This window comes from Cryptomeria japonica, unplaced genomic scaffold (genome assembly GCF_030272615.1).
Source record: "Cryptomeria japonica unplaced genomic scaffold, Sugi_1.0 HiC_scaffold_564, whole genome shotgun sequence".
NCBI classification, from domain to species: Eukaryota; Viridiplantae; Streptophyta; class Pinopsida; order Cupressales; family Cupressaceae; genus Cryptomeria; species Cryptomeria japonica.
In genome coordinates, this window is record NW_026729372.1 from 19,062 (window position 1) to 84,859 (window position 65,798).

At 35.2% G+C, this 65,798-nt stretch overlaps 1 protein-coding gene across 1 annotated transcript; it reads right to left on the bottom strand.

The window, feature by feature from the left end:
- Positions 1 to 42,652: 42,652 nt before the first annotated feature.
- On the bottom strand, positions 42,653 to 43,501 carry LOC131872348 (probable glucan endo-1,3-beta-glucosidase A6). Its single transcript, XM_059216054.1, has 2 exons — positions 43,413 to 43,501; positions 42,653 to 43,320 (listed from the first exon to the last, which is right to left on the bottom strand). Exons 1-2 carry the CDS (start codon positions 43,483 to 43,485, stop codon positions 42,653 to 42,655), a joined length of 741 nt encoding a protein of 246 aa, XP_059072037.1. The 5' UTR covers positions 43,486 to 43,501.
- Positions 43,502 to 65,798: the final 22,297 nt, after the last annotated feature.

Sequence of the window (65,798 nt, forward strand, 5' to 3'; positions counted from 1 at the left end):
CTAGGTTAACTTGGTGCTTGCTGTTGCATCAGGAGCTCTCAAACTAGGTTCTAAAGCATTAGTTTTTTGTACCCATTGAGCAAAGATAGGTTGTAATTGTATAGCAATATCTGAAAAACATATCTTTAGGATGTCCTAAAGCACTCATAGTATCATTATGAATATATAGACCAAAAATATGAAAACCTACAAAAATACATGCCCAGTTGAGGTGTGATACGATTTCATCACGAGACAATCATAACGTTGGAAAATGCGCTCGTAGAAATGGGGGCCCATTTTTGATTTAGGCCCCCAAAGCAAAATGTAATGGGGGCCTGAGGCGAAACTAAACGGGCCCCTGTTTTGTTCTCAAACGGGGGCCCACTTGGATATGAAATGGGGTCCTGTTTTTAGAAAAATGGGCCCCTATTTTTAAATCCGATTTTACCTATTTTTTCGGGCGCATTTTGTAATTTTTGGACAATAAAAGTAATTTTAGAAACAAGCCCCCGTTTTCAAAATGGGGGCTTGTGATTTATATACCGGGCACCCGTTTCATAAATGGGGGCCCATTTTATGGAATTTGATTCCACAACCCGCCACTTGCCTCGGGGTTAGGTCAGGGATAGGCCCGGGATGGCCACACTTGAGACATGGACCTTCAAATTCAAATCTCCATGGTCGAAACGAGCAATATGAACTTCCAAAATAGTTTACGTTCCTCTAATTAGAGAATTTTTATACAAAATTAAAACTCATTTCAGATTATACTGTCTAGTTTCTAAATATGTAATTTAAAAAAAAAAATGATTACTTTAACTATTTTATTTAATTGATACTAAATCGGGTCTATAAACTTGAAATATTAACTAATTTTGTTAATTTAATAACTTTTTTATTATAATGAATTTTGAAATTTTTTTTATATTTCATCAATCTATAGAAAATTATTTTCTATTTAAAAAAAATGAAAAATGTTAAGTTTATGTCAAATTATGTGGGCCGTACACGTCAAATTTTTAAAAAGATAATTATGGTCATTAAAAAATTAATTAAAAAAAAAGTTAAAAAAAGAAATACAAAAAAATATGCTCATCGATCTTAAGTGTGTTACAAATCATTTCCCAAAACAGTTTTAGAAAATAATTTTAATTGTGTCAAAAAGTGTGGATCATACACATGCATGGTATGGTCCCGAAACAACCATTTTTAAAACATAGTTTTTAGAACTGTAGCGTCCTAAAATTGTGACACTTGCAATTTCGACCGCATTTGGGTCTTCACGACGGCGATGCAACATTGAACCTGAATGGAGACCCCGAAACTTGTCCATGACATCAAAAACTGCATTTTCTTGCACCCTGGCCTGATCCTCCTTGCACCCTACTGTCCCGGGAGGTGGGACCAGAGCGTCCAGCACCCTGGTCCCCCAAGACCATGGCGCCTAGCGCCCTGGTCCCTGGCCCTATTTTTGGGCCCGGTCTCCTATGGGGCTTCGGGTCTTTATGTTTGCAATTTGGAAAATAATCTTTCCTGGTCGGCCTAAGGTCGGAAAAATTAGTCTATCAACCCTAATTGGCAAGTATATAAACTACTTTTCCTCTCCCATTTTGGTAGATGAAAAGAGGAAGGACATATGTGTACAAGACACGGAAGCGATACTCAAACATTCAAGCATTCAAGCATTCAAGCATTCCTTCAATTAATTGATCATTCCAAGTCTCCATTCAAGGCTAAGTGTTGCATTCAAGACAAGGATTCAACCATTGAAGAGGAGATCACATACTACAACATACAACATACAACAAACAACAACATCTACACCTTCGCATGTAAGAATACAAACATTCTTACAACAAGGTACTAGTACTTGTTTTACATTACAATCATTTACATTTACAGCATTTCTCATTTCTTGGTTAATTCCAAAACTGGGGTTTGACCTAAGGGCAAACCCCTAATCCCTAACCCCCCAATCATCTTTGCTTTTCTATGTGTAGGTTGCAGGTACGCGGCTGAAATTGAAGATCTGGAATCCTTGGGCAGAGACGAACAGATCCCCCTTCGTTTCGCGGATTTTTCGGAGGACCGTGTGCACGCCGGGCGCCATCGTCCCGTCAACTTTTGCTCAAATTTGTAGGACAGCATCATCTTGACATTTTACTGCTAATTCCAGGTCCGCAGCTTCATCCTATATCCCTATCTTTGTTTATAAGCGAATCTTTCTCACTTTCTATGCATTCCTAGCTTGATCCTTCTATCTATATTCTTTACAAAAGAGGGTAGCCTTGCTGTCTTAACCCTTGAAACTCATTTAGAATCCAACCTTGCATTGTGTGGGATTGGATCTTGTGGGTTTCAACCTCTCTTTTGAATGTAAAGTCTCCCCTAAGTGAAAACCGACAATCCTAAGTGACCTCCTTCCCCTCTCCTCGGAGTGGTGGGGGGAACACTTGGGGTTCGCTCGCGATTTTCCGCTTTACATTTTGGTGAACCCAACGTGAACATCCTTTCTGATTATTCATGGTTAGATCTGAAAAATTGGATGCCTTGATTACATTTCCATGTTTGATCTTGTGCAAATTTTAGAGGTTAATTGCATAAAAACCCTAAAATTTTCTTTTTAGTAATTAAGTTTGTGAAATGTTTAATTGTTAATGCTTGTTTTAGATCTACCCTTCTACTACAAATTATCAAATCATATCTGTGCTTTAATTCTGAAAATTAAGTGGTTAAGTGTTAAAACCCTAATTTTTAAAACCCTCTTGATTCAACCTTTGACCGACAATTTCACTGATCAAAACATCTCCAAATCAGCTGTAACTTTGGATTCCGCAACAAAATCATAATATCTTTCATCCCTGAAAATTTGGAAAAAAGTTGCGAGGACCGTGTGCACCCCGAGCGCCATCGTCCCCGACATTTTTTTCAAAATTTCGGGAGGTAGATCTTACTGTATTTTTCTGCTAAAATCCAGAATTTTGGCTGATTTTATCAATTCTAACACTTTCAAAATTAAAGTCAAAGTTGGTCTTGTGATTGCTTGGTTTAAGGCTTCTAATCATTCAAAAATTGTTGAAATTGAAATTCATGTCGAAATTGTGTTTCTTACTATCCTAAATCTGAAAAGTGTGTTTGCATTCATTCAAAATTTTAGTGCTTTATTCAAATTCTTGCAATTTGTGACTTTTGAAATTAAGTGTTTAATTACACCAACTTTGATTTCCGTTTTCAAAATTGAATTTTGCGTGAAATTGAGTCAACTTTTAAATTTCAAAACTTGCATTGCTTTTGGTATTCCCTCTAAAATCATAAAATTCAAAATTTCAGTTTCCCTCCCTTTTTCAAAATTCGAATTTTGCATTTTTCAACAATCTTGGTAGGGTTCAATTTTGAGATTGCAACTTTAATTTGGCCTATCTGCAGATCGTAAAATCACTCAATTTTTTCAGATTAGCTTTAAAATCATCATAACTTTCATCCCTGCAAATTTCGAAAAAAGTTGCAAGGACCATGTGCACTCCGAGCGCCACGGTCCCTGACATTTTTTCTGAAATTTTGAGAGATTGTCGTGATTGCATTTAACAGCTTAAATCTAGGAGATTGGCTGATTTTATTGAAATTTGCTACCTCTAAATTCAAAATCTTCTCTCCCTCTCTAGTGCATGAGTTTTACAACAATAAGCCCTACTTACACTATTCCCGTTAGACGAAGCCTTAGAATTAAGTCTTTCCAAGGTTTAATTACTAAGGAGATGGAATCTAATTTGAATAGCCTTTTTAACGAGGACACGGGTAATTCCTCTAATCCTCCTAATGATGAAGAAGCTCTCCATGAGGTTTCTGTAGAACAACTTTCAAAATTGGATAACCAATTTGATGATTTTTGACAATGGATGTCTCAAGAATACCCCGATAGTCAAGCTCTTCCTTTAATTGAGGGTCTAAAATGTATGGTTCAAAGTGATAAGAATGGAATTGATATTTTGCGTGGTATCGCACACATTGTGGATTCGAATGTGATGCCTATGAAGAGTTGTGCTGAAACTTTAGGTTATACACAACCTCCCACTCAAGTCAATCATTCTGTTCCTTTAACAAATTCTATTGCTAGCATACCTACCTTTACATCAAACATAATGACTACTATACAAGACATTCCGCCTATGATCACCAGTCATGGGCGCAATCCTTCCTCTTCAATCAACCCTCTGCCTTCATTTAATCTGACTTCTTCATTCATTCCTTCAATGAGTGTTCCTATTACATCTCCACAAATGAACATGACGCAGGGGGGCAATTCATTCAACCATTCCATTCCTCCTTGTAGTGTTCCTCCTTTCCAATCCTCTCCTATGACTAATTATCATAGTGTCCCGCCACCTTACTCTCTACCTTCTTTCAATAACATAACACCTCCATCTCAATCTAACACATCTAATATGAATTCTTCGACTGAAGCGACTATTAACAATCTTGCACAAACTGTCTCTTCTTTACAGCAACAAATTGCCTCTATGAATCAATCTAAGTTTAGTGTGCCCACATTTGATGTTGCGAGCCCACTTTCTCTTGACATTGTTCAAGCTATTCCCCCTAAACATGTTGAAATCCTGCATTTGGAGCTTTATAATGGTAAAGGAGATCCTCTAACACATGTTAAGACTTTTCAAACAATATGTACCGATTTTGCTTATGACCAAAGGTTGCTTGCAAAACTGTTTACTAGAACATTAAGAGATAAAGCCCTACAATTGTATTGCTTGTTGCCTTCTTATTCTATTACTTCTTTCGAACAACTTGCAAATGCTTTCATTCAACAATTTCAAAACAATATAAGTCCTAAAGTTACTTTGATTGATTTAATGCATTGTAAACAAGGTGTTAAAGAAAAAGTGACTGATTTCATTGGTAGATATAAGCATTTGTATGCTCAAATTTCTTTTCCAGTGCCTGACAATGATATTCAAAGAATCTTTATTTCTAATTTACAAAAAGATATTCGAGATAAACTTCTGTTTTCTGAGTTTACTTCTTTCCAACAGTTGTGTGCAACTCTTCACAATTATCAACTGACTGTGAGTCAAATGGAACAATCGCATCCTATGGCTCCGAGTGATAAGGGTGATAGTAGTCAACAACCATTTGGGAAGTTTAAACCGAACAGAGAGTCCATTAAATTCAATGAAAACATCATCAACAACAATGTGAATGCAGCATCAGGTGTGCCTCCTATTTCTAAGTTTTTCAAGAAAGAAAGAAAGTTTACTCCTTTGAATGAATCATTGCATAGTATTATGAATAAGTTATTGGAAACAAAATGTGCTTACTCTTCCTCCTATAAGGCAAATCGATCCTGCAAAGATTAATTCACCCTATTTTGATAACAAATCTTTTTGTCAATTTCATCATCAACCTAGGCATGATACTAAAAAATGTTTTGCTTTAAAGGGTAAAATTCAAGATTTGATTGATAATAATACTATCTCTGTTTCTGGAGTGAACGATAAAGGCAATACATCTATAGCTCCTCCTAACCAAAATCTTCAAATTTTTACTGATCCATTACCTTCTCATACCTCTAATGTGATTGAGACTAATGATTCCTCTTTCTCATCTGATGGTCTTGTGTCTTTGACTCCGAATGTGATTAACTTTGTAGAGCAGCAAGAAAACCCTAAAGAACCTTCCATCACATTTGATTCTAGTGAAACTATCAGGGCACCTGATGGTCCTTTATATATAGTTGCAAAAGTCAAGAATACACCTTGCCGTGGAGTGCTTATTGATCCTTCGTGCATGGTTAATGTTATTACTGAAGAATTTCTTTTTACTTTGCAATTGAATCAAGTGATCTATGACAAAACATATGTGATTGTGAAATTATTTGATGCATTTTCTTCTCCTGCAATTGGTTCTATTACATTACCTATTGAGGTCCATAACAAATCCCTTGATGTAAATTGTGCTATTATTCCTTCATCCGAACAATTTCGTGTGAAGCTTGGCTATCCTTGGCTATCTTCCATGAAAGCTATTGCTTCTCCTATTCATAAGTGTTTGAAATTTCCCCATAATGGTGAAGTTGTTACTGTCAATCATAGTCTCTTTAAACCAGCTGAAAGAACTTCTAGTGTTCTTATTGATTATTTTTGGCCTAAACAATTCCAATCCCTTCCTCCGCGAAGTGATCATCTTTTCAAATCTTATCAAAAGTGGAAAACAGATATGATCCTATCTCTAAGTGAACCTAGAACACCCAAACTTGATATTCCTATCGTTCTTGAAAAGGAAGTTCTTCCCTTGAAAGATAAAACTAATGTCTTTCCTCAAGAAGATTCCTAACCCATTCCTATGGATGTGACTATGTCTATGCCTAATAAACTTTCTAAAAGTAGACCTATACCTCCTCGTCATGATGGACTTGGTCTCCTTCCTAAACCAAAAATTCCTCCTTTATATGGAGCAGTTCCTCCTCCGTCCTTTTATAGAGAGAAGAGACCTTCCTCTTCTCCTATTATCCAGCCTAAGAGACCACAACCTAAACATCCAAGTGATAAGGATGAGAACATTCCTCCTCCTCAATCTTCTCAACTTCCTACTAAGACTAGACGAAACCATTTTGCACGTGAACACCGACGAAAGTGTCGTCTTAGAGCTCAAGCAGCTGCTTCTCAAACTTTGCAATCTCCAAAAACACCTTCAACAAGCATTATTCCATTTTCTCCTTAGCCGGAAACTGAGCCAAAATCTCCTAAACATAAGATGCATGATGGTCTTGATCCTGTGCGAGTTAAAGATCCTATTTTTATAAATCTTGATGATGATATAGATGAAAATGTTACTCCTTTCGCTTCTGACAGTGAATATGAACTTGTTGATATTGATAACCATTTATCTAACGAATTTTCTAAAGCACTTATCCTAGCTCCTAGACAAGAACAACGTGGCTTAGAACATGAACATAGCCCTTGTTTGGATCTTGTGATAGCTCCATCGGCTATGTTGGATGTTCCTCCTCTAGCGTGTTCCCTACCTTCCCGAAACATTGATCAGCAAGATCGGGGGGTAGATGATGTGCTAGACTAGTTTCATTAGCATAGCAGATTCTCTCCTCCTCTCTTTTGTTACTTCTTCTATGTGTTATCCTCATTCTTCTATTTGTTGTCCTTAGTGTTGTCTACTTGAGGATGATGCAAAGCATTGAGATCTCTTTTGGTCTTTCTCATGTTGACTCAAAAGACACATGTGTTCCCTTCTTCTAGGTGACCTCGAGGAAAGCGAAGTCACCTCGTGCTTTGTGTTTTGTATCTATTATCCTTGGGTTTATCTCACACTTGGGGGCTAAATCCTTGTGATAGCCTACTCCTTTCCCTTCTTATTTCTTATGTGTATCACTACCTTAAAGCAATCACCCTCATTGAGGCGTAAGGCGTGTGCGATCGCTTTAACGTAGGGGGGCATACACCCCGTCTATCCCTTCAGGATACTTGAAAATTTCTTGGTGAACTTAGCTTTGCCTTGAAAATTTTCGGTATTTCTCTTGCATGACTCATAGTGAGGGAACCTTACTACTGACAGTCATGGTTCTCCCTCGTGATCTTCCCTTTTACTTTGTCAATCGAAGTCGTAAGATCCTTAGTCCACTGGGGGCTTGGTGTGTCTTGCCTCCTTGACGTGGTGAAAGTCTTTCAATGTTGTTTCCTTGTACTTTACCGGAAGTATGAGCATACGCTTATACTCCTGCTAAAGTGGGGGCTAAATGTAGTGTCCTAAAATTGTGACACTTGCAATTTCGACTGCATTTGGGTCTTCACGACGGCGACGCAACACTGAACCTGAATAGAGACCCCGAAACTTGTCCATGACATCAAAAACTGCATTTTCTTGCACCCTGGCCTGATCCTCCTTGCACCCTGCTATCCCGGGAGGTGGGACCAGAGCGCCCAGCGCCCTGGTCCCCCAGGACCATGGCGCCCAGTGCCCTGGTCCCTGGCCCTATTTTTGGGCCCGGTCTCGTATGGGGCTTCGGGTCTTTATGTTTGCAATTTGGAAAATAATCTTTCCTGGTCGGCCTAAGGTTGGAAAAATTAGTCTATCAACCCTAATTGGCAAGTATATAAACTACTTTTCCTCTCCCATTTTGGTAGATGAAAAGAGGAAGGACATATGTGTACAAGACACGGAAGCGATACTCAAACATTCAAGCATTCAAGCATTCCTTCAAGCAATTGATCATTCCAAGTCTCCATTCAAGGCTAAGTGTTGCATTCAAGATAAGGATTCAACCATTGAAGAGGAGATCACATACTACAACATACAACATACAACAAACAACAACATCTACACCTTCGCATGTAAGAATACAAACATTCTTACAACAAGGTACTAGTACTTGTTTTACATTACAATCATTTACATTTACAACATTTCTCATTTCTTGGTTAATTCCAAAACCGGGGTTTGACCTAAGGGCAAACCCCTAATCCCTAACCCCTCAATTGTCTTCGCTTTTCTGTGTGTAGGTTGCAGGTACGCAGCTGAAATTGAAGATCTGGAATCCTTGGGCAGAGACGAATAGATCCCCCTTCGTTTCGCGGATTTTTCGGAGGACCGTGTGCACGCCGGGCGCCATCATCCCGTCAACTTTCACTCAAATTTGCAGGACAGCATCGTCTCGACATTTTACTACTAATTCTAGGTCTGTAGCTTCATCCTATATCCCTATCTCTGTTTATAAGAGAATCTTTCTCACTTTCTATGCATTCCTAGCTTGATCCTTCTATCTATATTCTTTACAAAAGAGGGTAGCCTTGCTGTCTTAACCCTTGAAACTCATTTAGAATCCAACCTTGCATTGTGTGGGATTGGATCTTGTGGGTTTCAACCCCTCTTTTGAATGTAAAGTCTCCCCTAAGTGAAAACCGACAATCCTAAGTGACCTCCTTCCCCTCTCCTCGGAGTGGTGGGGGGAACACTTGGGGTTCGCTTGCGATTTTTTGCTTTACAAGAACTCCATTCAAAAAGTTATTTTTTATTATGTGGGTATTAAAATAAATTACATATTTGGAAAGTAGGCTCAGAGGGATATCTTTTATACTTGAGACTTTTTGCAAGATTCAATCTCCAATTATTTCAAAATTTAAGCTCAAATGAGACAAAACCTAAAAGTCAGGGAAAACACTTCCACTTTTTGGCCAAAAAGTGAACTCATCTTCTTGCACTAACCCATATAAAAATGAATTTATCCAACCGAGTAATTTTCAATCCCAAAAATAATTTAATCTCACCAATCATAGACATCTCAAACTCATTTTACATTTCATCAACAAACTTCTTGCACAAACCATCATCCATCAAAGATAATATTATCAACAAAAACTTCAATAATTAAGATGTTATCATTATCAATCTTGAAGTACAAATTACTATCAATAGTACCTTTATTTAATTCTATCTTCATTAAATACTTATCCAATATGGCATACCAAGCTCTTGGGGCTTGCTTGAGTCATACAATTCTTTCTTCAATCTACACACCATATCTCCCTGATTTGTCAACTGAAATCCATCAGGTTGCTCAATATAAAATTCCTCTTCTGACTCTCCATTAAGAAAGGTTGACTTGACATCCATTTGATAAACTTTCAAATCTTTGTAAGGAACATAAGAAAGAAATAATTTAATGGCTTCTATTCTTGCCACTAGAGAAAAAGTCTCCTCAAAGTCAATTCCTCCCATCTGAGAATAACCCTTACAAACAAGTCTTTCTTTATTCCTAACAACTTCACCTTGTTTATCTAATTTGTTTCAGAAGACCCATTTAGTTCCAATTACATTCTTATCTTAAGGTCTGGGAACAAGAATCCATGTATTATTAGTATTTTCAATCTGGTTCAATTATTCTTCCATTGCTTTAACCCAAATTTTCATCTTTGCATGCTTCACTAACATCTTTACGTTCAATCTTAGAAATCAAGCAATATTCTTTAGCAATTCTTCTCCTAGTCATCATACCTTTATTCTTATCTTCTATGATCTGATTTTCTGAATGATTCAACCTCACATACCTGGGAGTCTTAGGATTTTCTTGATTTTCATACTCTTGTGTTCTTTCTTCTATACTACCACTAGTACTTTCTCCTTCATTCTCAGGATTTTCTGGAATAATTTGAATTGGGTTTTGGGTCTACACTTGCTTTCCTTTGTCTGAATTGACATCCTAATCATCTGAATCATATCCACAAGATCTGATCTATCTCACATTGCTTTCATCAACTTTCACATTAGCACTTTCAATTAGCTTTCTCAATCTCTTATTATAATATCAGTAGGCATTTCTCTTAGTAGAATAACCAAGAAAGATTCCTCCATCACAGCTAGCATCAAACTTGCCTAAATATTCATCTCTTTTGATATAGCATTTACTTCCAAAAATTCTGAAATATCTAACAGTAGGAACATGACCAAAGCATAACTCATAAGGAGTCTTAACGGTATCACCTTTGATATACACCCGGTTAAGAGTATATACAACATTACTCATAACTTCTCTCCAATAGATATGTAGAACATTTCCTTCAATCATCATGGTTCTAGTAGTTTCTTGAATTATTCTATTCTTCCTCTCCACAATACCATTCTGCTGAGGGGTTCTATGTGCGGATAACTGTCTCTTCACTCCATGCTCTTCACAAAATGCATTAAAATCAACAATCTTAGTCTCAACCATGGCTTTGAAAATATTGAACTTCTCCAAGGCTTCAAACTTCTCTCTTAAGAAAGTAACCCACATCATCCTTGAATAGTCATTAATTGGCAACATGAAATACCTGTCAAGCTTCTCACTCTAGAAGGACCACACGAATCAATATGCACAAGATCCAACAATCCATTAGAACTATAATGTTTTCTTTTGAAAGTAACTCTTGTCTGCTTTCCCAATTGACATTCCTTACATGTCAGATTAGTAGGCTTCACCAACTTAGGAAGATCTCTTATTGCTTGAGTATAACTTATCTTAACCATACAATCAAAATTCACATGGTACATCCTTTTATGCCATAACCAACTCTCATCAATCTAAGAAATCAAATAACATTTGCCACCAGCATTCAGGTGAACGATATTACCTTTAGTCTTTGTCCTTGATGTAATCTCAATTCCAGAACCACTTAAGATTTAACACTTGTCATTATTGAATTGTAAATCATATCCCTTGTCAACCATCTGTCGAACACTCAAAATATTTAGCTTTAGACCTTCTACATACATGAAATCATTAGTATTGTTCTTACCATCAAGAGAAATGAAACCTACCACAGATTATACCAGCTTTGTCATCACCAAATATTACTACACCATGTTCATAATTTTCCATACTCACAAACTTACTCTTATCACTTGTCATATGATGAGAGAAACCACTGTCAAAAACCCATTCATCTTTATCTTCAACTTTAGTAGCCAAAGCTTTCTCCTCATTAATGTAGCTAGTAGAATTAGTAGGCACCAAATCATCTTTCTTGATAGCAATAAACACCCATTCATCTCTTGAATTTTCCTTATCAGATTCATCATTTGTCACACCTTCATCAACAACATAATAACACTTCTTCTGATATTTAGGCTTGTATGGTTTGGACTTAGGAACTCTTTCCAGACACCTTGAAGCAAAATGTCCTCTCTTATTACATTAAACACATTTAAGAGGTAATTTTTCTTCATACTTACCGGCTCCTTTCAAAAATATTCTAGCAATCAGACCTTCAAGCTCCTCAAGCTCTCTTTCTTCTTCTGCTTCTTCTTCAAGTTATCTCATTTCCTTCTCATATTTAGACACCCTTGTAGAAATTTCCCCCAAATCATATTTTTTGCTTCCCAAAAATAGTAGCTTTGAATACAGATTCTGACTTAGGAAGTCATTCATCAAATTTTCTCAACTCAAAGGCAACAAGCTTTCCAATCAGCATGTCTCGAGTCACATTTGTCACGGTCTGAATCTCCTCAATAGTAGCAATCTTATGTTTCTAGGCAAGAGACAAACATCTCAACACTTTAGCAACAATCTTTGATTCTTCCAAACCTCCACCGAGACATCTGATATTCAACACAAGCTCATTCACTTTCTACATAAAAGAGGTAATATTCTCATCTTCACCCATTCTCAGCATCTCATACTTTCCCTTTAGGCTTTGCAACTTAGCAACTTTCACATGACTATCACCTTCATACAAAGTTTCAAAATTCTTCTAGATCTCATGTGCAGTCTGCAAATCCATAACGTTAGTCATCTCAAAATCAGTCAGGGCATTCAACAATGCTTCGTTAGATCTAATATTAAATTCAACTTCCTTTATCTCATTTGAAGTTGTAGGACCATTCAGAGGAACATTATACACATTCTTAGTAATAATCCAATAATCTTCATCGATGCATCTCAAGTGACACTCCATCCAATTTTTTCAAAGAGTGTAATTCATTTCATCAAATCTTGGACTCTCCTTCTTGTAAGCATAGGTTGCCATCTAGATCGCAATCAAGCTTCTTTCAGAGGATCTAGCTCTAATACCAATTGTTGGCAACAAGGCAAAAAATTGAAAAGGGGGGGGGGGGGGGTGAATCAGTTTTCTCAAAAAATCTACTTAAATCAAACTCAATTTCAGATCTGATAATTAACAATGAAACCACAAATCAACACAACATCAATAACACACAAAACACCAAGATTTTTGACGTAGAAAACCTTGTTAAGGGAAAAACCACAGTGGGAACCTACCCACAATATCATGATACCCTATTAGAGGTATATGAAATATTACAATGGGGAATGCACATGCATTTAGGCACACTGCCTAGAGCTCACTGCTCAAAACAAAAGAGGAGGGCTACAATGCTTGGGAAAGCTTACTGCCTTAGAAAAACATCTAGATTACATCCAGAAGATCATGAAATTATAAAATAGCATCTCCTCATGCCTGGTTACAGTTCCAATTAAGCACATAACACATATACTGCTCCTTCACACTTCTTCACACTTCTTCCCACACTTTACTGCTTCCAAATGATCAAAACATTATTTGCACACCATGCACCTATTACAATGATTATTACATTTATTTATAAATATTATCAACCTATCTTTCAAGGTCGGCTCAACACACATCATAAATTACAAAGATATAATAATACACGCTACAACATTACATGTGGATCAAAACAATATCGGCTAAGATATATTATGGACCTAAATCAATACCTCAAACAAGAACCACCTCCAATAATTATGCCTTAAACATCCGCAACACGCTACAATCATCATGTATTCCAAGAACATTAAGAACATGACTATATCAAGGAAAATCATCAATAATGCGCACAATGATCAATACAGACCATCAACATGGATAGGAAATGATCTAGAAATATCCACATGCATCATGAATTATGAGAACAACATCCACATCACTGCTTACTAGAATCTTCATCATCATTATACCAAACTTCAAGAACACTAACTGAACTGGCTGTTAAACTGAAAGATTCACTTGCGGACCTCCAAAGTGTGAACCATCTAAATTAAGGACATATCAGAACATCCCAAACACTTTTCCAAATCTGCAAACCAAGATATTGCAACACAGAGCAATGTAGACAAAAATCTAGGACATTGATCAACACTAAACAACTGGAAAACCAATCATAATACTGAATCTCATAACTCAATCAAATATCCATGTGAAACTCTAAAAATATAGATGAATCAACTAGATATACTTATCTCAAAACCCTTTAATTGGTAGAAACTCATCTACAACACATTGGCCAAACTAACTCATTTAATTTGACTGCAACACTAAAACATACAGAGGAATATGTTGACATCAATGACACCATATCACTCAATAAAATTCTCAAAAATATCCAACATTAGGTCCCCACCAAGATGATGTTACTATTGAGGGTCCCCAAACTAGATCCCAATTGGGAGGACCAGAGTGTTGGGCGCTTTGGTTCTTAAGGAATAGAGTGCTAGTGCCCTAGTCCTGACCAATTAGGGACATAAGAAATGGGGCAAGAAAGTGTGCATGATGAAAAAATGAGTTACTTGCATGTTATAAGCAGAATCAGGGCTTCAATCAAGCCTCAGGACATGAATGCCACAGTGAGGGCCCAAATGAGGATAAAATTGTAAGGGAATACAATTTAGGACACTACAACTAGAGTATGTTTGATGGATGTACTATCAATGAGAACATGAATCATGAGGGGATCATATTGATTTTGAATTACTAAAGAAGGTAACTCATGTTGGGACAACATAATATCAATCTTTTTTTCATTCATACGATCAATAATGACTACTATATAATTTGGTCTATTAGAAGGTGATACAACTACATTCTATAAGGATCCTTGGAGCATATCGACACAAACATGACAACTAAAGTTATGGATAAGGATGTCCTTCTAGGACCTAGAGTCTTGGGAGAACAAACAACACAATGAGATCCCTCTAGGAACCATAATTTAGCAATTATAGAGAAATAAGGCAAAATGAGGAACAAAATAAAAGAAAGAAAAGAGAAAACAAAGGGAAAACACCAAAAACAAGTGGGTAGACTAATGAAATAGGGAAGTAGATGAGGGACCCACAACATGAAAAGAAAAAATTTGGGGTGTGTTATGTAGGGTATGACAAATGGTGACTCAATTTAGAAAATGACCCTCACCTTTTAAAACATGCATCCCTTCAAGTATCCAAAATATTTGGTTCATATTTCTATAAGACAACTCAAGAAATACCAACAAAATCAAGGCCTAGAATGTCAAAGAGACCCAAGTTACAACTGAAATCCAAGTATGTGTAAGTCAATTAACCTCCTACTGAGTGTCATTATGATTAAATCAAGTTAGACTCTATCTAGGCTATGTATGTTAAAATCTATGTTTCCAACATGCAATGATATCCTAGGCATAGCTCTATTGATAGCCAAACATCTATAATTTTAACAAAGATACATCTAGTCCCACTCAAAAATTGCTCCACTACTAGCCAGACATCCATAGCCCTAGTGGAGGTACTTGTATTTCTCACGAATTGAGCTTTTGATAGTTCTTTTCATCTTTCTCTTTATTTTTTACATCTAGTTTTTCTCTTGCATACATTTTGTCACTTCCTCAATTCTTAGGAAATGAAGCTCAAAATCATTTTGGGAACCACAGTGGATATCATGAAAGAAGCATATCCATTTTGATTTTTCAACTAGAATAAAGCTACAAGACTTGATATAAACTAGCCTATAGTTTTCTTAAGATGTGTAAATTGTGCTAGGTTTTTAATTTCCTCATAGAAACTAAATAATGCACTATGTCCTAATATATGCTAGCACCATTAGGTTTGAAAATCATGAATGAAAATTAAAATTTCTTATGCAAATGACTGATTAGGTATCCTTCACTATAACCCTTATGTGATAATCTAGCTATCACTTTGAAAAGGGAACCCCAAATAGGAAGGATAAAGGGACAAAGAAGTACAAATGACACCAACACACAAGAACAAAACAACAAAACAAAGAGAAAGAACACCAAAGGAAAAGAAAGAAAACAAGAAAAACAAGGATGAAAAAATAAGAAAGAAAAGAAGATAAAACATTGACAAATCAAAACAACAAATGACAACTAAGACCAAATAGGAAATTAAGACAAAAGACTAAAAGAGAGAAAAAACAAAACTAAAAAAATCCTACCTTGATAGCTTAAACTAACCCTAAACTAACTCAAAAATTGACCTTTAAAAGATAGAACAACAAAAAATTTGACAACTTCTTGATTGATTTTTCATTATGGTCAAAAGTAGTAACCTGATATGCCAAGTCCTAAGTTTGGGAAATTCATTTTTGTATTAATAAATGTAAAGTTTTGACAATGTTACCTCATTTTGGGAGCAATGTTTTTTTTAAGATCTACAATCTTGGGTTTTCATTTTTGCCATGATCGACTGACAAAAAGTTCTAATTTCCCCACATTATACTCAAATATGAAATAATCAATATATAAAGGGAAATGAAGGAAGCCATCAGATTTATTTCTACTACATGAGCATGCTAACACATACTGACTTCATCTTCATGAGATCTTATCTCATGGAAAACAATATCATCTTACCTTGGTCCATAATTGTTAAAATAAATGACACAAATCAATGATGTATTATGCTTATCATTAAAACTAATTTCAAATCCTAGTACATCACCTTAATTATTATTCCTAAGTGGTGATTTATGGTGCCCAATTTCCAATTAACTATCTACTTATGACTTATTTTACAACAAATAGGAAACATTAATAAGTTCCACATTCCTTATATTAGCTTCCTCAACCTTCAAATAAATATGTCCATCTTCAACATTACTTGCCATGACAACTGCTCATGTGATCATAAAATCCAAACAACTTACCTCATAGGGTGAATTTAAAGAATGAATCCTACATGAATCACATGTATAAAAATTTAATATGTTTCATGAGAAATCATGGCTACCCATCACTATAATTAGCTCCAACATGAGGTTCATCATCCTTTATATTTTATCTACTAAAGTGGGGTGCATGCAATCTTGTTTTTTAGCTTATAATTTTTTTAAATATTCTTCTTTATGTGCACCATTAACTCCATCAAAATCCTACATATGATCAATAATAATGAAAAAATAAATGTTGATCTCCTTTTCATCAAAGTTAAAATCATAAGTAACTAATGTTGTTAAGGAAATAGACACATAGAGATAGATTTGGCAACCTTTCCTCATATCACCACATGATGTAAAAAGGAAAGGAAAAGAAAGTATAAAAAGGAAGGAGAAGATACCGAAGAAGGTGAGTGTATTGTTGAAAGAAATCACAAGTTTATCAAGTAAATCTTTGAAAAAAATATTAATAATCAAGAACAAAAAATATTAATAGCAAGAAAAAGTAGTACCATAGATGCTCCTACCATGGCTAAACATTATAGAAACCCTAGACAAAAAATCAAGTGAGTTAATATCACAATTATGTTGGAATACAAGTTAAAAGAGTTTCAACAAGATCCAAATAAGACCTATCTCTAATTGATATTATTTATAAAAATTGATTAATAAAAGTAGAAGAAAATTAAGGAGGAATAAGAAAATAAAGAGGAAGATCAAGTTAGTTCGACATGGGAAAATTAATTAAGTCATTAAAAAATCAAAGATTGAAATGGAGTTTGGAAGAGTCACAACCCCTGGACCAAGACCTATTCCCATTTTGGTCTAAAAGTAGAAGAGTTTTGGTAGAATCATTACCACACTAAAGAAAGAAGAGAGGAATTATAAGTAATAAAATAAATAAGAGAAAATAGAGTAGGATATAACATGGAGTGAGATATTGTGAGAAGAATACTTTGTCATCAAACTAGGAAGAGACAAAGGGAGAGAAACAAAACCTTAGAGTAGTGCAAAGAAGGATACAAAAATAATTGCACCAAATTAGAGGAAAAATTGGATTGGAAACCTAAATCATAACAAAAATCAAGCAAGATGGAAGTTGCAATTAAGATCTCGATATTTGGATAGGTTATCAATGAATCACCAAAGCATGTATTCTTATTATAATGTGGTAAAGACTAAGAAAAAAATGCATGGACAAATTGTTGGGTTTTTTAGCATGAAAGGACTGGGGAAGAAGTCAAGAAGGACTTTGTAATTAATTTTTCCACTCAAGAAATGCCCATCGAGAGTGTGAGTAAAATGAGAAATTTGGTCAAAGGAGAGGATGAATCAGTAAATAATTATGAAACAAAGGTTCAAGGACGTATGCAGGAACTAAAGGAGCATCACTATGCCACCAAGTTATTCAACACAAACTTATGATCCTAATCATGGGGTATATAACTGATGACACAAAGGTTGACACTCTATAGTATGACCCAAAAAATCTCATTAAATTATGTTATTAGACACAAAACCATCAATCACCATCCTTGTGTCTAAAATGAAACTAGGTCATCTTATATCTAATGAAATATTTATGTTAGTTATTTAAAAAATAGTTATATTTCTATTCCCCGTACTGGCATTGGTTCACCTCGTGTTAGAATCAATTTCCATCGGTGTTGATTTTCTCTATTATCAATCTAAGATACATTGGAAATAATTTCCCCAATTAGGCATTAGTTTGAAACTAGATGTATGTGATTCCCAAATTCCACAGGTGCTAATTCAAAAAGACAAGTAAATTTTTATGCTAGAAATCTTAAGAACTTCTAAATTTCCTACATGGTAGTGATGAATCACTCTATTGGTGACATGCTAGTCCATGTAGGGAATGTGTTGACTTGTAGAATTGATAAATCATGTTATTTTCATGATTCACTGCTTGTAATTTTCTATAGCTAAACTAACCTAAAAAATAAGTTTTTGAGACATACCAAGGATCATGATCACTTTAATCAATGGTGTTATTATACTCCTCTTAGTGTTTCTAGTACATGGCACATGATTTGTCTTCTCCTCACTCCTTTGTCTATCCAATGCTCTAGATTATAAGGTCCAAGAGTAGAAATGAACTACTTGCACCACTTGGCTCCATTAATATGCCCAAAATACTAACTTTTTACTCCTCTCCACTCCTTTTAATACCATTCTCCAGTTGTTATACAATTTTATCGATTTTCCTTTTTTTTGATCTGCATTTTTCATCTCTATCTTTTTCTTACAAATTTTTTATTTTCATGAGCTCCCTAGAAAATTATTTTTTGATGAAACCTCTTGAAGGGACATCATCCTATTACCTAATATTTATAATTTATTCTAACCAACTAGGGCATGTCACTCTAAGTGATATAGCTTATTTTTCTTTGAAATGATGCTCTCCTCATCAACTTGTAATTTGTATAAAATATGGGTAAAATATAGACCTAAAATTATCATTCAATTAGTTTTCCAAATTTAATTATCACCCACTAAATTAGAATAAATTTATTTAATTAGTCACCCTAATTCTTCCCTATACAATAATTAAATAATTTTAGTTATTTAGTTATTCTATCTTATAATTATTTTAATATTAATAAAATAAATTAAGGTATTTTATTCAATTAACTAATCCTTCTTTAAACCTAAGATTTTTTAATTTTTTTATTCTACTATGTAGGTTCATCAAAACCTAAATAAATGATCCTATTTATTTCATTCCCTTTACTTTCATTTTCTCAATCATAACCACTAAGCCTGATTGGTGTAAAGTAATAAGTAACAAGATACTATACCTAGTCGAGTTTTAGTAACAAAGATCTACAACTGTAGAAGTTGATGATCAACCACAAGAGCCAAGAATCATTTGGATACAAAATACCTATCACACAAAAGAGATCAAGCGAAGATTGTATGCTCTATAACAACTAGAGAATTATGTATTATTATATAAAAGAATTGAAGATTCAATATTGAAGGTACAATATTGGAGGCACAATTACAATGAATGAAATACTTTCTTTATAGAAAGAAATAGATTCCCTAATCCTAAAGTTATAAGAACTAAAGCAATGAAAACTAGGATCTAAATTAAGCTCAACTACAAGCTAAAGAAGGTAACTAGAAGTGCTTGTAAGTGAACTTAGACTAAAAATCATAAAACCTAGATAAAATAAAACACCTAGATAAAATAAAACACCTAAGATTAGCTTAAGAGAAAAATAAATTAAAGGACTCGATGAATAAATAATTAGATAATTGTCCTAAAATTAATCCAACAACCCCTCTTAAGATTAACATAGGGATAAGCTAAAGAGTTAATATGAATGAAAAATGCATGCATGAATGAGTCCCAACAACTAAGGTCTGATTAGGTACCCATTTACAAACCAATGCAAAAACAATGCAACTCACACTAATGAGGTCTCTCTAAATGGATAAAAGGAGAAAAACCACATAGGAAAAAAACCCTCTCCAAAAATGAGAGATGCAATAAAATGAAAAGGTTACTACATTTGACTAAGATGAAGGAATCCATGTGGCTCCCAAGTACATAATTAGTCACAAAATTACAATTAATAGCCGACCATAAGAGACAGAATGAGGATAAGAATCACCCCAATGTAGAAGTAGCTCTTGTGCCGATGATGAATGCTTGAAGAAATAAAATGATCCACTATGTGTAAACAACATATCTCCCCTTCAAAAGAAAGCAATCCATTGGAGATAGGAGAAGCCACTCCCACAAATTGGAAGATGTAAGAATCCAAATCCAAATATATGATGATGTCTCTAAAAATTTCTCATGTGTTGCCAAATCCTTGGATGATGAAGATGAAACAAACCAATCAAGTACATGTCCAATCATAATAGAAGGCGACACATAATAAACCAATAGAAACTAATTTTGAACAAGCTCCAAAGACAAACATGATGTGAAAACAATTATGCTATGGCCGTCATCAAATAAGAGAGATAAATCCTCAAACTTGTCCTCCAAATCTAAAATATGAGACTCCACAAACAATGAAGAAATGTCTATCGAATAGGAATCCTAATTAAGAAGAAAAATAGATGAATTATTCTTCTTAATAGGAATAAGGGTATCAATCAATGAAGGTACAACAACTATCTCTCCAGGGGGAGAAGGAGCAACTTGAAATTTTAATGCACACTCAAGAAAGAGTTGAAAAATATTATGTGAGAAATTAGGGCATATTTCATGTCCATGCTGATTGCTCCCACAATATTTACACCTACAACCCTTATACATTATTTACTCCTTGAGATAATCTCCAAAAAGGAAATGGTAACCCTTAATACAAATAGAGATCTGATTTGCATATAGTGCCAAGAGGACAATATTACAAGATATTTGAGTACCTGAGATCTAAATAGAGGACTCTAAGAGCTTTTCGACAATGTATGTAAGTCAAAAAATGGAGTTTGAATGTGAAAGATATGACCCTAGAAGAACAAAAATGAAGGCTAAACTTGGAGGCCTAGTACGCATGTATAATGTGGTCAAACCACCACAAGATTCAGATTGGAAATGGAAACAAATTACCTTTATTTTTGTGCCCTTAACCAATTTGACTTAAAATTTCAACTGCTCCGATTTTGATGAAAGAATAGTCAATCTTGGGGTTTTTCAATGTTGCAAATGCAATGACAACATTTGTTTGAGCTCAATGTGCATAGAAAATTCATCCCAGGTTAAATCCCTCAAGCATGTGGACAAGATCTTGACACAAATGCTTTGAAACCATCTAGAAGTTGATAATCTAACACAAGAGCCAAGAAAAACACCTATCACACAAAAGAGATGAAGAAAAGATTGTATTCTCTATAACAACTAGAGAATTATGTATTATTGCACAAAATACTTGAAGATTCAATATTGAAGGTACAATATTTGAGGTGCAATTAAAATGAATGAAAGACTTGCTTTATAGAAATCAAGAGATACCCTAATCCTAAAATTTGAAGAACTAAAACAATGCAAAGTAGGAGCTAAATTAAGCTCAACTAAAAGATAAAAAAGCTAACTAGAAGTGCCTATAAGTGCACTTAGACTAAAAACGCATAACACCTAGATTAAAAAAATCACCTAAATTTATCTTAAGAGAAAAAGCAATTAAAGGACCTATTTAATAAATAATTAGATAATAGTCCTAAAATTACTCCAACAACAACTATCTTCTCCCTAATCTTAATACCTCTTACATCCATCAACAATCATTTAATTTATTCTTCTACTTCAAAAGAAGAACGTTATAGTCTCTCAACATCAATATTTGTGTGTTGTCGTGCATCTCTTCTTATTCTTATCTTCCTACAAAAAAATCTACTCAGTGATCTTGTTGTGTTGATTTCATTTTTATAGCTTAGGATAAACATCGAGACTACTACTTATGTCTTTGAGTTATGGTCACTTCCTTTTCATGAATCTTCTAATCTTGTCCAAATTATTCATAATTACAATAATACAAGGAATTTATGGGTTTCATTCTTTTAATAGTTAACTTTATATCTATGTTATAGTGGATTCAATGGTCTGAAGAGAGTGGAAAAGCTTCTTAAGATTTTATTCTTATTTCTTTTGCAGCGTTCTTTCCATTTGAGAATATTAAAATTGTGAATTTTATTATTTTAGTAAATCTATTTTACCCTTCTTTTTAAAAAGAAAAATAATTATAGTTTCTTAAATTCTCAGGAACTACTAAATCATAAATATTATCTTTTTTTATAATTTTAATTAATAATCTATTAGGATGTATCTTATTACTAGAGTCATTATCATTTAGAACATATTATACTTCAAAAGTTATGATTTTCTCAATTTCGATTAATATTATCATAGCATTTAAATAGTGACTAGTCTATACAAAGCCTTGATAAAATAATTGTCTTGAAATTATTTATTTAATAGATGAAGTTAGAAATTTTAAGATATAACAACAATATATTGATTATTCAAATATTTGATTGTCAAACTTTCAAAAATAATTTATTTATTAGTATATTTTACACTATTTATTTTGTCTTCTTTTGTTAAAATATCCAACCCACCCAAGTGCCATAAATCCATGCCTTCTAAGAGAGTCGTTCATGTATTCCTTGATTTAGTCCATAGATACACTTATAATTTTCTTTCTTGGATTAAATTTAAGTTAGAATTCAAGCATGCTAACCAAGCTTAAGGGACCTTTTAGTTTTTAACATATTGTATTTCTTCCCAGGCACTTTATAAAATTGGGGTTAGGTGTCTTAAAATTGACTAGAAGGACTAGAAATGTACCTTCCTAGATACATATTTCTATAATTATATATTATCTGTGGTAGTCCCCCATCTTCCTATTATAAATTAGCTAACTTGTTGATAGTAACTTCAATCCTCTATTGGGTCTACCATGATTGGTCCTAATGTATTTATTTAGCTTTTCCAAAGCTTAAGTTGGCACACTGTTTAGTTTATTTTTTTATCAAGGTCTTCCTTTGGATGGTCATTTGGTTCACATGTGGGTATTCTCAATCACTATTGCCAATTCTACAGATTTAGATGAAGAACCTCAAGAACCTTTTCTAGTTTTTTCTAGAGTTTAGAAAGCTAGGAATTCAATTTCTAATTTTTTAGGCCTTTTATACTTGCACCTTTTTCTTGGCATCTGTATTTGATATGAGATTGACCTTAGCTCCCATTTAAGTATACCTGCATTTGGCATTCTTTTAAGGATATAATTCTCTTTAGTATTTGGAATTATAGAAATTTAGACATTTTCTCTTTTTTTAAGATGATATTTATTTTTCCTTATACACCAAAGGCATAATTTTCTCTAACATGCTTATCCAAATTCAAGAGAAATCTAGTAATTTTTAGCTTGAAGTTGCACATTTTTAAAAGCTATTATATGATTAGGTGAATACCCCTTGCACTATTCCTAGAGTTTCATTGGAACCCTCCTCTCTCTCTTGAGGGTATTAGTATGGACAAGGCCATTTTAGTATGTGAAAGAGGTTCTCACTTTTGTGGCTCTTAGCCTTGATGTTTTAGAGATAATGATATAAATGTGGATGGATCTAGCCTTCCAAGCCTTGTTTTTCTTCTTCTCATAGGTTTGGAGGTTCTCTTGGCTAGCCTAAAGCTAGAAAGTTATTCTACTTGGATTTGGCCATATCTCTATTTTGTGGCCAACAATCCTTGGCTGGAACAACTAAAGAAGAAAGTTCTCTCACTAGTTTGGGTGAATTGAAGATTCCATCCTAAAGATATTTTGGGCAATCCTAATGATAAAGACCTCTTTATTTTAATGTTGCATTAATTTCTTAGATTTTTATTGGCTTGGACATATTTGTTCATATTTCTTTTGAGCCAATTCCAATTAGAATTTGTGGGTGTGCCTTAATATCAAATTTCTCTTCGTGTTTAAAAAATTATACAATTTTTCTTTATAATATAATATTAAATAGAAAATGTTCCTTAAAAAATTATAAATGTAATTATTTTTTATTAGTTTATTTTTTATGATCTGTTTTTCCCTAGATGTTTCTAAATCATATAAATATTTTGATTTTGATAATTATATTTGCTATTAAAAATCTACTATAAGCCATGTGATCGAATACAATAATGCATTATTGCATGGTGTAGCAATAGTGATCTATATATGAAAAGAAATATAAGATGTAATTAAATGAATTGTGCAAAAGAGGAAATTGTTACAAGTGTGGTTGTCGTTGCACCAAAAGATCAATTTGTTAATGCCCAATACAACTAGTAGACTTATAGAATCCACGGGAGGCGGTTAAGCCATGTCACAAACCTGAGTGCTGCGCTACACATCACAAAGAGAGCAAGGGTGCACACCTTGCAAAAATCCTCCCCCACCCCCCAGCACAAGCGAGGGGTTTGAACCTGTGACCAAGCTCTGATACCACTTGTTAGAAGTTTGGTTGTCATTGCACCAAAAGGTTGATCTCTTAATGCCCAATACAACCACTAGACTTATAGAATCCATAGGAGGTGGTTAAGCCATGTCACAAACCCAAGCGCTGCGCTACACATCACAAGGAGACTAAGGGTGCACACCTTGCAATAGAAACATGTTGTACAAATACTTGACAACACTCCCATGAATATATTTTCCTTCAAGGAGTGACTGAACACTAATTTGCATGAATCATTGTCATGCTCTTTAATTTAAAGGCATCCAATGCATTCATTTATCCGTCTAATATCTCTAAGCATTTGGAGATATATCATGCATATAACAACAATTGAATTGATACACTAGAATTGAATCTGGATCTACATGAGCATCCTTGAAAGATATGTATGCTTGAAGAATGTAATTTTTATCTTTCACACACATTTCAATGAGTTGACTAAAGAGAAGATATCCCTTTGTCAATGTTAAGATAATAATTCTGATATACTAAGAAGGTAGACTAATAATTGATGAGCTTTGAGAGTAAAATCCTTGTGTTTTCTCTGTTAATTGCAAGGTCACTAAAATGAACATCATGTTATAAGTTCTAAAAAAGTCATTTTATAAAATCTTATGGTTCAAATTTAAATATAAATTTTATAGATTTGTTTCCACCGTTCACTTTTAAGTCTTATAATTTATACAATAACATGAACAATCAGATTTATAGATCACGAATATCTGTTAAATTATTTCATAAAATAAACAAATCCAAAGACAAACTTTCACGAGGATGCCTTTATTTTAGATTGAATATTACACACAGAATAACAATAAAAGTTTAGGATGGTTTTCCATCATTTTTATTGGACAATCCCCTGAAACTGTAAGGAAGATACTTATTCATAATCAGAGAAAAATAATTTCTAAGCCCTAAATTGTGGTGCCACGTTCCATTCATCTCCTTAATTTTCCCTCTGTGCAGTTCTAGCAGTGCGACAAATGCTTTGCAGTCTTTCAACTGAACTCATAGAAACACAGTAAACCACATGTAAGGGAGACGGTAAAAATATGAATATTTGGATAATATACATACAAAATAAAGTGCGAAGAAAGAAGTAAGAACATATTATACCTAGCTGAGATTCAGTAACGGAGCTTGTATCGTGGTCTATTGTAACTCCTCTTACATCCCCAAGCAATCGCATGATGTCTTGTTGGGAAGGAGAAGTATACATTCCCTCAAGTTGAATTGTTGTACGCTGCCTCATCTCTTCTTATTCTTATCCTCCTACAAACAATTCTGCAAACTAGATTTTGTGGGTCAATTATAATTTTGCAGTCCAGGCTACTTCTTAATCTTATTCTTTTACAAACAGTTCTGCCCACTGGGCTTGTTGGTTCGGTCTCAACTTTGCAAGCTAGGGAAAGAGTAATGGTGCATGCATGGCTGTTTTGTTGCAACAACTTCAAAACGCGTTGACAGATTTTTATTTTGAAACCCATAACAGTTATGTTAATCAATTCTGATTTTGTGGGTTTAGAGACATTTTAAGTATGTAAGAGTAATTCTCACTGTTTTTCTTCTCAAAAACTTGGAAGAAGCCCTCTAAAATAAATGAAATTGTATTGTCTATTTACACTTTCTTATGGGACGACGTTTTGCATTTCCGTGTTCATTTAGTTGGTTTTCTATTTGCTTACTAATAAACCGTTCAACCTTTGCAACATTTGACAGTGATTTCCTTTTTGATCTAGTTGTATAAGTCGGCCATGTAAAGGGAAAAAATTGGTAGAAAGAGTGTCCTCCAAGCTATAGTGATTTGTATGGATGGAGCAAATCTCTTTCCTTGAAAGTTCTTAATTCTATAAAATAAGAGAAACGCACTCAGGATTTGTTATGGTGATTTGTGCGAATGGAGCAAATCTCCTTCCTTGAAAGCTCTTCATTCTATAAAAGAAGAGAAATGCACTGAGGATTTGTTATCGTGAAATATATAATTCCAGTGCTCTTGAATGCATTCTGTATTAATTCAATGTTTCTAGTATTGTCGGTGCAACAGACCGTGTCTTGGTGAAACTATCTTTCTTTGTATTTCAGGCTATTGACAATTATAACGTGTCTAACTTGATGTTGTTTAGAAATTAGACTTTGACTTTTTCAAATATTAAATTTAACTCTTGTTTTTCTTATCCTTTTCCTCCTAGGAAGGTTTCCAAATTTCATAGATTCGAGAGGTAATTAATTTATTAAAAAAAAATGGTCATAGAAGTTAAAATAAAATTAAAATCAGTTTTTTTTAATTGATAATGACTTAAAAAAAAAGACTATTTGTTTTTTATTAAAGTAAGAAGGGAAGGGCCCTAACTTGTTACAAATCAGACAAATTACATCAAAACAAAGTCAAAATGACAATAGAGTTACACTCAAGTGATTTGTGAACAAAACCACAAAGTTGAATTAGAATAAACAAACACACACTACTAAAAATCAAAGTTTTGGCTGAGAAGCAGGCCCAACAAAATAATATGAGAATTTTGGGTTAGAAGAAAATTACTTATTCTTTCATTGTATAATTGTCCAAGAAGAATCTTTTTCTAGAGAAACAATGAGAGAAGTGTTGGTAGAACCTTTTGAAGTAGCAGATGAATCTAAAAGTCAAGTCACTGATCATAGAAGGGGAATCTGACAGTATAGAGAAAATGAGTTAGGGACCATGGAGGGGATAAGTCCATTGCTTGAAAGAGAACTAGAAGGAGCTAGAGGCACATCGAAATTACATAAAAAGGTTAAAACAAGAGCAGGCATGATTGAGGCATTTAAAGAACACCAACCATAGAGATAGGGGATGCCAAGGTAAGGGCATTAAGGGCCGAGTAGACACAAAGAATTGAAGTAGGGATGATCGATGGAGAGGGGGTACCAAAGACATAGGAGTCCAAAGTTGAATCAAAATCCACTGAGAAGACCATGAGATGACAATATTGAGCATCTTTCCACCATATATGAGGGGAGTGAAGGTGAGAATCATGAAGATAGAAAAAGACCAAGTGCCCAATTGCAAAGCAATTTCTACACCTAAACAAAATCCCTTCATAGTTTAGGATTTGTCTCCACTGTAACACACCAATCTTATGATAAATATCAATAAGGAGTGGTTTGGAGAGATCTAAATCCACCAAAATTCTTGCAAAGGAGGTATGACAGAAGAGGCTAGTATTAGGGTCAACTTTGATGAAACAACCTAGTTTATTGCCAATGGATTCATAAGTACTAGAGCACTAGAAGTGGAAAGGAAGCTTGGATAGCCTGATCCAAGTCTAGGGGAAACTTAGTAGGATGCACAAGGGGATTAAAGAAGGGAGTTTGAGGGAGGAGAGATAGAGCATGTGAATCCCACTTGCACAAACCCATTTATAAAACAACATCCCTATCATTTTTATTGTTAAAACAAATCACAAAAATGCCTTGAGCACAAGGGTAGATTTCTAGTTTACCTAGTACCAACAGTTTCTAGTGTTCAAAGATACAAGAGTGTAGCATAGGAATAGAAGGCCACAGATGGTTGAATCTGTCCTTACCCAAAATCAACTCCATAATGGAGGAGGCAAAGGGGATGCATTTTGCAAGTTGGGCAAAAGATCCCTTGGAAGTATCTGAAGTAGAACCGTAAAGGAATTTTTAAGTGAAGAGTTAATGGAAGCGTTAGGCACCAATGTAGTAGGTTGGGTTCCTTGTGAAGGGGATAGTTTCGAGTTGGAAATGTCTACATCCAATTTTAAAACAAGAGAGACATTACAAGGGGAGCTATTGTTGCCATTCACCAAGGGTGGGAGATGGTGGTTTGAATTTTGGGGATGGAAGAGTGAGTAGGAGGTCATCATGAGAGATAGTTCAAATGTTACATTTAAAAAAAAGACTACTTCTTTTCTTTGTACTTAAATTATTTTTATATTTGTATATAAATAATACCTATTTAATAAATAAATTTATGGTGATTCAATTATCTTCAACATATCTATGTAAAGAATGTTAGAGATATTAGGTGTTAGATAGACATTTGAAATTAATATCTTCCACCTGTTAGGTTTACAAGCTATGGTTAATTTGTATGGATGGAGTAAATCTCCTTCCTTTAAAAAAAGAGAAAAGAAGCTCGTTGGATTTGTTACATGGGGATGCAATTAACCATAAGGAAGGAATAGAGATGAATGTAGGTATGATCATTCTCATAAGGAAGGAAGAGAGAAATGATTTAAATTTGGTAATTCCAGTGTTCCTTCACTTGAATTCATTCTAGAAATTTCATTCCTTGATGGCATTTAGAAATTAGAAGGATATTTGAATGGAAGTTCTGCCCCAGTATTTATTATCATATTTGAATAGTTCAGATCTAACTTTCCCATTGTTTTTATTTTCCTTCTTCTAGACTATCTAAATTTTTAATGTATCCCATTGGTAAGGTAATTTTTATTTTCAAAATGGTTATTTTCATGTAAATTAAAATTAAATTAAATTTGGATTATTATTTTTAATTTATTATATAATTTCAAAATAAAATGTTTAAGATGTATATGTTTATTTTTTAGTTATATTTATTATTTATATTTATATAAAAGGTCTTTGTAGAAGTGGATCTATCTAAGGATTTAAAGTAGATACTCAAAATTGAGATTGGATTGAGGAGATACAACCAAGTTGTTCTCTATCTAAACTTGCCAAATACTTGTTATCAATTTTAATATTTTGATTATGATACCTAGAATATTCTTATGCTTCTCCCTATTATAATCATATCATTCAACCCACTTCTAGGAGTTTCAAAACATTCAAACATGGGAAGTTTATTTTGTCTCCCCTAATCTAGTAGGAATCTAGTGAGGCAAAATTCTCTTGATTTCTATTACCAACAACAATTTTGTCATCTCAAAAGGTCACCACTATTCGATGTATGTCCTTAGCACTAGCTACATAGAAAAAATCTTGTAGCCCACTAGAGAAGACAAAAAAAGGGGAATATATATAAAATAAAATTATTTCCTAGATCTAGTCTTCCATTTAGAAAGGTAGTTTTATCTCAAAGGAAGTCTTTTTATAAATTCAACTCTAGATGAGCCAAAGATCAATGAGGCAATAATCATTACAATAATTATATTTCTAACAATTTTCAAGACCCAATACACCCATGTAACTAGTTGTATCTAACTACCTAACATATACATTATCCTTAGTTCTGATAGCATTCTCGTGGGCTCACCTCCTAAGTGGGTCATGTAAATATCACCTTTATCTGTATCTTATGACAACCCAAACTACCTCACACTTTATTTTATCTATATCACTAGGTAATTACTTTATTCACCATTTGATGAAGTAATATGAAATATAAGATCAATCCTCCATCTAGGCCTCACATGTCCTTCATACCCACTACTCCACTATATCAATCTCATATGTGCCCTTGCACCAATCCACCAAGTCTCCAAATTCAACATGCCATAGTTGGTCATCATATATGAATACATAAGGAGACCTTGGAAAAATACATCTATCCACCACGATGCATATAATATGAATATGCTCCCATCTCTACACTTATAAAAGTGTCACCGCATATCCTAAAGTCTATCTACTCCTATAGAGGATCATGTGCATATCTTGGATAAGTATGACCCTATACAAAATCCACTCTTTCCTAGCACATATTAACAAATGTCCTTAGTCATCCACTAGGTAATTATTGTGCCCTATTTTCAAATAGAAATAATCCTCTAACAAGAGATACCATGGAAAAATATAACTCTCCTACCATGACTTTATAGCACCCTATATCTAATTGTAGTCCTATCATAAGGAGATTATTCATTGTATACTTATGTGGTAGTGATATTACATTCCCATGTTTGAAATGTAGCATCAAACCTATTTAAGATTCTTTTGAAATATATGAAAACATAAAGACTTTTGAAGAAGGCACAGTTAGAGGTAGAAGGAAAACCCTTTGAAATCAAGAAGCTCGGTTTATTCTTATGTGCAAGAAGACAACTACTTGACAAAATGATCAACTATAGAATGATAACCTTCTGCACCATATCATAGAATTTCAAACAAAACATAAACTTCTTAGTATTATGCAATACATTCACAATGAATTCATTAAGGCTTAAATTATTAGCTATGAAAAAAATAAACTTGGGCCACACTAAGCTTCAAGCACATTCTACCATGAAAATATAAGTGCATATAGTTAGAGATAAGATTCATGCAGTGCATAAAAATTAAATCAATCAATTTCAATTCTCTTGGTCAGGAAAACAAGAATTTAGTTTCTTTAGAGTAAATATCAATTGGTTGTAATTGCAGTCAATGTTGATCCTATAGATCTTTACGACTATGATATAAATATGTAGTTTTAACATGATTTTTTAGGAACATAAAAAATAGGTCAAAAAATTATAGGCCAATAAATTTGATTAGGCAAGTCAATAAATTTATTATAAATAAATTTAGTATAAAATAGTGTAATAATTCAGAGTAGATTGCACCTTCTAGTATATTATGTAGAATATATTTTACTATTGGCCTAACCCTTGAACCTTCTTTTAGTGCAAGTGCTAGTTACATAAATGTAAGGATATTTAATACTATCCATTCAAATGATATAAATAAGAAAATCATAGCCATCCATATCATGTTAATATTTGGCAAACCAAAATCTACCAAGTGCTAGTTACATAAATGTAAGGATATTTAATACTATCCATTCAAATGATATAAATAAGAAAATCATAGCCATCCATATCATGTTAATATTTGGCAAACCAAAATCTACCCATCCTTAGACAACACCAGGCATATCTACTTCCCATTATACTCTCATGAATCCCTAGTTCTTGATCTTGAGAAGAAATCTTCGCCCTTGGTGTATTAACCCCAAACTATATAAACAAGGTTTCTTGGAGGATATTTTCATAGAGAATACATATGCTTTTTATGTTATTATTTTTTAGAGTAACCACATTCATTTATCATTCTATTTCACTATCAAGAGCATATCGATAGGATCATTTGTTGTTTTCTCTTGCATGCACTAATATGTCTAACTCAATCTCAACCAAATAAGATGTTCTACTATCTATTATTTCATTTCATAAGACACTCTCTATACCTGCCTCTAGTATATTTAGCACCCTAGACAACAAAGTAGCCTCAATTTGATGTACCATCCATTTTCTTAGCAATGTTTTCTCTTTCTCTTTTTCTTTTAACACTTGTAATAGTTGTATAGGATAGAAAGACTTCTAAAAATGTCCAATTGATAAAGATTCAATGAGAATATATTGATGATTCTAAAAGTTCCATTTTTTATTAACTTTAGTATATTGTACTTACGACTCACAAGTCTTTCTTTCTAGAGATGCACAAGCAACACTTCCTACTCTAATTTTTTTCACTTCTTTAATCTACCTATTATTTAATATCCTTTAATTCTCTAGATTAAAAAAATATTTTACTTATTTTTGTACAACTTTCACATGCATGGAAAACTCTTTAACATTGATACATCTCATGTATTCATCAAAATTTACAAGTTCCCATCATTTTCAAACACCCTTAAGATTGCACCCATAAATAAATTGGAATATCTATTTACCTATACATCAATTTAGAGTCACTATATAAATTATACCTAAGGTAGTACCGAATGTCATTATTGACACTTATGTTGAGAATCAAGATGAATAAAACTTGCAATAACAACTTCTAATTGTCATTACATATCTGAAATAAGATAACCAAGTTTGAAATATGAAAGTGATTGCAACATTTGAAAACAATATAAAATCTCCGCCAAGAAAGAGGGCAAGTATATTATTACTTTTCAAAATAGAGAAATTCTACAACAATATAATTCACTTTACTTCTCCAACCAAACTTGAAATCATTTGGAAGTCTTCAAGCACGATGATAAAACTATTATGCCATCACTCTAATTTATAACAAATTGAAAGATAAAAAACCATTCACATTAAATATAATAATTCTTATATTGATATAAAAAATCAAATTTATAAAACACAAATATCATTTTGCAAATATACATGTCCTAAAACTATTTCATAAAAATAAATATTTATCCTAAAACACAAAATTTTATTAGGGTGTCCCTTTTTCCAAGGAATAATAATAGCAGTCTATGAAGTAAGATCCTTATTTAAAATTTTATAATAACCAGAGGTCAAAACATAGTCAACCATATGCCGCTCTCTCTTAAACTTTTGTAATGCAATAAATGCTTTGTGGGTTTTCAACTGAACACATAAAATCACAACCAACCATATGTGATATTTGTTAATTTAAACAAATAGAGAAAAACATATAAACAACAAATAAAGTAAAACAAAAAAATAAATAACACAACAAAGACATGAGACACAAATTTATAGTGGTTCACCATTAAGGCTAGGTCCATTCTCAAGTAGGGAAATTCTTCATTAATCATTCCAATAATACATCATATATGGATTGCATCAACCATTTATACAATCATATTCAACTATAAAACAAAGAATTAGGAGAATACGAATGGTCATGTGACCATTGGGCTTCACATTCCTAACAATCACCCCCGTGAAGGCCAACTAGTACAACTATACACTGTGACATCCCTTCTTTCATTTCAAAACTCACATTACAACCAGTCTGCAAGATTTGAACTCTGCGAACTCTTGTTCACGTATACTTTGGATTAGCCTTCTCCAAATCAAATTAGAATCAAAGATATTTTCTCTTACTGAAAACACAAATTTACTAATTATTCCTTAATTTGAAACACCACTCTTTTTGTCTAATATGAACCCTTCATCCATGAATGATTCTTTGAACATATACATAGCAGGTCATCTACTCTTATACTCCCCTTCTCTGCAACCCTACCTTCTTCACTAAAATCAACACCCTACGGTAGAACCAACTCATGCATATATGCAACAAATTCCAACATTTGTTGACCAAACTCTCGAACTAGATGAATAGGAAATGGGTGATTTTTTTTTGCATAGAGAATCAAATAAGCTTGGTCCAAGCCTCTCACAAACAATGGAAATGTGCTTGCGAAAGTCAAACCAATTCCGTATCTCCACACATCATGAACTACTTTTATCATGATTTTAAAGAACATTAAGAATACCAATTTCAATCATTGTTGCATCATGATATTCTTATAGGTTGTGAATAATATTAACAACCACATATTCTCTAGTTGCCCAATCCCAACATTCTAACACAAGTCCAGAGGCCCCTTCTCCCATTTTTCTGAGTATCTTGTATCTTGGAGTGAGATTTTGTCTGAGATGGAAGATATAGTGGCCATCTTTGTCATCTGGATGCCAATCTATAACCACAAAGTTTGTCTCACCGACTTCTCTGACAACATCCATTCTCAAACTCAATTTATATCTTCTCCATTATCACTATCAAGATCATTTATCCCAATATCTTCATTGGATGTTTTTCTTTTGTTAGGAAACCTCAATTTCTCCTTAGCGGTCTCTTTAGCCTCTTCAACTACCATTACTGCTTATCTCCACACTAAGTCCTATAAATCAACTACACTATGTAATTGTTAAGAAGAATCGTTATTGATAATTTGGAAGAGCATCACATTGCATAAAGAAGCCTCTATGATATTGTCATTTTGATTCCTCTTCACCTTTTCCAAATCCATGTCATCTACAAAGCCCTTTGAAGCCTAAATTCCTTCCGGGCTTTGTTGCCCTACCACCTGATTCCAATTTACATTCTCCTCATCTCAAGAGGAAAACTCCTCCTATTAGCAACAATCAAGAAGGAAGATTGAGAGGGGGGGTGAATCAGTCTTCACTAGATACATGAAATTATACTCCAAAACGAAACTAATAAACTGCAACAATGAACAAATAAGAAAATTAACAACACAACAAACAACACCAATATTTTTGACATGGAAAACCCGGTTAAGGGAAACCACGGTGGGAACCTACCCACATTAAGATGACACTCTACTGTAGTATGTGAAAATATTACAATGGGGAATGCACATGCATTTAAGCACACTGCCTAGAGCTCACTACTCAAAAGATATATGTTTGGAAGCCTACAACCCTCAAGGAAGTCTCACTGACTTACAATAACATTTAGACTACAATCCGGAAGAAATGAACAACAATGATAACATCTACAAATGCTTGATGACAATTTTGGTTAAACACAATTGTCTGCTTTGCAACACCAATCTCACCTCAACACTTCGCTGAATGATAAATCTCTTGTTTGCACATTCACCTCTCTTTGATAATGCAGACACAACAATGACACCAAAACTAAGTGAATAACTCATTGATATATACAATTCATCAACCTTGATAACAAGATCAACTAAACCCTTAACCCTCAACTTATAATTACAAAAATTACATTACACGATACAAAGATCAACCATCGGACAAATATAATGATTTATATTACATAGCATGGACCTAATTAAAATTCCCAAATATCACATCCACTGGAAATCATGCCAAGATCAACCACAAACATGCTACACCATCAAAAATACCGCATAACATGAAAATCATCATCGATTGATGAAAACCACCAAAAGATCGCACAACGATCAATGCGGATTGCCAAAACAAATAGGAAATGATTAGGAAATATGAGAAAGCACATTAGAATCATCACCAACAACTGCACCAACACCAGTTATCAAATCTTCATTGATCAACATCAGAAGGCTCAAGAACATAACCAATCAGCAACTATCACGAAGAAAGATAACTTGCGGGGCCCCAAATCATGAACCATAAAAAATGAACATACACAAGATCATCCCAAATACTATCCCAAAACCTCAGCACAAGATTTGATTACACTGGAGGGAATCTGCAAAACAGTGATCAACAACCAATCCACAAAACCTGATCAGAAGATCTTCCCAAAACTCATCGAAATAAATCACAGGAATATGTTGACATCAATGACAACAACATATCCTAGAAGCAGAAATGAACAACCATATCCAACAACTCCAACACCTCCTCCCACAATATTTTGAGTTTCTCCTCTGTTACACTCTTTTTTCCAACAACTTCTTTTTTAGAACCTTTTTGTCAAGAAATTCCAAACTCTACATAGGGACCATCATTAATCCCAATCGAGACATCATGGTGTTCAACCTTCACCACAGAGGTGACATCAATTTCGTGGCCATCAAAAGTTTGGCCAATACATGCCACAACTGCATTAAGAGTGGAGTAAGAAACAAACCCAACATCCTCCTCCTCTTCAACAGAATTATCCTCTTTTTTCCCACCATCCCACCAATGTACACAATGCTTGAAGTATGTAAAACCATTATATATCTCCCAAATTTTACCTTCTTCTTCGTCCATCTCTGCTCAATCCAACCATGACTTTGATACCAATTGTTAATTTAAACAAGCAGAAAAAAACATATAATTAACAACTAAACGAAAACAAAAACAGAAAATAATAGAACAAAGATACGAGACACAAATTTATAGTGGTTCACCATTAAGGCTACATTAGGGAAAACTCTTCATTATTCATTACTAATAATACATCATACATGGACTACATACATCCATTTATACAATCGTATTCAGCTATGAAACTGAGAGTTGGGAGAATGCGAATGATCATGTGATCGTTGGGCTTCACATTCCTAACAATAGCAACTGTTTCTGTATCTTATTGTGTGTGAGATTTTTTCATCAACATTTCTGATCACATCTCATTATTTATCATTAGAATGTTAGATAGTTTAAAAAGTAGAAAAATATAATTAATTGTAGATTGAATTGTGAAAATCTAATATCATAACAACCTCATGTGATCAAAAGTTTTAGATAAAAACACACAAAAAAAAGATTTGGACATGCTCTTAGTTAGAGAAATTAACCTAAAAACTTATATGTCTACATTGAATAGCTACATGACATGATATAAAATTCTCTATAAAAATAGTAACCCAGATTTGGGATTCTGATTTGTGTTTTACTATGAACTGTCATGCCCGCCACCTCAACATGAAATCCTCGTACAATAACTATCTGAAGCTTAATCGTTGTGCGCTGCCATTTCTGGCATTTCTCTGACATATCTTCTAATTCTTGTTTTCTCACAAACAATTCCACTCCCTGGGCTTGTTGGGTCGCTTACAACCTCAAAGGGCCACACCTTAAAAACGTATTGTTCAAAGAATAAATAAGAGAAGTAAATTGGTTGAGCACAAAATGCTCGCCCAAACAAATTCACAGGAAACGACCGACGACGACGACGCCGCCTCCAGAGTATGTGAGGTTTTAATCACGCCGGCGGAGAGATCGATGTCGTAGACTGGAGTTCCGTCAGGGTAAAAGAGGCCCCAGTTGCGCTCCGTGGTGTGGCCGGTCTTCTCATCTTCATTAAAGAGGGCGAAGATGAATGTGGCAAAGAACGTCTGCGGACGACGCGGAGTACCAGTGTTTGATAACAACTTGCTGACGAGTCTTGTGTTGTAGCTGGCGGCGTTGGCTACGGTGGCGCCGCTGGAGTCGCCACTGGTGGGCCACCCCGTCTCACTAATGACCACTTTCACCTCACCGTAGCCCAGCGTCGCCATGGCCGCTATGGCGGCGTCCAGCTGTGCATCCAGCATGTTGGAGTAATGATCAGGATTAAATTGGGAAAATATTGAAATCTAATTTTCAAAATTTTCTATGTTTTAGTAAATTGCAATTTTGAGGGTCTTCGGTGCATTTTTGGACAAATGTTGGGCGCGGAAACACGAAGAGACATCTTCGATGTTTCCGAAATTTGGTTCTAGATTATTTGAATACCTTTCCAACGCATCAAACGGTTTGTAATTCGGAGCTAGGATGAGAAAGTTATGCCTTCTCAAAGTGGACTAAATTTTATATTTAGTTTTTTTGATAATTTTGATAGTTTTAGTAGTTTAATTGTAATAAACATTATTGTGACTCTTCGTTTCAATTCCAAGGGATTTGTGTGACCCTTGGGATACATTCGACTTGTATAAACTCCAATTTTGAATAGAATGGAGACAGTTTTTGGCTTGCAATCTTCTTGTTGTCAATTTTTGTGTTGAAATCTACAATACCGCAGGTATCACACCAGGTATTGTAATCTGGTTTTCATAAATCAGATCAGTGGTATCAGAGCGGGAACGCTCCTTTATGCCAATTTACACAAGGTCTTCCTACCAAAGATTAGGATTGGATACACAAGATTTGTCAAAATACCCACCTTTGAGACGCACACAATCGAAGATGTCAGACAATGATGTTAAGAAGTTGGTCGAGGAAGCTTTAAATAAGCAACGAGAGGAGATGATGAGTCAATTTTCAAACCTCCTACAGAAGCAAAAACCCTCTGAATCTGAAACACCATTTCGTGGAAATACCCCTTTCAAAGTGCAGGTCAATTTCGACATCCCAAATTTTGAAGGAAAGGTCGATGCTGAAGCTGTTGATAACTGGTTATCAAAGTTGGATAGGTACTTTTCTGTAAATAATTTCTCAGATGCTGAAAAGATAACATTTGCTCTCCTCAAAGCTGAAACCCATGTGAAATTAGCATGGGAAACCAAAGTAGCAAACAAAGAACAAGAATCAGTTGCTGAAGATGATTTTATACTATCTCTTGATAAGAAGCCCACATGGGGAGAATTTGTGGAATATATAAAAGAAGCTTACCTCCCGGAGGATATATATGAACAAAAATACATAGAATGGCAGCTTCTTCGCCAAAGGAGGGATCAGTCTGTGCAAGATTACACCAATACATTCCATTCACTTTCAGCAAAACTCGGTATTAATGATTTAGAGAAGCATAGAATTTTAAAATATCGGAGTGGACTTCACAGGTATATTCAAACAGAGATGGATTTTTTAAATATTGAGACATTGGCAACTGCCTATAAATATGCTACAAAAATTGAAGAAAAATCCAAGCAAAGATGGAAGAGGGACTACTTTGCAAACAACAAGCCAAGGGCTGAAGGTGGCAATAAATTTGCAGGGAAACAGGTGACCAAGGAACCTCATTCAAATTCACCCAAGAACACATGGTGGTCTACTAAAAAGACAGACACAGGCATGTGGTGTGAGCTGCATAGGTCCCCAACCCATAATACAAAGGATTGTCGAAGTATTAAAAATTTGATGACAGAAATACGAGGGGAGGAAGCTGAACCTGAATCGCCACCAATAGATAATTCTAAGAAAGAGGAGAATGATTCCATCATAGAAGCAAACCCATATGCCGTAGTTGGAACTGCTAAAGTATTTCCCCGTGAAGATGAAGAGAGACTTTTTCATTCACAGATGTGGGTTGATGGAAAGCCTCTACATTTTATTGTTGACAGTGGGAGTCAAAAGAATTTGATCTCTAGGGAGACAGTCAAAAGATTAAATTTGAAAGTGACAAGACACCCACAACCATACTCTATGGGATGGGTGAATGAGGGACAAGATATTCAAATCAATCAACAATGTCGATTGCCATATTCAATCAAGCCTTTCAAGGATGAAGTGATATGTGATGTAGCACCATTGGATGTATGCGATGTCTTGCTGGGGCAGCCATACATGTATCAGAGGCATGGGGTGTATGAGTCAAGGCCACGTAGTGTTACAATCAAGCTTGGTGAGAAGAGGTACCGAATACCAGAGGTATGTCCAACAAAAACTGCATCTTTAATTAGTGCTAAACAATGTAAACGCTTGATTGCTCAAACTGGAGCTTTTATTGTACTCATGATTCGCCCTGAACAAACAAAGTCAGTTGTTCTTAATACACATGCTAAGGTAACAGAGAATCAACAAAATCAAATAGATAAAATTTTGAAAGAATATCACAATGTGTTTACACCACCAGTGGGAGTACCAACACACTGTCAAGTCAAGCACTCTATTGATTTAATTCCAGGCACACCGCTACCACATGAGCCAATATATAGGAGGTCAGTTTTGGAAAATAATGAGATTAAGAGACAAATTCAGGAGTTGATTCAGAAAGGACACATTCGTCCAAGTGCTTCACCTTGTGGAAGTCCAATTGTCCTTGCTAAAAAGAAAGATGGGACATGGAGGCTTTGTATTGATTATAGAGCATTAAACAAAATCTCTGTTAAAAATAGATATCCAATCCCTCGAATTGATGATTTGTTGGACCAACTTAGGGGGGCTAAATTCTTTACAAAAGTTGACTTGAAGTCTGGATACCACCAAGTACCAATTGATCCAGCAGATGTGTGGAAGACTGCATTTAAATCTAAGGAAGGTTTGTTTGAATGGTTGGTCATGCCTTTTGGCCTAACAAATGCCCCAGCCACATTTATGAGATTGATGAATGATGTGCTTAGACCATTCATTGATTCCTTTGTAGTTGTTTATTTGGATGACATACTCATCTTTAGCAGAACTTGGTCTGAGCATTTGCAGCATGTTGAACAAGTTCTTTCAACTCTGCAAAAACACAAACTTTATGCCAACATTGAGAAGTGTTCTTTTGGTATGCAGAGTATTCAATACTTAGGGTATATCATTGACATTGAGGGTGTTCATGTTGATCCAGCAAAGATTCAAATAATTCAAGATTGGCCATCTCCTAAAAATTTCACAGAGCTTCGCAGCTTCTTGGGCTTGGCCAACTTCTATCGTAGATTTGTGTTTGGTTTCTCACACATATCATGGCCTCTTAATCAATCACTCAGGGACAGAGGCAAAACAACAAGCATTTGAGGAGTTAAAGAAAAGACTATGTTCAGCACCAGTATTGGTCCTTCCAGATCTACACCAAGCATTTGAGATAGAAACAGATGCATCAGATTATGCTCTTGGTGCGGTACTCACACAAAATGGGCATCCTGTTGCCTATCACAGTGAAACTTTTTCTGATACAGTACGTAAGTATCCCACCTATGATAAGGAGTTGTATGCCATTGTTCAGGCTTGCAAACAATGGAAACACTATATACTGGGAAAAGAAACTGTTATACATACAGACCATAAACCACTCCAATTCTTGCAAACACAAGGAAAGCTACAGAATGATAGACATCAACGGTGGTCAGTCTATTTACAACAATTTCACCTCAACATTCGTCATAAAAAAGGAAGCAGTAACAAGGTGGCAGATTGTTTGAGTAGGCCTCCAATTGCAGGTTTGACAATAGTGTTGGATTCATGCGGTCATCAATCATCCACTTGGGAACAACTATATAGTACTGACCCTGATTTTGCTAACATCCATAGTAATTTGGTAGAAGGAAAATCTGTCTCTGATTTTCACTTGCAGGATGGGTTTCTTTGCTATAATGGTCACATATGTGTACCCACCGAAGAATGGAAGAAAATGATATGGGAAGCTCACTACAGTCGTGTTGCAGGACATTTTGGTATTGGTAAGACTACTGCTATCCTTCAAAAGTATTTCTATTGGCCAAAAATGAAGCAAGATGTCATTTCACATATACAAGCTTGTGCAGCCTGTGCAATTGCAAAACCAACAAACCGTAAGTTGGGTCTATACTTACCATTACCTATTCCTGATAAGCCATGGCAATCTATTTCAATGGATTTTATGTCTGGGCTTCCAACTACCAGGCGGGGGCATGATTGTGTATATGTTGTGGTAGATAGGTTTTCTAAAATGGCTATCATGGTGGCATGTAAAAAGATGATTTCTGCAGAAGATACTGCCAAGCTATTTTTTGAACATGTGTGGGTTCATTTTGGTTTGCCAAAAACCATTATTTCTGATAGGGATAGCAGGTTCATCAGCAAATTTTGGTCTGCACTATGGGCTAAAATGGACACGAAACTGACAAAGTCCACAGCATTCCATCCTCAAACAGATGGGCAGACAGAAGTGGTGAATCGAATGATTATTCATATTTTACGGATGTATCATTCAAAACATCCTCGCACGTGGGATGAAAGCTTACCCTATGTGCAACACAGCTACAACCGTGCACTCCATAGTACTACAGGGCACAGTCCATTTGAGGTTTCTCTTGGGTACCAGCCATTGGCACCTATGGATGTAGCAATACCATCTCTACAGTCTAGCAGTCCATTGAATGGTGACAAGGAGGTAGATAAAGCAGAAAAATTCATTGATAACATTAGACACCTACAACAACAAGTTCATGAGATATTGGAGCAGAGTAATCAGAAATATAAGGAAAGACATGATAAACATAGAACTCCCCATCAGTTTCAGGTTGGTGACAAGGTATGGTTACATTTTCAGAAAGAGCGTCTGCATGGACCAAATAGGAAGCTCCGACCTCTTCGTTATGGACCATACACTATTGTGAAACAAGTTGGTGAGAATGCTTTTGAACTTAATTTGCCATCCTTTTTGGGACTGCATCCAGTTTTCAATGTGGAGTTGTTGAGACCCTATTTTCCTCCTTTATTGGATATCTCCCAAGCTACTGAATACATTCAAGCTACAGAGTTAAACCCCTCTACTACTGCTCCAGTCCAGTGTGACCATGTTACTGAAGCCATTTTAAAGACTTTGAGAAATCAGAAAATCCCTTTGTATTGGGTGGTTCGAGCTGGTCAGCATTCTCATCAAGGCAAGTGGCTTACTAAGGAACAAATTGAAGAACAATTTCCTCATCTGTTGCAGCAGATTAGTGCAATGGGGCCCATTGCCTCTTAAGGGGGGAGGAATGATCAGGATTAAATTGGGAAAATATTGAAATCTAATTTTCAAAATTTTCTATGTTTTAGTAAATTGCAATTTTGAGGGTCTTCGGTGCATTTTTGGACAAATGTTGGGCGCGGAAACATGAAGAGACATCTTCAATGTTTCCGAAATTTGGTTCTAGATTATTTGAATACCTTTCCAACGCATCAAACGGTTTGTAATTCGGAGCTAGGATGAGAAAGTTATGCCTTCTCAAAGTGGACTAAATTTTATATTTAGTTTTTTGATAATTTTGATAGTTTTAGTAGTTTAATTGTAATAAACATTATTGTGACTCTTCGTTTCAATTCCAAGGGATTTGTGTGACCCTTGGGATACATTCGACTTGTATAAACTCCAATTTTGAATAGAATGGAGACAGTTTTTGGCTTGCAATCTTCTTGTTGTCAATTTTTGTGTTGAAATCTACAATACCGCAGGTATCACACCAGGTATTGTAATCTGGTTTTCATAAATCAGATCAAGTAACTCAGAGTGCCGTCCTGTACTACGTCCGCCGTGATCTCGCCAAAGAGCACATAGTCCAGAGATATGTTGGCGGGGTCGGAATTCCAGGCGAAGAAAGGGTACACATCCAGGAAGAAATAAGAATCCGTGGCACTGAGGAAGCTGAGCATGGGCTGTATTACTGACATGGCAATTTCTTGTTTGAAGGAGCCGTTGGAGGGCGGGTAAGAGGAAGAGAGGGCGTCCATGCCTATAGATGTGGTTACTTTGATGGAGGAGTCTAGATTCAACTTCTGTAAGGAGGCGTGCATGTTTTGCATTGCGGGGACTAGCTGAGGCCACACGGACTGTAGTTCGGTGTGTGACAGAATCTCGTTGCCCACCATGATGATGGAAATTTTGGTTAGGGGATAGTAAGGAAGAACGTTGGTTTGAAGCCATTGGTCTGAAGTGGTAGTGCTGGAGGCTATGCCTGAAACTTCTTCATTTGCAACCGTGATCACAACAGGGAGGGTGCTGTTGGCCAGCGCCTTGAGGACTTCTGAGTCCGCGTCGTAGATTTTGACATAGCCTGCGTTAATACTCTTGATCAGCTCCACTGCTTTTGATGGCGGTGGCAGATTGTCTGCCAGCCTCCCGTAGTTGATTCCCACCGCATGACTCAAGAAAAAGGGATCTGCATGTGCACAGAGGAAAAGAAAAATTCACATGAAAAACAGAAAAATTGTAAACGAAACAACCAAACAGATAGATCGGCAACATTAGTACCTGTATCTCCCCACACAAATTTTATCCCCAAACTAACAACAATTAAAGACAGGTGAAATCCACAAGCCCCCATTTTGTTGTGTGCTATGGGAATTCCAACTCCAAGTACCCTCCCTAAGGTATAGCCAATTTATATAATTCTTATACATCTCAAACCGGTGAAAAAGCTAGACTGCTTTGCAAGCTAGCGAAAGAGCAATGATGCATCCATGGCTGTTTCCTTGCAACAAAGCATTGGCGAATTTTTATCTCAAAACTCAAATTAAATGTGCAAGGTTATACGCTTTTTCATGTAGTTCGTTTTCTATTTGCTGTATGAGTTTTGTTTCTAAATTTTGTCATCTTTCACCCGTTAAGTACACAGAATTGGTCATGGTGAAGAGTTATCCTACAAGCTATGTTTTAATTTATGTGCGTGAAACAAATTTCCTTACTTGAAAGCTCTTCATTCCATAAGAAAAGAGAAAAGCGCAGAGGATTTGTTACTTTGGGATGCAATTGCAGATACTTCTCATCCTCTTCGCAAAGAAGGAAGAGGGAAATGAATGCGGGTATGACTTCTTTCCTTGTCCGTGCAACAGGCCGTGTCTTTGTATAACTGTCTTTCCTTGTACGTCAGACCGTTTACAAATTACAACGTGCCTGCCTTGATGTCGTTCAGAAATTACGAGGATATTTGAATGGAAGTTCTGCCCGAGGGTTCGTTATCAATTTTTGAATTGTTCAAATTTAACTTTCCCTTTCTTCTTCTTTTCCCTATTTGGGGGGGGGGGGGTGTCAATTCTTTTAAGGTAGTCCAATGGTAAGGTAGTTTTTCTTTTCAAAATAATTACGGTCGTGGAAATTAAAATTAAATTAAATTCAGATTTTTATTATTCTTTTGGTCTATAAATTGCAATTGAAGTTGCAAGAGATTTATATTAGTATTATAAAATTTACAAATTGTTTACAATACAAATTTGATTATCGTTGGGGTGACAACCATTTATGACATTCAACCAAATACAATATTCTTACAACTAGATAACCAGGCTATAAAAGAACACGACCAAAGAAAAAAACCCACAAGATGCAATCAATAACGGCCACATGGGCCAACCTAAAGACAACCAAAGACTAAGCCTCCCTTAGAGAACATGTCTCGGGAGCCAAGAATCGAGGAGAAGAACAAAAAATTTCCAAAAATCCAAAGGGATCTAGAATGAATTTAGTCCACTTCCCAATAATATTCTTTAGAGGTCACAAATCAAGAAAACTATTGAAGCCATAGAAAATTGTCATCGTTAACAATAACAACCACCTAGCGGAGAAAGTCTCTACCAAGTGTGGCCCACTAGCGATGTCAAACCAAAGTTTGCATGTCCAAATTGAGTAGGAATGGTTGCCTTTGCACCACCATCATTGGCTGAAACAACTTTGGCATGTTTGTAAGCAAAGGAATAACAACACTAGGTTCGTCCAAGACCACCATATCAATATCATTCATCATAAAAATGTTCTTGAACACTTCTCATAGTAGCAACAATGTTTGCACCTTCAACTCACCTAAGTCCAACAAGGAAGCCAAAAAGTAAGAAGAAATGTTTGTACTAACTTTATAATGGTCCACAGAGTTGATGAAATCCCAGCCAAGGACCATGGGGATGGCCTCGATCACTAATAGACCAAGATTTTGCAAACCATTTTTAGCCTTTGGTCTATAATAAGCCCAAGGAAAGACAATTGGCACTTTTCACTCCTTAGTTTGATGGGTCTTTCCAATGTAAAGTCAAGTGAGAAGGACAAAGGGAAAATGTCTAAATATAGAAGGGGCCATCGTCACCTCACATGAGTAGCTAGGATAGGAAAATATAGGCAATGCATATAGATGTTCTTCAAAGAATATTGAAGTGCTACACTATCTTTCACCACCAAGGTTTGATTGCTTGAAAGGACAATGATCCTTTGAAATTGGAGAAAAGCTCATGCCAAATGCGTTCGTAATAAATTGAAATAGCCAATGAAAAGATCCCTTTGACCAACCCAATTGAAAGCAATGAGTCTAATTTAATTCTACCCTCATAAAGATGCAATTAATACCATCAAGAACCAAGTTAGCCAATTTGCCAATCTCTTTATTTTCTTCCTTGAAGATATGATTAATGGTGTGTGTTCCAGAAAATTGGAGAAACTCAAAGGCTCATTACAAAAGGGCCTTCAATTTCCAATTTGATGTATTTCCTGATTGAATAGAATTTACAGCAATGGTCGAGTTACATTTAATTTCAATTCTTTTAATGACAAGTCCTTGCAAATGTCAAAGCAATGCATCAATGCCCAAAACTCTCCCTCATTGTTTATTTCTTAGGGTAGAGGTTTTGAAGAGGAATAAATTATTTATCTGAACGCCAATCCCTAAATATACAACTTGCACCCAAGGTACCCGAGTTGTCTTTTGACACTCCATAAGGGTTCAACTTATACCATCCTACTTGAGGCAAGGGCCACACAACCTAGTCTCTTGTTGAGATAGAGATGGGGCCCCCATGTTCAGACCATGAAGGGACTCTTATACCAAGCCAATTGCACTTCATTGTTGCACCCCAATTTGTTAAAAGGGCATTCTTTCAAGTCAATTGGAATAACCTACTATTGACCACCTCAATTACCATCACCTCCACCTTGTTCAGAAAAGATGTGATATTCATCTCCTTCTCCTTGAATAACCTCCTATTTATTTCCTTCTAAATTTCCCATAACATGATAGAGGGTAAAGTTATCCATAGGCTACCAAAGGAGATTGTCTTTTTAAGTTGTGGCCATTATCTTTTTAATCTATGGTTATTGTCTTTTTCATTTGTGGCCAAGATTGAAATAAACTAAGTATATTACTTAGGAGGGTGTTTAACCATCCCAACTTGGCACAAAGGCAACACCAATACTCCTAGGAGAAGGGTAAATCCAAGAGAAGATGATCCATGACCTCTTCTTGGTTATTGCAAAGAACATACCTAGAGGGACCATGAAAGACCATTCTTCTAAACTTCTTAGGTGTTAAGATTCTTTTTTGCAAAGAAGCCCATGTAAAGGTTCCTACTTTTTGGGAGACAAAATTTACTTCATCAAAGATGTAGGGGGAGGCTTGTGTTTGTCTAGTCTATATCTTTTGAGAATCTTAAATATCTATCCTTGGCATTATAGTGACCTATTTTGGAACCACACCATATTAAATTATCCTTACCCTACCTAAACACAATATTCATGTGTTAAAGGTTTTGTAGAGAGAAGTCCCATGTCCATTTCCATCCTATAGACTAATCCTCTATTATTATGAGGGATCTAGTTACTATTGAGAAGGGGGGGGGGGGGGGGGTGAATCAGTAGTTAAACAATTTTGCAATACTTGAAAATCTTGTACCAGTAACTACTCAAACATTCTGCTAAACTGATTTACCAAACCATTCACTCAAGTTTTCATCATTATGCAGTCAAAGTAAAGATATCAAATGCACACATCAACAATACAACCTCTATATGAACACTTCTGCAATCAATAACTTGTCTCCATCTGTAGATTCAAGTAAATGTTGTTGTCCACACTAGTTCTTTGAAATCCAATCTTTATCAGGTGTGAATGGAGTCTCTCATACCATGCTCCTGGAGCTTGCTTTAATCCATATAAATCTTTATGCAACTCGCACACCATGCCCTTGTCTTTAGTCAATGCAAACCCTTCTGGTTGTTCAATGTAAACCTCTTCTTCTAGAATTCCACTAAAAAATGAATACTTAACATCCATTTGGTAAACCTTGAATCCCTTGAATGCTGCAAATGCAAGTAATATTCTTACTCCTTCAAGTCTAGCAACCAGTGCAAAGGTTTCTTCATAGTCTTCACCTTCTTCTTATGCATATCCTTTGCAAACTAGTCTAGCCTTGTTCTTAATCACTTCACCATCTTCATTTAATTTGTTTCTAAACACCCACTTAGTACCAATCACATTTTTATCGGTTGTTCTAGGGACAAGTGACCAAGTGTTATTCTTCTCTATTTGATCAAGCTCTTCATTCATAGCCTTTATCCAATCATCATCCTTGAGAGATTCTCTCATTGTCTTAGGTTCAATTGTGGAAATCAGACAAGCACTTTCTCTTATCTTTCTTCTTGTTTGTACTCTAGCATTCCTTTCTCCAATTATCTGATTTGCAGAGTGATTCAACTTTACATATCTAGGTATAACCGATTCCGGTATAGAAGTTTCTTCTTGTTATTCTTCTTCATCTTCATCCGATTGAGCAGTATCCTCCACATTGTTCTGCTCAACATCATTTTGAACTTCCTGTTCAATAATCACTATATTTTGTTGATCTACTGCATCATAATTTCTGGTATCATTAGTATTCTTTGCAACTAGGATTTCCAGTTTGAATGCTCTTCCACAGTCTTCACAATCTGCTATCAAAGCAGTCAAAAGCTTTGTTGTATTTTTGTCCCTCTCCACATGTGCTCTCGAAAATACTGAGTAAAACTAAGACTATAAAACACCTTTTTATTTGTCTTTTGCTAAACTGGTTGAACATACCCTAATCACCGTTCAACCATAGAACTTGCTACTAGTTCTCATATCACATCCAATTTACTAATTATATCTCAAAATCACTTTATAATATCATATTGCATCAAAATATGCATATTTGACTTACCGCATACCATTTAGGGGGTATGGAAATGGATCTGACAATATGTTCTCCCTAAGCTTCATACATAGCTTAGTTTTCAGTGAGGGATTCTCCACACTAGGTGAAGAATTGCAGTCCTCCAATGGTTTCTCCTCACTTTTCTTTCTCCATGTCTTATTCATGTCACTTATGGTTTCTTCCACATCTACCTTCTTCTCTCCTTTTTGGTCAACTTATTGATTAACTAGTTTGTTCATTCTAGCTCTGCAAAACTTTGCAACGTGTCCCAGTTTGTGACAATAGAAACATGCCATTCCTGATGCTCTCTAGGGTCCAACATTGCCTCTATTAGTTATTCTCTAGCGATTCATAGCTACATGACCAAAGTTGTGATAGATTGAACATATCACATTCCATCTATTCTCCATTTTATATGGACTAGACCAGTTCACATAAGGTCTCTGCCAAGTAGGGTTCCTCTAGTCATTCTAAGATCTCTGCCAAGTAGGGTTCCTCTGGTCATTGTAAGATATTTTTCATTCACCATTATACCTTTGACCCATGTAAGATCTATGATTGTTCACTCTTGACTTGCACTCAATCGCTCTATGCGCACACTTATTGTAATTGAAGCAATATCCATGAAAAGTACTAGGCTTATATCCTTCATATCCATTAGGTCTATATCCATCAAAAGTATTGGATCTACTTCTACAAATATTTGTAGTATGACCTACCTTTTCATAGTTAAAACATATTAGTTTGTAGGCTCTCTTACCAGTGTTCTTCTTGGTCTTTGGTGCATATTTGGCTTCATGCACAATATCCTTAGTATTAGATGGATCTCCTTGTTCAAAGGTTGTGTATCCTAAGCCATGTGTATCTCCATTCCACCTTTGTGACCGAATCTGCTCATTAAGCATAGCAGTGCTCTTGTTGAATTTAGCTAGTAACTCATTTGCATTAGCTAACTCCTTGGCAAGTACCTCATTCTTATTTGTGAGACTTTCTCTAAGAGACATAGCCATGTCTAGATCAGCTTGTATTTCTTATTTTTCCTCTTGAAGATGTACATGCAGGTTACTAATGTCCCAGTTTAGCTTTAAGATCTCATCCTCCTTATCTCTTACTTTGTCTTCAGTTGTCCTTCTAGATTCCAACCCTTGGCTCATCCCGATGGTAAGGGCTTACAACTCTCTCCTTATATTTGTCTTATCCTCATTCAACTTTTCCATCTCATTAACCAAGGCATCAATGTTTGTTTCATCAGATGAACTGTTTTCACTGAGCTCCAACAACTTCTTAGCCAACTCTTTTCTCTTAGCCAATGAAGCTTTGTACTTGACCTTTAGTTCATCATAGGCTTCTTCAGATTCTACAATCTTGTGTGAAAGATTGCGTTTACTCATTGAACCTTCCCCCATGTTATCCTTAGAGATCCTTCCCAAGAGGTTAAGCCTTTAAGGGAATTAGGCTCTGATACCAATTGTTATTATGAGGGATCCAGTTACTACTGAGAGGGGGGGGGGGTTGAATCAGTAGTTAAACAATCTTGCAATACTTCAAAATCTTGTACCAGTAACTACTCAAACATTCTGCTAAACCGATTTACCAAACCATTCACTCAAGTGTTCATCATTATGCAACCAAAGTAAAGATATCAAATGCACACATACACAATGCAACCACCATATGAAGACAAAGATTTTTCACATGGAAACCCAAATCAGAAAAACCATGGTGGGAATTAGCACCTAAAAAATATTTGCACTCTTTCAGATTGCACTCGGTTAAAGGCCTAGGCCGGTTAGGAGCTTTACAATATGTCCGGTTAAGAGAAGACCCTATTAGGAGTCACCCGGTTAAGGGATTTCACCTCAACCCTGTTAAGATTAACCTTGTTAGAGGATTTTAAACTCAACATAATGATCCACCTGGTGAAGGGATTTATAAGTAAGACCTGTTAGGATCTACCCAGTTAAGGGATTTCAAATTGCTGAAACTATTAGGGAACAACATCGCAAATGATAGGATCATAGCACTTGCTTACTTTCTAGTATAGATCCTTTTCATCTAAACTCTTCTACACACATGCAGACACTTCAATCTAGTTCAACACACTCTTCTTCTCAAACTACCGACACAAAATCTCTTCTCCTACTTGACCTAAATACACTTTTCAAGTAGGTCGGTTACATAACCCTAGCTACATGCAAAATACAATGAATTTACATTTACAAATCATTACAGATCATTACAACAAATTTCTAGATAATTTCAACCATTGAATGATCACCGCACATCACCACACATCGATTTGATAAGCAATCAAACCCTTGTCACATTATGCTAAGCACTTTGTTATTTTCCAAGAAATCTGATCCTTGTACATGCTCAAATACAATCTTTTCATTAAACATGGTTTCTGACACATCATCATTAAGTTATGAACATGATAAGATTCACTGCCAAACCATAAATCATTACTGGTTAAAGATCTGATACCGGTATATACTTTTCTTCATAGAGTTCACAATAGTCAATCATAAATCACTCAATACTCTAAATCTGCTGATGTGGTTGCAATCATAGACTCATGCCAGTGTTATAAACATATGTTCCAAACCACAACATCTAACTCCTCTCTAATCATCGCTACCGGTTTCTTGATCATTGTTATGTTCCATCTTACCAGTTTACTACAACTTAGCAGTTTTGGTGTCTAACACATTCCTCTACCAGTTAGGCTTTACCGATAGGCCTAGATCACTTAGATGACTCAAAAAACACAAATAAAGTCATCAAACAACCTACAACTATATCATCATCATCTAGCCAACAATCGCCATCAAGTTTACAAGTTATGCCAACAATAAATTTATCAATTATCTTCTCATCTCATCAACATCTCCATATGCCAATAATCTCCCCATCATTATCTTCATCAGTTATGCCAACATCCTCAATTGAGAAAATAATGTAGTCTTTTACCAAATCACCCCACAACTAATTCAAGGTCCTAGAAACCTGCATATTTAACAAACTATCTAGACTAGGATACCAAACCTACAAATCTTCCCAAAAAAGAGCCTTGCTACCATGATAGATATCCCAAGAAAGATAATCTATCACAATATATTTACAATTTTGCATGAAATTACATTCCCTCAATCCCTAAGGAATGTTGGAGGTTGTAAGGATTCTTGAGGGGCAATCATCATCAAGATATTTACTCTGCATTATCTTTGTCCATTTCTGTGAGTCTCTTTGAACATATGCTAGATAAGTTTAGCCCCAAGGGCCTTATTTTGGAGGAGTAAATCCCTAATTCCAATCCCACATACATCCTTTGATTTACAAAGTTTATCCCACAAGGTGAAGGAAAAATATTTTTCCTACCATTTCCCTTCCAATTTTTTTTCTCATCACCTCATTAAGTTTTTGACTAACACGAGCAAGTAGGGCCATATAACATAATAGGTAGGTGGGGATGGTCATGATGTCTAATTTCAACATATTAGTTTTGCTAGCCCATGAAAACTATCTTCCCTTCCAAGAGGAAAGCCTCAATTCCATCTTTAGTTTTAGTGGGTCCCAAAGTTTCCTTAGCCTAAGGCCCTTGCCTAAAGGAAGCCCTAAGTAAGTGCAAGCGAGTTGCCCATTCTTATAGTCCAAGATTTTAAGAATTTCTTGTTCCTTCCATGGAGGAGTGTGAAAGAATATTTTATATTTGACCTTGCTAACCTCTTGACTTGAAGCTCTAAAATATAGATCCAAAATGGCATTCAAGTGGAAGTGCTATTTCCATTTGGTCACTCCAAAGAGTATTGCATCATTTACAAACTGTCGATATGAGATGGGGGATATTTGTAACATCCTCAATAATTAAATATTTACATAATGTATAAATTACATAAAAAAAATTCAATTATAGATGCACTAGTATAAATGTATATAGAAAAAAAAAACTACATTAATTACAAGAATGTTTAATACAAAAGTCATTTACAAAGTAGTACATACGGAATCATAATCCTTTACATTCGACCATAAAGTCAATTAGATAAGCACTGAACATGAAAATCCTCCCAATAACTCTTGGGACTTGACACCTACTATGGGTGACAAAATTGCCAGAGCACGTTTCCACCCTACCACGAAGTAACTACACTTCCGTAGAATCTTCATGAAATGAAGGATTCCCAGTCCAACATGAGGAAGATTAGTCATGTAATACTGGAAAGAGTAAAAAAATTGTTATATTCTAATAAAAAAACTTACTTTTTCACTTCAATGATTTTATATCTATCTCATATTTAGCAACTTATCATGATTTTCAAATATTTCAAGAAGATTCTAATTCTTACGAATATGCATGAGCACATAATTATACACATGTTTGCTTAAGATCATTCAGGAACTTATATATTCATTTTCATATATAAATGTGAAACTTAATGCATGGTTTTCCAATTGGAGTAGTGTGGATAATGAAATTATGTAAGATGATAACCCACTTTCATTCATGTGACAAGTACTCCATATGTTTCATGTGCAAGTTAAGCTTCTAGTAGGTATTTCGTTAATTATCATGTTTCTAATGCAATAACGACCAAATTAATATCTCACTAAGTATGCAATCTTATATTATCGATCATTTAAGTGAATAAGCATATATTTATGACAAAGAAGGCATATTTCATGTATGCGTAAATATGCACATACAACTATATATATGAGTATACATTCTTTATAAGAAAAACATGAAGGAGGTATTTATCAAATATTGATCTAGTAGCCATATCTCAAATATACAATTCTAAATGAGAGCTTATGGCATTCAATTAATCAACAAATACAATGTCCAATCTTAAGTTCTATTGAAACAAGGATGGCATGATTTACACATCTTGTACTATATTATTCAAGTTATGAAATTGAATATTAGGAACTTACTTATCTTGACTATATTTCCCTTACCATTGATTAATCATTATACACTTAATAGATTGGTATCAATGCAATTACAAGAACATCCTAATTTGAAGATATTATAACAAAATCTTAAATATCACTAATATCCTTTAGTATTTATTAAACCAAAGAAAATATAACTCAAATAATAATATAGGCCTAATTATATTCTCCATGGTCCAAACAAATATACAAGATACATCTAGTTAATGTCATAGTCATTTGTTGTCTTAAACTTAACCTTTCTAAACTTGAAATTCATGTAGGAAAAGGACATGAGATAATTTTCTTGAAATGAAATCTTACAACAATATTAAGACCTTATCATATAATATAAAAAAAAACTAATGAATTAACATTAAATTATTCCCCTATGATTTTATCCCCATTGAAATATTTCCCAAATATTATCACTACATAGCTATACAATGATGGTAATATCTATATATGTAAAATTTACCTTATATTTATATTTATTAAGACTCATATATCAACAAGAACTGAGTAACTGTAACTTGATCCTTTAGCCGCCTTAATCTTCTACAACTCCTCTACTGTCTTTCCTCAATTAGGCAGGGGTCTCATGGAGGGGGCTTAAGTTCTATTTTTAAGGAAGAGATGGTCCCATGGAAAAAATATTTTTTGGCTATGGGATTATTCGGAGTCTTTTCCTAAAAAATAGAGCCCCTACTTTTTAGGTTTGAAAATCTAAGTTGGTGAAAATGGGGTCAGGCTAGAAATTACCCCACCAACTTAGGAATGCAATATGCCATTTGTCAATCATATAAATTTTAGAAAAAAAAAACTAAATTTATTTATCACCAATTTACTTAAATTTAGGAGTTTAAACTTGAGTTGATCTTCATGACATCCTTAAATTTAGGAGCTTAAAATTTTAAATTGAATTACAAAACAAAATTCATGGGACTGCCAGCTTTAAAATATTCTTGAAAAATCTATGTAGCTCCAACTCTATTTTTAGGACCCTAGCCTTATTAAATGGGGAAGATATTTTAACAGTCGACTTATGAATGTATCTTGTGTGTTGAAAATACATTACAGGACAGGTCATGGGTGTATGCAGTCTATTAAGCTTAAACAATGAATAAGGAGTTCTTGATATTTAAAATATTCCTGAATAATCTCAGTAGCTCCAACTCTATTTTTAAGACTCCAACCTTGTTGAATGGGGAAGATATTGTAATAGTCAACTACAAATGTATCTTGTGTGTTGCAAATACATTACAGGACAGGTCAACTTTTACATTTTTGAGAAAAGGGTCAGTCAGGAAACCAATGCAGAGTTAGTTAGGACAAAAATGGAATATAAATTCCCTAAGAATTAATGTAATGAGGTTGTTGAGAGCTTGGAGTTGATTGGAATACAATTAGAGACCATCTTTGAAGTTTTACAGTGCATTTTTCAAGAATTAGAGAAGCAATCCACACCTAATGGATTGATTGCATTTTTGTACTTTGTTTGTTTTTTTCTACATGTTCTTGTAGTGCTTAGGAAGAACTTTGGTTAGTTTATTTGCAGGTTTTAATTGAGTTTTCAATTTTTCAATGGTTCTAGCTTGAAGTCCTTTGAGTTATCCTTAATAGCCCTTGGGACTCAAGCCATGGAACCTTTGTATAGTTTATATAGATTTTATTTTCCTTTGGAGGTCACTGAAAGGCCAATGAGCATCATTTTCTAGGCATGCTCAGTCATAGCCCAGTTAGGAAATGAATGAGATTATGCAAGTGTTTGTAGGAATGAGAAAGGTTGGAGTTGTAGAGTGTTTGGGATGAACAAGTGACATATGGCATAGCATATGGGTGAATTTGGAGTTGTGGAAGATCAAGGAAGATGCCTAACCCTTGGAAAGAGACCAAAACAAGTCTAAAACCACCTAAAACAAGCATTTCTCAGGTTCTGTACTTGTATGGACAGACTAAGATTCCTAAATTCATAAAATGGAAAGTACTTCCAAAAGGGTATCTTTATCAATAAAGATTTTGTGTGAGTCTTTGGAGAAATTGGGAGAAACTTCACAAAAAATGGTTAGGTAGGGTTGATTGGGGCTCTAGGGCTACTAGGCCTAGAAAATAGGAAAATGAAGGAGCGATGGGGAAATGAATCAAACCCTCACTCAAAACCAGTTGATCATCATTGAAAAACATCACAAACTCCTACTTCAACCTCTGCAAGCATTTGGTAGGAGTTCAAGAGTGGAAGGTTGGATTTATCCTTGTGAATCTCAACCATGCCTGAGCAACAAGTGAGCATATCTTGATTGGGAGCACTTTGAGAGAGTTGAGGTATCTAAATTGATTAGTAGACTAGATGAACAATGAAAATCTTTAGGAGGAAAATCCCTAGAAGGAGTGCCACTTTTTTGTGGAAAAATGGAGCCTGAGGTAGTCCTAGAATGGATAGAGGGATTGGAAAATCACTTTGAATGTGATGGAATCAGTGAGGCACAAAAGGGGAAGGTGGCCAACTCAAGATTTAGATGGTCATCATTGACTTGGTGGAAGTTTATTCAAGAAGAGAGGCAAAAAGAGGGGAAGAACCCCATAGCTACTTGGAAGGGTATGCTAGCCAAGGTGAAAGAGGCATTCATCCCCGAAGATTATGAGATCTAGTTGCATAAGAGGGGACAAAATTTGAGACAAAGAGACTTGGATGTGAGCAGCTATACTAAGGATTTTCAGAAGTTGTGTTTGAGATTGAAGGTGGTAGAGGATGAGAGCATCAAGGTAGCCAGCTACTTAAATGGCTTGAGATGGAATATTCAAGAAGAATTAATCTTGCTATGCCCCAAGACCGTGCACAAGTTCTATCAGTTGGCACTAAGAGTGGAGAAAAAGAGCAAGAAGAAACAAGAACAAAGTAACAAAGGCAGAGGTAGGGGAAGAGATGGCAGAGGTCAGAGAGGTAGTTTTGGTGGAAGAAGTATATAACAAAGATACAAAGGGGAATCCAATTTGGTTGAGAAAAGTGGGGATTCCAATAGTAAGAGAAGCTATAGAGGGAGGGGGTCTAGCACCTCTAGTAGAGGAAGGTCTAGTGGATCAGGAAGAGGGTCCTATTTTGCCACCATGAAGTGCTACAATTGCCATCAACTTGGACACCTGACCTATAGATTCCCTGAGAAGTATTCTTCATCCCAAGGAGGTGAGAGGAGAGTAAATTATGCTCAAGAGGATGCAACAAACATGAAAGCATCAGAAGTGAGTTTGGATTCAGAGGTTGGAGAGAACCTCCTGATAAGGAGAGTCTTGATCAAAGAACTGGTTAATGAGGAACCCAGCCAAAGGAGATCGTTATTCAGAATCATATGTAAGATCATGGGAAAGGTATGTTGAGTGGTAGTGGATTCAGGATCCATAGAAAATATAGTGTCAGAGAAAGCAGTGAGTAAGCTCAATTTTCCAAGAATACCACATAGTGATCCCTATAGAGGTACATGGCTCAACAAGGGGTAACATGTTCTTGTAAATGAACAAACTTGGGTGGAGTTCACCATTGGAGGCTACAAAGACAAAATCTTGTGTGATATCTTGCCCATGGATGCTTGCCACCTACTTCTAGGTAGGCCATGGCAGTTTGACATAAAGGGAATACATCATGGAGAGAAGAATGCTTATACCTTCCAAAAGGATGGAACCACCTACAAAATCTAGTCTATAGGAGACCAAGTAGAGGGAAGATACAAAGGTCCTAATGTACTATTGGTTGGAGAGAAAAAGTTCATCAACACACTCAATGAGGGAGAAGGAATGGGGTTTGCCATTGTTGTGAAGCCAAAAGAGGACATCAAGGAGAAGAAGGTGAGCATTCCTAAAGAAGTGTAGTAGGTTCTAAATCAGTTTGAGGACATCATTAGTGATGGAACACCAACTACATTTCCTCCTCAACGTGTCATAAGTCATCAAATTAAATTTATACCCCTAATAAGGCAGCTTATAAAGTGGCCTCGGATCAGAACAAAGAGACAGCCAAGAAAATACAAGAACTCTTAGATAATGGACTAATCAGGAAGAGAATCAGCCTGTGTGCAGTACCCACTATTTTGGCTCCAAAGAAGGGAGGTACTTGGAGACTTTTCACTGACTCTAGAGCCATAAACTGGATTACTATCAAATATAGATTTTCCATCCCAAGAATTGAAGACTTGATGGATTGTTTTGGAGGTGCTGAATACTTCACCAAGATAGATCTCAAGAGTGGTTACCACCAAATCATAATAAAGGATGGTTATGAATGGAAGATAGCCTTCAAGACTATAGAAGGACTCTATGAATGGCTTGTTATGCCACTTGGACTCACAAATGCCCCTAGCACATTCACGAGACTCATGAATGAAGTACTCAAGGACAACATTGGTAAATTTGTTGTTGTTTACTTAGATGACATCTTAATTTTTAGCAAGTTTAAAGATGAGCATCTTAAGCATATAGGAATTGTCTTGAGTAAACTATGTGATGAACAACTAACCATCAATTTGGAGAAATGTGAGTTTATGAAACATGAATTGGTGTATCTCGGGTTTGTAGTCTCAAGAGGTGATTTGAAGATGGATACCTCTAAAGTGGAAGCCATAATCAGTTGGCCCACACCTAAGACAACAAGTGAAGTGAGAAGTTTCCATGGCTTGGCTCAGTTTTATAGAAAGTTCATCAGAGGGTTCAGTGAAATATGTGCACCCATGCTTGAGACAATCAAGGGAGGTATGAGAAACAAGTTTGTATGGACAAAGGAAGCACAAAGAGGTTTTGATCTCTTGAAGGAAAAGGTGGCTACTCAACCGATACTTATCCTACCAAGCTTTGACAAACTCTTCACAATTGAATGTGATGCAAGAAACATAGTGGTTGGAGCAGTTTTGAGTCAAGACAATAGACCGGTTGCCTTCTTCAGTGAGAAACTCAATGATGCAAAGAAAATGTATTCCTCCTATGATTTGGAATTGTATGCACTTTTCCAATCTCTTAGGAAATGGAGGCATTATTTTCTACCTAAGGAATTTGTAGTTTACATTGATAATCAAGCTCTCAGCTTTCTTAATTCTCAAGAAAATTTAAACCATAAGCATATTAAATGGGTAGAGTATTTACAGTCATATACCTTTACCATCAAACACAAGAAAGGACAATGTAATAAGGTAGCTGATGCATTGAGTAGGAGGTTACTAATAGTGCAAGAAGTGTAGCTAAAAAGTATTGGAGTGGATATCTTCAAGAATTTGTATGAAGAAGATGAAGATTTTGTTGCTTCCTACAAGGTTTGCCAAGAGTTTGGAAACCATTTTCATAGTGAATATGCAGATTACACCTTGCAGGATGGCCTTATGTTCAAAGGAGGACAACTGTGTGTGCCTAAAGGGTCTATGAGGGAAAAATTGATGAAAGAGAAGCATAACAGATGCTTGAGTGGACATTTTGGTTTGAACAAGACTTTGGAACTTGTCCAAAGGTTCTACTTTTGGCCTAAAATGTAAAGAGATATCAGAAGATATGTGGAGAAATGTGTAGTTTACCAAAGAGATAAGGGTACATCTTCCAATGCTAGTCTTTATCAGCCTTTACCTATTCCCAATAGGCCATGGGAGTGTGTAAGTATGGACTTTGTGGTTGGTTTGCCTAAAACCAAATTAGGTTTTGATAGCATCTATGTTGTGTTAGATAGGGTTAGTAAGATGGCTCATTTTATTCCATGCAAGGTCACTCATGATGCCAACCACATTGCTCACTTGTTTTTCAAAGAGGTTATTAGGATATCCAATTTGTTGTTGGTGAAATAGTGATGGTACATTTGAACAAGGCAAGACTTCAGAAAGGTGTCACTAGCAAGCTTCAGATGAGGCGGATATGTCCTTGTAAAGTTTTGGCCAAGTATGGCAACAATGCATACAAGGTAGACTTACCCAGTGATATGGCTTTTTCACCCATTTTTAATGTGACAAATTTGGTGTAGTATAAGGGCACACTTCCAATAGAAGATAGTAGATTTCTAGAGGTCTCTCATGCACTTTCAGACCTACCCTTACTAGTTGCACTCATTCCCCAAGCCGAGAAGGTATTAGATTCTAGAATTTTGAAGAAAACAAGGCATACCACCTACATGGAGCACTTGGTCAAGTGGAAGCACCTTCCAATGTCAGAGGCTACTTGGATACCAGAGGCAGACTTCTCTAAGCATGAAGTTCCATTTTCCTTGCTACCTCAAGGAGTCACTTGACTTCTTTTCTTTAGGGGAGTATGGTGCAGGAGCACTTAGTTTTGAGTCCAATTTCTTCATTTTTGGTGTGTTTGTTCATAGTTTGGTTTGGAGTGGTGAATAAGATTCTTCTCTTTGAACTTCATATGTTTTCGTAATGCTTTGGTAGGTTGAATTTCCTTAGGACAATGCATTTGCTCAATTTTGGCTTGTAAGCCCTTGTAAGCCTAAAATGGCAAAATCTTGCATTTTGATGAAAAATGCCTTGAATAGCCTTGTTTGGCATTGAAAAATGATAATTTAATGGTTTTTAGTCATCCTAGATGGTTTGGAGGAGAAAAAAAAGCATGTAAGGCAAAAATGCACTTTTTGGCAAAAGTTGTCAAAGTTGCTTGACAACTTTTTGCAACGTTGAGCAACTTTTTGCATTTTTGAGAAAAGGGTCAATTAGGAAATTGATGAAGAGTTAGTTAGGCCAAAAATGGCATATAAATTCCTTGAGAATGAATTTAATGATGTTTTTTAATGCCTGGAGTTGATTGGAATACAATTTGAGACCATCTTTCAAGTTTTACATTGCATTTTTCAAGAATTAGAGCAGCAATCTGTACCTAACGGATTGATTTCATTGTTGTACTTTGTTTTTTCTTTTTTACATTTTCTTCTAGTGCTCAGGAAGAAATTTGGTTATTTTATTTGCACGTTTGAATTTAATTTTCAATTTTGCAATCTCTCGGCCCGAGTAAGGGTTTGAGAGGCCCAAACATGGTTCTAGCTTGAAGTCCTTTGAGTTCTCCTCAATATCCCTTTGGAATTCATCCATCAAACTTTTTTATAGTATATATAGCTTTTATTTTCCTTTGGAGGTCATTGAAAGACCAATGAGAATCATTTCCTAGGCGAGCTCAGTGATAGCCCAGTTAGGAAATGAATGAGATTATGCAAGTGTTTGTAGGAATGAGAAGGGTTGGAGTTGCAGAGTGTTTGGGATGAACAAGTGATGTGTGGTAGAGAATATGTGTGAATTTGGAGGTGTGGAAGATCAAGAAAGACACCTAACCCTTGGAAAAAGACCAAAACAAGCCTAAAACCACCTAAACCAAGCATTTCTCGGGTTTCGTACTTGTATGGATAGACTGAGATTCCTAAATTCATAAAATGGAAAGTAATTCCAAAAGGGTATCCTGATCAACAAAGAGTTTGTGTGACTCTTTGGATAAATTGGGAGAAAATCCACAAAACCGGTTAGGTAGGGCTAATTGGGGCTTTAGGGCTACTAGGCCTAGAAAATAGGTAAAGGAAAGAGAAATGGGGAAATGAATCAAGCCCTCACTCAAAACCAGTTGATCATCACCTCTGCAAGCATTTGGTAGGAATTCAAGAGTGGAAGGTTGGATTTACCCTTGTGAATCTCAACCATGCCTAAGCAACCAATGAGCACATCTTGATTGGGAGCACTCTTAGAGAGTTGAGGTATCTAAATTGATTATTAGACTAGATGAACAATGAATGAAACCCACTTAGACAACACCTGACTACCCTTAAACAAGGAATTAACTCTTTTTGAGGATACCTCCCCATCACATAGTAACTTGCATTAGGCCAAATTTTATCAAGAACTTTAGAAAAAACATATTCAATCATCTTGCATTCCTACAACAAAGGTATATGGATTTTACTGTCAATAATAGTACACCTCAGTGGATGTTGTTTATTAGTGGTATTTATCCCTTTTTTGTTCTATGATAGGATCTTCATTTTATAGTTCTCTTGTCACCTAAAAAATTATCTAGGGTCCCGTGTTTCCCCATTACTATATCCTTTTCCACTTCCCTTTGTTGAGTATCTATAATATGATTAGGTCTTCATTTCCTCAAATTTCTTCTTATGTTAGCTTTCTTTCCTTTGATCTTCATTCTATTTTTACTTCTGACCATTGTCCACTTGATCTCTTAGCTAAAGGTATGAGGAGATTTAGGAGGGTTGTTAATGTCAAGCAAGACTTCAACAATACCTTTTTCTTCATTAGTGGACTTAAATTTTTCATGTTTTATGTTAAGGTCTTTAGCTAGAAAACCATCTTCCTTTTCTACTATTTTTTTGTCTATTGTGTTTTCTTGCACATTTACAAATGTGCGTGAGAGTCATCTTGAACTAGTTCTAGGGAGGTAGCTAGCATAGGAAGCTTCATAACATTAGAGTTTGTGTTAATATGTTCCAAACTTTTTTATATCTAGTGTGAGCCTTAGGGATTGTCTCCACAATAATGTGAGATGCAACTTTATTTGTGTCTTTTGAGGCATGATCCACACTGCAGGAGTCACATTTTTATTAACTTGTTGTTTTGTTTGTGTTTCCTAATGTTTCCTTCTTTGGATCTTGTCACATTATCATTTGGGTCTAGCTTCTTTGTTCCCTATTGTGTCTTACCTTGAAGGAATCACCCTTCTTCCAAACTAGTATTTATCCCATTTGATAGATTGATAGTGTGGACTAGAAAGAAAGGGGCTATGATGAGTAAAAAGAGTGCATGACCTTATTAGGAAAGAGGCTAAACATAAATGTAAATAAAAAATTGACAAATATACCTCAATTTTGAAATGCTTGGCATGAAGTTCCACACAAGCCTTAATGTTTCTAGAACATGTTCGTGTATGCTTTCATCATGGAAAAACATAATGTAGTTGATCATAGTTGATGTAATAAAGTTGTATCTTTGAATGCCTTGTTCCTTGATTATAGATCTATGCTCAATTGATTTGAATTGCTTGATTGAAAAATTGGTAGATGTGGGTTGGAGTTGATAGGGGTTGGTTTGAAATGAGAAATATACTTGTATCTATATGCAACTTGCACCTTTTCAAATTTAACTTTTGAAAAAATCCAAATTTGGAGAGGAAATTCCTACTATTTGCAAATCCAACATTCATCTTTCAAATTTTAGGTCCAATTTCCACGAATAAGGGTTCCCAAGACCCTAGTCCTAGAAAATTGATCCATGAGGAACATCATGAATAAGGGAATAAACCAGATTTATGGAAACATTCTCAAACCTAAGTACAATTAGGCATAAATAAGGCACAACCACTAAAGTGGGTCCAAACCTAGTGTATATTTATAAAGAGATATAACTTATGATGCAATATTTAGCCCCCTCTTAGCAAGAGTATGAAATTATGCTCATGTACTCTTGGTAAAATATGGAGAAACTAAATATTATTTCACTAAGATATTGAAGAGTCAAAATGACTACAAGTTTGGAAAGGTGGTAGCTCCCAAGACTTATGATATTGTCAATCTACAATATTGAGATAAAAGGGAAGTACAAAGTGAGTAATATGAGTAACATTGGTAACACACATGGAGCATGCAAAAGACAAAGTTATGAAATTTAGAACTAGTAAGATTCATATATTCTCTCTAGGAACCATATAAAAAAGACAAGGCATAGATCTAGGACTAGTAAGATCCTTATATAGTTACTAGGAGTCATGTTAGAGACACATAAAAGCATGATACCCAAGTTAGTAACATCCTTTAATACTTAGTCATCTAGATCACATTCTAACAACAAATAGAAGGTCATATCTTAGTAACCTAACTAGTCCATGAGTAGTAGCTCAAAACGTTATCAAAGCTAGGTTAGGTTAGGAGCCCCAAGAACCTATAATGTGTCTTATAATGGGCGTTGAAAATAATCTACACTTAAGCGAACAATGGAATGGTAAGAAATGGGATAGTAGCTCAATGGAAGAGAATTTTATTAATAAATAGAAGGTCTTAAATTGGATTCCTAGCTATTTTATGAGTATTAGCTTAATATTTTCATGCATAAATAACATCTACTCCCACTTCTACCATAGATCCAACTTCCACCATTTCTCCTTCCACAACCTCTAGTCACCCTCATGTACCAAAGCCACTAGTTCCACACCTTTAGTACTTACATCCTCCACTTATCATCCACCATATGGCCTATTTATCATATTTATTTCTTCTACATGTAAAAGCCATATGCACAAGGTGGAATGAAAATTGGTAGATGTAAAAGCCATATTCCACAACCTTTGCTAATGTCCTTTATGCCATTGCCAAAATGTGAGGTTTGTAACAAGATGCAACATCGATCAAAGAATAATAGAGAGGAGATTTCTAACAAGATGGCAGATGAAGTAATGTAGGAAAACGTCAATTAAAAATAAATACAAGATTGCAGCTTATAGAGTTTAGTAAAATGGGCAATGAACAAACATAATACTACTTTGGAAGGCTGTAGAGATGGTGCATGACACAATATAGAGACAGGCTATACAAGAAATAAGAATAGAAAAGATGCAAGGTTGAGCCATAGAGTAGGGTATGATATCCATCAAAGCGTAAAGGCTTTTGAAACTCTACCATAAATATAATTCCCATGTGTTTGATCAAATCAATAACTATCTAAAAAATTGAAATGCTAGGGAGAGACATTAAATGTGAAGAGGATTGATGTGCATGGAGATTGTTAATTGCATATTTGAATAAATATTTTATTGTAATATTTATGTCAGTTCAATTCCATTTAATGGTTTATGTCATAAAACATCTTTTCTATTGCATTTTGTTTACTGATGATGTGATTGATGATCATGAAGGTCTTCAAGGCATTAATGAACACCTTCCTAAGGGACTGAAAAGTTACCCCTAACAATTTAGTAGGCTACCCTACTACGAGCAATTACAAATTGTGCATTTGTTTGATACTATACATATTGGAAAGAATATAATAGAGACATTATGGAAAATATTGGATGAAAGGCGTGACAAAGAAAAACTTGTCAAAATTTGTAGTGACATTCAAGAATCCAATCATGCAACGAAAAATGTCATTCAATCAAATAGCCATGGAGACCGGATTAATATAAGTGACCTTCCTTGGTTATTAACGGACCAGCAAAGCAATGCTATAAAAGAAGTCATACAAAAAATTCAATTTCCCATAGGATTTGCTGCGAACATACACAATCTCATATCAAAGAAAAGTGAATTTGGGCCAAGGATGAAAAATCATGATTGGAATACTTTCATTAAGGTAATTCATGTTCTTGTGTATTTACTATATATTTATATACTGCACATGTACTTTTCATTGTATTATGTTAGAAAAAAATAAAAAGATAATTTTATAATTGTTGCAGTACATTCTACCTCTATATCTCCCAGACCAGTTCGACAATAATGTCAAGCAAGTCATATATGATCTTGGAAAATACATGAGGTAAGTGTTTGCCGAGAGGAGTAAATAATGTATAGTTTGGTCTCCCATGCATATAAATTCACCCAAATGGGTGGGAAGACCTATGTTCATGCTATGCATCATATTTTGTTGTGTGCACAACTCCAAATTATATTTGGTATGTGTTTGGGCATGAAGACAGTCTGATATCTCTATGTATCAGACAGTAAAAGGTAGTAAGAGTGAAGAATTTGGTGGGAAGACCAAGCGATTGGTATTTTGAAGTACTTGATGACAGAGAGAGGGGTTAGGGGGCCCTATGAAACCTTCGGAAGGGTTTGTGGATCAAAACCAAATGAAATAGATTAAATTTCTATGACTTTCCTAAGGGTATTAATTGTCACAGTCATAGTTTTACTAGTGATATATATATTTTTTTTGACAGAGTTGTGTTTGTAAACCCAAGTGTGGACATGTAATGGAGTCATGAGATGTCTTAAGACTACATCAATACTTAACAACAACTTGAGAAGTTGATTCAAAAGGGTCATATTGACCAACTAATTTTTCTTTGTGGAAGCCCATTTTGTACTTTCCAAGAAGAAGATGGGACATGGTGATTCAAATCGACTATTGGGTCCTAATCAAGACTACTATCAAGAAAAAGTATTTTTATCCCTCAAATTGCTGACCTCTTGAACTAGCTCCGAGGAGATGAATTTTTCAACAAGATTGATTTGAAATTAGGGAACCATCAATTCCTTGTTGAGCTAATCAAAATTTGGAAGAATTTCTTTGAGTCCAAGAAGGGCTTGTTTGAGTTGTTATTGATGCCCTTTGGCATAATCACTACACCAAGAATTCACATTACTCTTTGTATCTAAATTTTGATTTCTGGTTATGATCTCTGTTGGGAGATTGTTGGTTTTGGGTATTTGGCATTTCTGTTTTGGCACTTTGATGGTTTTTCCATTTTGATTTCTGGTTATGATCTCTTATCATCATATATTTAATCCAATTATACATTATCTTGTAGGTCTTAAAATAAAGGGAAAATTTGCATGTCCAGTTTGTGGTCCAAAGATGAAATCCTGTCATTCAAAAAGTTTAGGAAAGCCTCATTTGAAGTTTGCTAGGGACACCTTTCTGAAGTCTTGCCTTGTTCAAATGTACCATCACTATGTCACAAAATATTACAATAAAATATTAAATGGATATGATGATGATGATGGTGATGGTGATGGTGATGGTGATGGTGATGGTGAGGGTGATGGTGATGATAATGATGATGACAATGATGAAGATGATGACAACGATGATGATGATGATGA

What these genes read in the sequence shown, in the direction of transcription:
- LOC131872348 (XM_059216054.1), bottom strand. Translation starts at nt 43,485, where the DNA reads ATGGGGGCTTGTGGATTTCACCTGTCTTTAATTGTTGTTAGTTTGGGG. An exon ending in ATTTGTGTGGGGAGATACAG is followed by an intron (nt 43,321 to 43,412) that starts GTACTAATGTTG and finishes GTGCACATGCAG; the next exon opens with ATCCCTTTTTCTTGAGTCAT.